At 38.1% G+C, this 72,089-nt stretch overlaps 1 long non-coding RNA gene across 1 annotated transcript; it reads left to right on the top strand.

Annotated features, from left to right (window-relative positions):
- The first annotated feature begins 38,033 nt into the window (after positions 1-38,033).
- LOC124172533 lies at positions 38,034-42,095 on the top strand. The gene is made up of 2 exons (XR_006868181.1): positions 38,034-38,236; positions 40,417-42,095. It is a non-coding gene; the product is annotated as an uncharacterized LOC124172533 (long non-coding RNA).
- Positions 42,096-72,089: the final 29,994 nt, after the last annotated feature.

Raw genomic sequence — 72,089 nt, 5'->3', positions numbered from 1 at the left:
TTCTTCGACAGATCCCTTTGGAGGCGTGAAAAGGAAAACATCATATGCTGCATGAGGATATGTGAAGGAAAATAGATCCACCGAAGAAGGTATTCAATGAACATAAAGACCTGACCAATGTATTTATATCAAATTTTGTCACTAATAATTCGAGAAAGCTAGGTATTTAATGGCAATATGCGCTGCATTCTTTGACGTGCCCACGCAAGAATAGGATGAACATCCTGATTACAAGAATGATTGGCAAATTATTTGGGATCTTCAAAGGTAAAATATTGTGCAGAGAAAGGGGTGAAACAAATTCATGATTTTAAGTCAGTCACATTGAAGAAAGAGGGCTTTCAAAATTTATTACTAAGAGTGAATTTTCACCCCTAAGATGCACAAAGACACTTTAATTGCCAAATATGTCAGTGAAAGATTAGTAATACACTGAAAATGTATTTTATTTTGACTACTAAGTACTGAAATTCATGGAAAGAGTGAAAATAAATTGATCACTTGGATTGGAAATATTTTCATGGCAATTACATTCTTTTTAATGTAAGCCTTAAGCATGTTTCTTCAGAGGCTAGATCTTGCCAGCAGGAGCAAAGTCTTTGCCGAGGGAGGGAGGGAGAGGAGGGTAAGTCTCTAGTAAGTGGTGCAGGCTTTACCTCAGTGGTGCCTGTTGTGGGGTACCCTGGCAGGTGGATTGAGTTACGATGGACAGTATCTTGTAAATACTTAGTGGTACTGTGTGTTTTGACCTCTGAGGTAAGTCAAAAAATACAGAAATTCGATCATAAAGGACTAAATTTTCATGTTTGACATAGTGCTACAACTTTCTCCTCCTCCTCAGCACATACTTAGGGCCCTTGGCACAGGTTGTCGTTATTTGAAAGTAACCAATTTTTAAAACGTGAATATTAACCCATTGGTTCATTTTGAGACTGTAAAAACACAACTTTTCTCAATATCTTTATATACTTACTCTATGATAAAAGGCAGCAATCGAAAAAAATCGGCATTTCGGGGTGCTTAGTTAAACAGAATAAAATGAATATCGTCCACTATCAAATAATCACACGCTTTTTCACATTCTTCTCTTCTTTGGGCCAGTGGCAAAAATAACCAATCAAGATAGTGACTTGAGTCTCTAAATGCCATGAAAAAAGTTTTTCACGCATTTCTTTCAGCTAGGACGAAAGCAACATTTTTTTCACATTATCACAGTTCCACGAATAGAATGCAATTTTCAACATTTAAGACAATATCATATGGATTCATTCATTTTCAGTACAAATCAATGTAATGAATTCATGAATGTAAAAGAGTGATCATAACGTATGAAAACTTTAAAAAAATCATACAATAAAATAATCACTTAAAACTAAAACATAAATGGACGTGTATAGAAATCGTGTCTAAATACCTAAAAATTAGCAAAAGTTTTACAATTGCATTTTCAACAACTACCGTGCAACGACGATGATAACAGTATTTTAGAACGAACATTCCGATATTAGGAGGGAAAAAAAAAGTTTCGCAATAAAAAGGTTCATTATGAATAAATTTTGGTCTTATGCACTAGCACTTGATGTTCTTAATACCATTCATTCCTAATAACTCCATCAGTTCGATAATAAAATAAATTTTGAAACCGATACTGCTACAGCCATCGTCTGCGTCTCATTCCAAATGAGACTCGAACCCAGGTCATACGCACTCTCAAATTAGATCTTTACCCTGCAGCCAGTGGTGCCACACGCGACGGCACGCCGTTCCGGCACTGGTTAACAAAAAATATGATAGTTAAGTAAAACTGTTGCCCAGGGATGCCGACTTACAAAAAATGAACATTAGAATCCGGATAGCTCGAATCTCGATATCTGGACACTGCGGGGAAAATCGACAAGCCTAAAACATTTTTTCTTACACCCATAACGAATTTTTGAGGGGGCTCGGGCCCCCTTAGGCCCCATGGAGTCGGCGCCACCGCTGTCGCCTCAAAATTTCTAATACATATATTCGTAATCAAAACAAAAAAATCATAATAAAATGTAAATAATAACATGTAATAAAAAACACAGAGTAATTTTTCACTTCTAAAAAAGGCTAAGGAAAGTGCGTCCCGGCACTTCTAATTTTGCCACGACGTCACTGCCTGCAGCCACCGAGGTTGATTACGTGACGAAGGCTAAATATAATTCATCAATAGTACAGCTGACTGAAATTCTCCACTTGTATAAAAAAATTATGAGGAGGATTAATTTGAGTACAATACAATTATCAACGATTGAATCAATCACGGCAAATGTATCTCCCGAAATATGGAGGCGTGTGTTTGGTGAAGGGCCATAATATATTTTGACTGCACGAAGGCGTTCTCAAAAAGAAACGTATTTAAAGGAACAATTCCCATTTACAAGGCAATTTCAACACGTGTCCACATGATCTGATTTGAACTTACCTCGATGGAGAAGACTTCCTGGATAACGTGCCCGATGAAGAGATGAGACGTTGAACCAAGAATACAATCATTAACTGCACTCCCGCGAAGCATTCCGGTCCACACGTTTGGATTTGGAAACAGCACCTGAATCAATTAAAAGATTAGCGAGTTAAATAAGTACCAATACTTTGAGAAATACCTTCGATATCCACTCTACTCAAGTTATCGCATCTTCACAAATACCTATGTGCTATCTGCATCTACTTAATACCCTGCGAGCAACCTCTAGGGTGTTTGGCAGGGGGTGACAAATCACCAACAATGCAGCATGCAAGAGGACCGCTAGATGCACTGCGCACGGTCATAGAAATGTTACGCATACTAGCAAAATATACATGCTTATTCGTAAAAAAAAAAACATGCTAATGGTAAGTAATTCCTAGAGAAATTACATACTCGGTTAGAACTATGAAAAAAACAAGCAGTGAGTGATCCTAGCGAGCGACGCCATTCATCCGCTATGCGGCGTGGAGTGGTTGCAACCCAAAGAATTTTTCAAGCCAATAAACATACGTCAGTGCTGAGCATCCTAGAAAACCTAAAATCCCGATCTTCTTGGAATTCCGTGTCTTCCACTTCTCTTCAGGATTTGACGGAGAGTTAACGTGTCACGACATGTCGCAAGCAACACGGCAGAAGCTGAAATCCACCGCACCGCTGATTTTTGATATTAATGAAAGCCTTGTGTGACCATCAAGGAGAAAATCCACTCTCCAAATAAACACGTTTCTCATATCCTCTCCAAAGATGAAAGGTTAAATACTCCATGATGATAAACGGCAGGCCTCCTTGTATTCCCCACGCTCGTCCACATAGGGTTGTCCGGGGTCCGGGCCTTTCGCCTCTGAAGTAGTGATGGGTCGATCATGAACGATTCGATCAAAAAGATTGAATCACAAGGTGAATCAAATGACTCATGATTCATTTCGTTAAACAAGTCGATCATTAATCACTCCGACTTCCGCTTTCATATCAATCATCTCGGTTTCCGGTTTGATTCAAAATTTGGAACGACCGATGCTTAATCTCTTTTCGTCAGGGCAGAAATAGTTGTGATAAAATTAAATACTATGTTATGAAGAACTGAATACTTGTGTAACCTTTTTCTTAAATGTTTTCCAGCAGTTATCAGTGTTAATAACACCAATACACGTAAAAGGAAAATATTAAGATGACTCCTGTAGGAGAACGTTAAGAAGTAGAAGTTAAAGCTGGTTATATTTTATTGTGCCGTTCATAAAATTATCCTGCAGATCAGATTCATGCATAGTGTGTGGTGTATTTTGTGTTATATTTTGATCAACTATAGTTAGAAATTATTTTATTAGTGTTAAGAAACTGTGGCAGTTTCGCCTTCCCAAATATTTTCATGACACTGCTTCCTTCATTTTTGCAATCTAATTTACTCATCTAGGAATTCACAATGAAAATAGTATATGAAATGATAATATGGATAGCAATCAGCGTTACCAATGCTCTTCGCAGATGAGGCAGTATTTATTCGATTATTCAAAGTGATTTATTACATCCATTGATTGCGTCTTTTCGATCTTGATTCCTTTTGAGTCTTTTCAATCATGACTCCTTTGAGTCTTTTCGATCTTGATTGATTTGAGTCTTTTCGATTATAGTGATTGAATCTTGATTTGAGTCTTTTCGGTCATAGTGATTGAATCAATTGATTGAATCACTTATGTGACTCGAGTCAAAATGATTGAATCACTAAAATGATCGACTTTGCCCATCACTACTCTGAAGGTCAGCTGCGCCCTCTGGATTGGGTGATAGAGTTGAGAGGCGGAGGAGGAGAGAGCGAGGAACAAGATGTTCCCCCACCCCCTTCGGCTGTACCGAGGGAGGGGAAAGGATTCGTGCGCGGAGGGGAGGGATGGCGCGCGCAGGAGACAAGACAGGAAAACTCCTCCCTGAGCCCCTTGGAAGGGGGCGGGGCTTACTGCAGCGGGATCTTTTGTTCGATCGCGGAAAACTATCTCGAGAGCAGTGGCGGCTTGCTTTTAAGGACTCTAAGACGTCGCCCCTCCCAAAGATTTGAAAAAGGAAAAAAAATTAAATACCCATTCAATTATAATGATCCATTAATTAACCAAAGTATTTTTTCAATATCTCTCAATTTAGATTATATATTTTTTCATGGATAAAGTCATCTACATTTACGTACTACCCCGCATGCTGCCTCAATATTTACATCTACATTTACATAATACCCTGGGAGCCACCTCTAGGGTGTTTGGCAGGGGGTGATCAATCACCAGCATGCAGCATGTATTTGGACTCTCACATGCACACCACACCGTCCAAAAAACGTCCCGTATACTAACAAAATATACTACTATATGCTGTTAGAAATTCCCATCCGAGTTTATCTAAGAGGTCAGTTACACTAACAAGATTATCGTAACGACCTTTCACATACCTGGCAGCTCTTCTTTGCACGCGTTCAACTTCTGTTATTAAGCCTTTTTCGTGAGGGAGCAAAACACTGGCAGCGTATTCTGGTCTGGATGCATGGAAGTTATAATTAAATTTGAAAAAATGGGTAGTAATGAATTCATGAGGCTCCCAATAGGCGTGTGGCGGGGGCTGTTAGGACGCCAGCCGCTGGGAAATAAAAGGAATGGCGCCTACGAAATTCCGCGTGTTGAAGTATTACGTTGTTTGGCGGAAAAATGAATTCCCATACATATACGTTTGGCAAAAATTTCTCTATTTTATCGTTTCAGGTATTAGTGGCAAGAGGGGACTGATTAGTCTCAACCTCGCCCGAATAAAAGCATATATTAATATTATTAATGGCGTCGGACACCGAACATGGCGATTTTCTCCGTGTTGACCTAAGATTCTTATTTTCTCATTAGCCTCCAAGCCTTTAGTGGCGCTCAGCCTACGTCGTTTAACATCTGTGAATCGTTTCAGCATATGTATCCGAATTCCCATATCTATCCGTTAGGCTAAACGTCTCTCTTAATTTATTGCTTCTGTCGGATTAGGAAATATAGTAGGTCTCTACTAGTATATTCACCGTGTCGCTCTTTAATATATCCATTCTCAATTGTGCAAACAATCTAAGCCTAGTGCGCAGCCTCCTAATCACCAACGGCTCCCAGCCTCATTCGCTTAACATGTGGGTAACGCTGTCTGTACGCCCGTAGCAGATTTGGACGCGGAGCTTCTTCTGTATTTTATTAAGCTAACGGATTAATTATTTCTTCACCGGAACCCCACAAGCTCCCTACATATTGAAGTTGTGTGCTGGCGAGGGCACAATGACAACCCTCTTCCACTTTTTCATCCGAAAATCTATCCACAACACGCTTGACGAATCCCAGCTTCTTCAATGTCCTGCCACAACCTACCTACCTGCCACAACCTGCATGTGTTTCCCACTATAAATAGGTTCGATGTTATCGTATCTCCCAAATTTTTTCACTCCATCCGTCCCCTTTATCTAGGACGTACCTGGGATCAAAACTAGGGGGGGGGGGGGGAAAGCCATGGTTGTTCAAGTTGTAGGTAATTAATAACAGAGTTAGAACGCGTGCAAAGAGGAGCTGCCAGGTATGTGAAAGGTCGTTACGATAGTCTTGTTAGTGTAACTGACCTCTTAGATAAACTCGGATGGGAATCTCTGTCGGACCGTAGATTGAAAAATAGGCTAAACCTTTTAGATAAATTCAAAAGAAGTGTCTTTTCTGACGAAGTTAACCATATTTTACGGACGCCAACATACTACGAAAGATCAGATCATATAAATAAAATAAGAGAGATAGATTGTAGAACAGAAAGGTCCAGAATTTCTTTTTTTTTCCACGATCAATAAGAGATTATAACGGCAGCGCTAGAACTCATAAATAAATTGCATGACTTGTAGTGTAGCCTACTAACCTATGTAAAAATTAACGCATGTTTCTTAATTTTATTATTATTTCTAACAGCATATAGTAGTAAAATTTGCTAGCATGCGTGAGGTTTTTTTTACTGTGTGGTGTGCATGTTGGAGTCCAATTCAATGCGTCATGCTGGTGATTGATCACCCCCTGCCAAACACCCTAGAGGTGGCTCGCAGGGTATTACGTAGATGTATACGTTTTTGTACTTTGTGGTGTGCATGTTGGGGCCAATTGCATGCTGCATGCTGGTGATTGATCACCCTCTGCCGAACACCCTAGAGATGGCTCGCAGGGTATTATGTAGATGTAAGATTGGAAAAGGTGAATGAAATCAAAATTTTAAGGAATCTTTAACAGATCTTCATTACATTTTAAATTATTAGCTTGAAAAAAATATTATTTTCCTTAAAGACATTTGCGTTTTGGCTCCTGGGGGGGCAGCTGCCCCCTCCTGCCACTCGCTGGGTATGCCCATACCATTTATGACAATTGTAACATTTTTTAAATTATAAGACGCCATGGTCTTACATATGTGTATACTCAGTTTAAACAAAGCTTTCTTAAACCCTGCATGTAACTTGATTATTTTTCACTACGACGAAAATAAAGGTAGCTGAAGATATCTTTTGCGCCCACTTTGAGCTTCTTCTATGTCCGCTACTGCAATGACTTTTTGAATATTATCTCTAAGAACGATGGTATCTGTGTGGCGATAACTTCAGGAGGACACGCCCAGATATTCCTTACGGACCCGGAGATTTACTAGTTGTTTTCGATTGTAGCTGTTTAGTTATCCCATCGCGTCGAATAGAGATTTTTTATATTGGTTCGCATGTGAATGGAATGTCTAAATTGCATGCAGTATCCTTTGCATTGCATACACTTTCGAAGTGGAAATTTAGCGTGTTACCTTTGTCAATATTTTGGGTGACAAGTTTCCCAGCTTTATCAAGTAACGAATCTACGGTAAAAGATTTTTCCTGAAGCTCTCTCGCATAGGACCGAAAATATTTCGGATTTTTCTTCCGGTATTTGCGTCATTAGAAAAAGGTACGCTTACCGTTTTCAACTACCATAAAATTTTTAGTTCTCATTGAAGTTATCGCGGCGAAAATAACTCCATCCTATTGCTAAGCACACCAGATTCCATATGTACAATAATTCTATCCACTGGTGAAGGCATATTCCCCATTGCGTGCTTGTGAGCCCAGGACACTTGGACACTTTCCCACGTTCAAAATGTACCCGAGACACAGGGAATTCTATGGTAATTATTAAGTTCCTGGAAGCTATTCGAGAATCCAGACAAGGGAGACGCCAACTATCGGCCGAATTCGAAAGTAGAGCTTCGAGGGAACCTTTGGTGGCTTGGCATTTACCGCAGTAAGCCACGTTGATCAAGCATTGGTATTGTTCGGTATTCTCTGATTTCTGTAGTTATTTTGTTGACATGAAGCTATCATTACGTCGTGAGCAATATATTTTATCCATTGATATTGTGCTTGAGGCTTTTAGTTTGGTTTTATTGCTACAATTCGTCACTCAACTACACAACGTTGGTAATATAGAAACACGTTGCGAAATCATAGGCATTGTAGAGTAGGAAGGGTAGGTAGTCAGTTTTCTCTGGATAAATTGTTAGTGTTAAGCTTCGATAACTTCGTTAGTAATGTATTTTATGCATTTATATAAATGTGTGTGAGGTCTTTTAATTGATTTTGATCACTGCAATTCATCATTCCCCTTGACGGTAAACCCCGACGGTGGGAAACCACGTTGAGAAATCTTTGGCATTGTTGGGTATATTGTGTTTTCTCTATTACACTCGACGGCAAAAACAATTTTTTTGAGCCCTGATACCATTCCTGCTAATTATTATGCAAAATGACCTCCTGAATCCGAACATGACATCCGCTTTCATCCATCACCTACCATTTTCAGGGGGAAGCCCCCACTCTAATTTTCATCACTTTCATATGTCTTGGAGGAATGAAAAGGATTATATTAGAATTTATATTTCTTATTAGGTTTTTTAGAGGTGAAAAGTTCTAAAACATGATAATTAATGGTAAGGTTGTAGATTTGGGGGGATTGATTTCCGTTAATGATTTAAAAAACCCATTAAAATGATTAACCTTTCCTTTTTTCGCAATTTTTTCACTTATTTTTTCATTTTTCAGCTCCTATTTTACCCCAAATATCCTACAATGATGGAAAAATATACATATCAACAGATTATATCAGCAATAATAAAAATATTTAGGTACACGGCATAGAAAAAATAATAAAAATGTGTGCCAACAGTTGAGAAGGTACGCTACCATGCTGGTACCCTCAATACCACACGCGCATCAACAAAGAAAAAAATAACCAGTGTGAAGTGAAGTAGAAGTTTCTCATGCAAAAACAGCAGTAGGCCTAATATATCAACATGCCCGCATTCAATTTCCCTGAAAATCTCCTCACAAATTTGATGATGTCTTTATAGAACCTTTCCCTGTGTTAATCTGAAACTGCTCCTAAATATTCTATGAAAATATCCAGGTGTGAATGAAGGAAATGCATTTTTAGTGACACGTTAAACCCCGTGGCCTAATACGCTGACAGCAGTTCACACGTTTCTGAGCTCATTCTCACAGCTAACACACGTTTCAGAATCCAAGCCAAGTTCGATTTTATTTATAATTCAGGTGTTTCATGTACGTCGAATCTTTGAAAAGTTTCCTAATCTGGGGGTCCACGAGTTCCTTCCTTGGTTTTAGCCTCACTAATTGTAAGACGAGGAAATTAAGTTAGAAATTGAAATTCAGCTCCTGTCTTTTCGATTGCCTTCACAAAGTATTTCATCTGTCTTAATTTGATGTGCAATGGTGGCAAGTGAATATTTTCTGTCGAAACCAGGGAAACATAAGCAACATTTTTATAACCATGAGTGAAGCTTTCTCGCAGAGGCCAATTCCGTACTATGTAATGAATTTTCACGGGCGCGGCTGTTGTATTCACAAAGAAAGCAGCACTATTTCGTGAAGCCTGATTGCAGTCCCATGAGTAGAGCGACAACTTTCAGATCAGCGCAAACTTACCAATTATAATCACGATAATTAATTCTTTCAAGGATTCAACTGAAATATCTGTACGTATCCTTCATATCAGCAGAGTATGCAGACAGGACAGAAGGTAACTCATTCCCATTGGCCAACAGGTCCACTTTAAAGCTTGTCTTTGACGAATCCATAAACAGTCTCCATTTTTTGGGTCACATGGCATCATCAGTTCTATCAATAATGCATTTAATTACAGAAAAAAACAAGCCTTTACCTTCCATAAAAAGTAATTTCTGTGCTGACTGACAGGAAAAGATTTTTATGCCCTTTTCTAAGGGATTGTCATTCATTTACGCGAAACTATGTGCCATATGCTACAGTGGTTTGACCAAATATTTGGTTAAATCACTGTAACAAGTGGTGCAACAAACACTTGGAGCTTAATCCTAGTCCTGACCGCCAACTTGGCCGCCAAAGTAAAATTTATAAGCAGTTTTAAAAATTAAAAGAAGAGGTAATTGTTGCGATGCTTAAGTCAATTCACCGTAAACATAGTAGAAGCGATGAGGATGATTTTTACACATTTAATCTCGGTAATGATCACAACTCAAGCCCATATACTGACATTCACTTGGAAAAAGCGGGAGTGAAACAACTTCTACTGTAATCCTTGTGTAGGCTTCCGCGGTGTGGTGAGGATTCAGCGTGGAGGTTTTCGGGGTTACTACCGCGTAGATTCTGTAGATTGATTTGTGATCAGATTTGTCTTCAGAGATGAATCTATGTAACCCCGAAAACCTCCACGCTGAACTTCTACTGTTTTGCACAATTTTAACTACTTGGAAAAAAAGGATCATCCTTGTCCGAAACAGCGAAAAATGTTGACTCTGCGATTGCTAGAGATACCGAGGGAAGATTACGACAACTTCAATACACACAATTGATTAGAGAGGCTGATACTTTGTGCAACTCCATTCTTAAGGAGAAAGAATACTTTTTAACTGAAATGAGAATATAACATCTTAGTCTTATATTTTTCGTGGAATAAGGAAGTATTACTTTTCCTTTTTGGCTGCGAAAGCTAAGAGAATTGCCGTCCAAGGCTAAGCGGGCGAGGCATTGTGAGGGCCAGCGTAGTAAAGTGAACCTTCCGAGGTATTGATACAAATTTTAATATATATTTTTTTATATCACGAGATGTGGGTCAAAAAAAAATATATATATATTGCCACATCTCGTGATATAAAAAAATATATATAAATAATAAGGGGTCGTGAAATATAAAGTTTGAACAAATTTTAATCATTGTTGCTATGCAGCAAAATATTTTTATTATTGCTGCTGTTTCTTGTTTTATATATATTTTTATCATTCGGTGAAGGAAGACGTGAAATGGGAGCTGGAAAATTTTAAAAATACGTGAAAATTTGCGAAAAAATGGCAAAATTGATAATTCTTAATGCGTTTTCACACAATTTACGGAGACTTATTCCCCCCGAATCTACCTCCTTACCATATTTGCACCCCTCAAAACCCTTAGAAAAAATTTAAATGCTAAAGTAATCGTTTTAATTCCTCCAAATGACTGAAAAGTGATAAAAAATGGAGGGGGAGCTCCTCGAAAATGGTGGGTGATGGGAAAAAACGGAGTTCATATTCGGATTTAGGAGGTCATTTTACAGTAGAAGCAGCAGGAATGGTGTCAGGGCCGATAATCATGCCGTCCAGTGTTATTTTGTTAGTATTGTGATAACGTTGTAAGTAATATATGCTATGCGTTACCAATAGCCAATACTTTCCAAAGCCAATACTTTCAATTCACCGCCTTGCTGGCTAAGGCAACCAACGGAAATTAACAATTCCCTAATTTAAAATACACTCTCCCTGCGTGGCACAGCCGCTATTCTTTGTTGCCCCTAGGTATCTATATACCTCTTCATAACCAAGAAAAATCCAATTGATACAGCGGGATGCCTCGACGATACTTAATACCACAGAGTTGTGCTCCTACTACGCCTATGCTATTATCAGAACCCTAACCTCGCTGCGTCGGCCATACTGTCAGCGCCTGCAGCGCCGCCATCGGTGATTTGAGTCTCGAATCCACGGATATTTTTAGCATTCTGTCTCTCAAATCAAGTCTGGGAAAATCCCAGAATAAGGGTTGGAAATATACGTGCACAGCCAGCGTTCCGTGGCCACTGGACGAAGCGATATCCCAAAAACACAACCAACCTATTATTTTTGTCTCTCCGTTCTTACCTAGAAAGGTTGAGAGCATTAGCGAAGGAATACGCATCGGGTAGGAAGTGTGTGGGGTTGGAAGTCCTTTTGAAGATTCCGAGAACTCAAGAAAAGGGACTATGGGGGAATGGGTCCTGCCACTGGGTGGTGTCGCCAGGCAGCCTCTGTGTAGGCAACTGTCTGCCCCTAGGGGTGGGAGTTCTCGGTCGAGGATAATGAGATCCTTTGTCAGCAAACAAGTGTGCCCAACTTAGTTCACCCTTTTTGTGGTCGGGGAAGGTTTATGCTCGAGGAAGGTGGGTGAGGGGATGGGAAGTAAACTGAAGGAGATGGGTCGGGGAAACCCAGGCTACCAGACGTATGGGCTATCCAAGGTCGGTAAAGAACTTTACGGATCTTGGGGCTATCCGATGCATTGCAGGGAACCTTTTTAAACCTTTCTCCGCGAGGAATTTTAGCACTAATTCTAAATATCCTCCATGAAATGAAATTTCATTTTTATTAACATTTCTATACTTAGCAGATTTTGAACGTAAAAACGTCGCAAACGTAAAAATGTCGCAAAAAAATCTCTGAAAAAAATGTATTTTAAATGTATTTTAAAATAAAATAAAAAAATGTATTTTATTCTCAAAGCACCGAATATAGCTCATATTGGCCATTTTAGATCGGGGTAAGCAACAAATGTAACAAGTAAACGTACACGAACAATCGTGCCTCACTCTTGTGTAGCAGGCAATAATACATACAGATAACAATAATAAGATAAGATAAATAAATCATAATTCACGCCTGAAGATAATTATGACTCATCGAAACTCGGGTCACGTTATGTAAAAAAATAGTGGTTTCACTAATGGTGAAATATCCAAGAAACTTGTAATGGAATGCCACAAAGTTAATATTGAGTTAGTGAGTTTTGATAAAATTTAAATATCTCCTAAATTTGGCCAAGTTTTAAACTCATGTTTATTACCAATTCTAATGCTTCAGTGGGTGGACCTTTTTTTTTAATTTTTCCTACACTGCGATGTGCCCAAACTTTGATTCTGACAAAACTTTCCCCGCGTGAAGAATCCCTGCTCTATTTCAATGTGTTTTGTGGTGGCCTAATCTTAATCTTCCCAACGCTTTCCTAGCATCTGATTCTGTGAAAAATTTCAAAATGGTGTACCTTTACGTTCTCCTAAGATAAGTTTTTCTTTTGAATGAATCCGATCTTGAATTCTACCTTTTGTTCTTCCCTAACTTCTACCAAGAGGGAAAACCATTCACCAATGATGAAAATTTTTAGGGAATATATTTACGATGTTCCAATTATTTAAACCGTCAAACAGCCGTATCTCACCACAATTTTCTACCTTTTTTTAAAGCTTTGATTCCCAATTTGTCGCGGGGGGGTGGGTGGAGTGCAGTAACGGAACTCCTGTGAAGTCATCGCGTCCGCCTGCAGTCTCATCCCTCCCTGACGCGTCACTCTCTTGTAATCAATTTGTCCTTTGGACCCCCGCATTGATATATATATGGGGTACCCAAAGGACAAGGGACCCCTTCTTGCCACACCTCTCCCTGGGTCTGCGCCCTCGCAAGACCCGTAACACCCCCTGTTCCTAGCCGGTCTGCGCCCTCGCAAGACCCGCACCTTCCACTATTCCTTCCCGGTCTGCGCCCTCGCAAGACCCGGAGATACTCCTCCCAACCACCGGGCTCAGACTTTGATGTAAGATGTGAGTATGTGTAATAAACTTCGGCCAACAAATAAGTACTTATTTTTTATTCCTTAATGTCACGACGACATATTCAAAATGGATAATCCCTTGATTTTCTAATGTAAATTTCCAAATGCTAATCTCCTGATTTTATTCCCGAATTTTCTCAATTGATTTTTACATAGATTATAGTTAATTATTATTACATTGTATAATATAATTAGATTATAATTAATAATTATCCAAAGTAGAAAACGTTTTTTTTCGCAAAAAAATACTTCGAATTAGTGCCTCTACATAATATCCTGCAAGCCACCTCTGGAAGTTTGGCAATCACCAGCATTAAGCATGTAATATGATCACCACTTGGTCGTGGAAAATATAGATAAAAACAAAAACAATTATTTCACATTCATGGAGGTGGTGTAAGCTCCCACAAAGCGTGCATCGCTCCATGAAACTTGAGACCACAACACCAGAACACTTGCAGAAGATACCGAAACTTGTTGACGGTTGGTAATTCCAATAATTAATCCTTGCAAGGCAAAAACAATGCGAAATAGTCACTGAGTTATTTTACAATAGCTAAAAATCCTTCAATTTTTTTCATTTACTATAATCTTCATCCAAAACAAAATTTTATCTATTGGTAAATCTTCATGTTTTTCCTCTTATTATTTCCTGAGCTAAAAAGTGGTAAATTCAAAAAATTTCATTTGCAAAAGTTCTTCTAGAAATGAGAGTAGAGTATTGGAAAGAAAAATCAGGGTTTCAGAATCAGCACTACCGATTTACGATAATACAGGTATAACATTTGAGCATGAGAAGCGTTAGTCGAGCAATGATTTCAAAGGTAATCAAGGCTCAAGTCATTTTAATGACGAGACAATAAAATATGCATTTCCAATTATCAGCGGTAGAGAGCATAAAAATAGTCTAATCGACTAGAGCAAATCAGAATTAGTCCCGAATCGAAATAATACTAGTTCCGAAGCTTTAATCGTGGCTGTGGTTAATTGCCGTAGTTTAAGAAATAAGATTCCCGAATTCCACCATTTAATTCATAGTACGAAGTGCAACGTTATTTTTGGAACAGAAAGTTGGCTAACAGATGATGATTCAGACAATGAGATTTTCCCAAAATCGTTCACTGTTTATCGGAAAGATAGAATTGATCAAGTGGGGGACAGAGTTTTTATAGCTGTAAAGAATTCAATCGTCAGCCAAGCGATAGCCGTAACTGAGACTAGCGTTGAATGTGTATGGTGTTTAATTAAATGTCAAAAATTCAAAACTATTTTATTATGTTCGTATTACAGACCACCTAACTCAGATATAACGTCAATGTTGGATTTTCAAGCTCAAATAAACAGCGTAGCATCCAAGTATCCTGAAAGAAACTTAATTGTAGATGGAGATTTCAACGTACCTTCTATAGATTGGAAAGCTTATAGCTTCATTCCTGGTGGGAGGGACAAAGTGATTTGCGAGGCTTTATTACACACTTTTACATCTAACTCATTGTTTCAAATAGCATCCGCACCAAACAGAGGAGAAAATATTCTTGATTTATTAGCGACAAATATACCTCATCAGGTAATAAACGTTTGCACCGTCGAAGGAATAAGTGACCATAGGGTAGCAACTGCAAAGCTTTCTCTAAATACCGCTGCAAACTTTAAAAAAGAGCGTAAAGTTTTCATTTATAAAAGAGTTGATTTTTATGGGTTTAAGAGTCATCTGAAAAATGCTTTCCCCGAGTTTCAAGAATCAATATTAAAGTTAAATGTAGAGGGTATTTGGAAAGCCTTTCTTTCGATCGTAACTTCGGGAATAAATAGCTAGATCCCTAGTAAAACAGTAAAAGAAGGCAGCGAACCGAGATGGTACGACGCGGAAGTGAGAAAATCATTGAAGCGACGGAGACCGTTTCATGCTAAAATGAAAAAAGTCAGCACGGAATTATCCGCTAATGAACGCGAGTTAATAATTAAAAAGTATAGGATGTCTAAAGCCGCCACGAAGGAAGCGTTCAGGAATGCATTCACGAATTTTAAAAGAAAAACACTAGTAGAGCATTTACGGGATAACCCAAAAGCATTTTGGTCATATGTTAGGGAAGTTCAAGGTAAACGATCTACCGTACATCTACATATACATAATACCCTTCGAGCCACCTCTACGGTGTTTGGCTGGGGGTGATCAATCACCAGCATGCAGCATGAATTTGGACTCCCACATGCACACCACGCCGTCCAAAACCGTCCCGTATACTAACACACTATACTACTATATGCTGTTAGAAAAAATAATTGAATTAGAAACATGCATTAAGTTTAACAGAGATTAGTTGGCCACAGGACAAGTCATGCAATTTATTTATGAGTTCTATCGCTGCCGTTATAATCTCTTGATCGTTGAAAAAAAAAAACATTCTGGACCTGTCTGTTCCACAATCTATCTCTCTTATTTTATTTATATGATCTGATCTTCCGTAGTATGTTGGCGTCCGTAAGATATGGTTAACTTCGTCAGAAAAGACACTGCTCTTGAATTTATCTAAAAGGTTTAGTCTATTTTTCAATTTACGGTCCGACTGAGATTCCCATCCGAGTTTATCTAAGAGGTCAGTTACACTAACAAGACTATCGTAACGACCTTTCACATACCTGGCAGCTCTTCTTTGCACGCGTTCTAACTCTGTTATTAAGCCTTTTTCATGAGGGTCCCAAGCAATGGCAGCGTATTCTAAATGAGGTCTAACGAGGGAAAAGTAGCTAATTTCTCTCACTTTGCCGTCGCACTTTCCTAATATTCTATTAACAAAACCCATTTTACGATTAGCTTGACCGGTTATTTCTCGAAAATGTTTATTCCACGATAGATCATTATTGAGTCTAGCCCCAAGATATTTCACGGATTCAACTGCCTTTAACTGGGTGCCCCGAATGATATAGTTACGCTGTAGGGAGTTATTCTTCTTCCAGAAATTCATTACGACGCATTTTTCCAAATTTAATTCTAACTGCCAAGCATCGCACCAAGCTTGGATAGCAGCAAGGTCATTCGTTAGTTCATCTTTATCTTTGCTGGAACGGATTTCTCTGTAAACTACAGCGTCGTCTGCAAATAATCGTAACTAATTATGTACTACTTCTTCAATGTCGTTTATATAAAGAAGGAATAGGAGTGGGCATATTACACTACCCTGAGGAACGCCAGAAGTGACTCTAACCTCATTGGAGACTGCACCGTCTAATACTACTCTTCGGACCTGGTCGCTCAAAAATTCTCTTATCCAGGAAATGACATCTTCGTCTAGACCATAAGATTTCAGTTTTATTATTAAATTTCCGTGGGGTACTTTATCAAATGCCTTTTTGAAATCAAGAAAAATCGCGTCTACTGGAATGCTGTCTTCCCCGGAGACTAAAATATCGTGGGCGAAAAGCGCTAACTGAGTTTCGCACGATCTGCTTTTCCTGAATCCATGTTGAGTTCCCATTAATAAGTTTTGCGCGTCTAGGTGTTTCATTACCGAGCTGACTACGGTGTGTTCCAGGACCTTGCATGAGATGGACGTTAAAGATATCGGCCTGTAATTAGATCGCTGTTCCATGTCTCCACTTTTAAATATTGGTGTTACATTAGCGATTTTCCAGTCATTAGGTGCTTCGTGTTGCTTGATGGATTTACTGAATATTAACTGCAAGTAGGGGGCAATTTCCGAGGCTAATTTTCTATATTCGTGAGAAGGGATTTCGTCTGGACCAGGTGATTTATTTGGACTGAGCGATTTCAATATATTTTCTATTCCGAGCGTACTAATGTCAATAGCTGGCATCTTATGTATACAGGGAAATTCATCGGTCTCGGGTGAGTTCTCGGAAGGCTCGGTGAACACGCTCTTGAAGTAGGAATTTAATAAATTGGCTTTATCGTAACTGCTTGTCAACACATCTCCATTGTCGTTTCTCAGCGAACATACGGTAGATTAATCCAAATTAAATTCAACAGTCACTTACAATGATTAGGATAGTTGGTCACCTTCTTTCTTATTTACTGTTAGGTATGCTCTCATATGGAAAAAAATGGCCATAACTAATGGTTAACGTGAAAATTACAGCATATTAAAGGTGTATAAGAAAAAAATAAGGGTGAATCATTTATCGTTGAAAATGTCATTACATGCACGTAATAACAGCTGTATTAATGGTCTCTAGTTGTCTCGGTACGATTTGCGGAGGTAGTTTGGCCATCTCAAGGGTGTCTCCTTGGTGTGATAAGTGGAGGTTTTACGAGATAAAGAGGTTCACTACATAGAGGTTTACCCATAAATTGAAATGTAAATCAGGCGGGACGGTAGGGGTGGTATGAAGTATTGCGTTTTATGATATGAAGAGGTTCACTATATAGAGGTTTTATTGTAGTAACAAAAATAACACTTGCTGTAATAACTCATGCACTGGAATATAATGTGTACTGGCTAAAGATGACTGTAGGTTCTAGTATCATGAATATTTGAGTGAACAACAACTATCCCAATGATTTCAATCCTGAGGTCTACCATACACTAAGACTAAAGAAGCTAAGTACCTCTTTCCTGCCTTGAAGAACTGGAAGTATTGAGGCGACAACATTCAAATAATAAAAATGAGTAAAACAGTCCTTCCTTACTGTTTCACTCATTAATTTTCGTAACCTTCTCTCCTCTCCCCTTTGAACCGCAAATTTCAATTGTTCTGCCGTTTACTACAACCATAGAGTAAGTATATTCTAGAGGGCTCACGGCATAGGAAGAAATCGTATCGACAGTTTTAATTCTCAAAAAGCAGGAAGATGGCACGGGAGTAGCTAGCCAGAGGCGAGAGGGTCTTTTTCTTCAAGGTCACCTCGCCTATCCCGTTTCCTTCCCGCTCCCCGTCTTCCAAATTCTGTCAGTCCCCCAAGCACGGAAGACGATGTTTACATCGGCCTGAGAGAGCGCCCGGATCGCGAAAAAGTTTGACCAAAATCAGATTTTCGTTGGATGTCTTTGAAAATTGCTCTCTACACGTTTTTTGTCATGCTACTTTCATTTCTGCAGTTATTTTTGCGAAAAAATATTATTTTAGGCGATACGTGGAACTTTAACTTATTATATGGCTAATTGTAACGCTGACTGCATAGACGAACGCAAATCATGATAAAACATGAAAATAAATGATAATTAGTTATGAAGTATGAGTTATGATCTTTGAAATTAATCAATAAACAAAAAAGGCTAAAAAGAGGGTTGTTGGGTTCATTGACTTACGTTAAAGAGGTGCGATTTCCAGATTTCGTGAGGTTCTTCTGTATGGACTAAAAGTAATTTTTAAATAAATGTCAAAATAGTATTTAAGTGACTCTTCTATTCTCATACAAGCATGGTTAATGATTTATAACTTTACGGATTATGTATTATAATTATTCATCATCAGATTCTTCCCAATCCCACCCATCCCTTTCTTCACATTCGCTCGCAGAATTTTGAGACTCTAGCAAGACCAAGAGATCACGAACCTCCTGCGAAAGATCTTTAAGGCCCCGTAATTTGTTCAGTCAGTTCCTAATGTGCTAATAAAAGGGTTCGATGTCAGGATCAGTCACCGGAAAATATCCTCATTCATATGAATTCGAGATATTTTTCTCGCGTAATGCTCGCGGTATTTTCTAATATCTTTATTGCGAGATTCCTGGGCCTCCTCCGATAGTTCTTCAATAGGAAGAAGAGCCGACTCGATTAAATCTGCACCATGTATGCACTTTGTGCTCCGTGGGTGGCATGTAAAACCATCCATAATGTCTCACAAAATTTTACGCTGTATCTAAGCAGAACTTCTTAAATTTTACCGGATCAATCAAAAATCCGCAAGACAGAGATCTCAAAATTGTTGAGAATGAAAAGATTAACTCTTCTTCTACTCCTGCAAATTACTTGACTTCAAGCAGCTTCGTTTTCCTAATTTTGGAGCGCGTAGTAACGTCAGTGAATTGTTTACTTGGCCTACCCCTTTGTATATCGGATGTACCTGTTAAAAAATGAGACTACTAGAACAATATCCCAGGGGACCCCATGTCACCATTAAAATACTAGGAAAATACGAACCCGAGGTGCTTGGAAGGTTGCGAAATACATCAAGGAAATCAACAATTTTGTCCAACCAGTTGCCATTCCTCTAAAAAAAGAGATTGATCGTGAACTAGCTCGCCATCTTCTCTCGTCGGGATAAAAAAATTTCATGTTCAAAAAATTAATAAGCTCAAGTTTTGCCTTTCATCTCCGTGTAATCTGAAACAACCCCCTAGATATGCATTCAAATTCCTTTTTCGAGCAACTATGGTTTTCTCTTTTTTCTCCAGCATTTTTCCGCGCAGTTCTCGCCGCGTAAATGTCCATGAAATTTTTGACAGTCAACAATAATTACACAGGTTTGTAAAAAGCTACACAACAGTCCTCTTTCTACAAAGTTTAAATATAAAATAGAAGGGAAAATATGAAAAATAGTGTGTGCCTCGTCTCAGACCAATTTAAAAAAACGGAAACTAGAAACGTAAATAAATGAAACATAGTATACCTGCTCAATAATCCTTATTTATGTGGTTGTCAGGATCTAATTAATTACCGAATCACATTTTTTTAGTTATCACAGCACTATAACTTCTTTGTGAGAATTTAAGAGATTCAGAAAATTATCTAATTGTCTGACAATTCCGGTCCAGCGGCAAATGATGCAGTCAACATACTTAGCGGTACCAGAAGATGTTACATGAGATAGAATGCCCGAATCAAATAATTGGCGTTTTGAATTTTCCGTAAATATTTCGGCTATTACAGGTGAAAGGGAATACCACATCGCAAGGCCGTCTGTTTGGTGACAAATATTCTTATTGTACAAAAGATAATTTTGGCTGGCACTCTGTTCCATTAGACAATGAAGTTCACAAGACACACTGATTTTAATATTGTGGTCTCTCAATAAGTAACAAAGTTGTTTGTACAGGTACAGAAGTAAATAGATTTTTTAGGTCAAATGAAACTAGCTTGGAGTTGGATGGTGACGTATGAGGTGTTGAAGTTTCTGTGGCAAAATGATGGGGCTATTAATATTATATTTTGGTGAAAAACCAGGCAATTGCCTAAAGATGATATTTAATTTAGGGGCTAATTTATAAAATTACAGCAGGAAGATAAAGCTTTTTTAACCCTTTTTTGGAATCTATCCGTTGGATCACGGGGGAGAATCACGAATGAGGTGTCCTCCAACACATCATCACATTTGGCGATGCATGAGACCTTATTACGGATTAGCACACTGTTCCTTTTTTCTGCTTTGGAAATAATAAAATCTTCTTCGTTTACCTTCTAATTGATTGATCAAAATCAACTTGGTTGTGATTAACTTTCATGCGGTGAGATGTACTTGGATTAGCAAAGGTAATATAATTATATATATTGCACAATTTTATTTTCCTACATTCTCGCGCCGGAGGGCTACTTGTACGTCGACTCCGTCGAAATGTTTTTACATCAGATGGAAGTTTTTTAACCTTCTATAAACACATCACTAGTTTTTACTCGTCGGGACATAAGTCCCCAACAATGGAGGAAAATGAGGGTTACACCTCGGGAAAATCATTGATAGATGACATTTCAGCTACTCAGAGGAAGTACCTCCGGAAAGGCTCGTCAACAGGTCGGTTGCAGTTCGAAGTTTTGACTTAAAACTGTATGTTGCATGATCTCTGCCTTCTCTTCGGGTTTCCACCGCGTCCGTTACCTTTTGGCGAGAACAGTTTCGACAAAAGCCAACGGACGCGGTGGAAACCCGAAGAGAATGCAGAGATAATCTGATCAACGCCCGAAAATCTTCGAACCTACTTTATGTTGCATGATTATAACAAATCCTGTATTAGTGTTGAAAATCTGTATTTAAATGAATAACTTGGTATCAAAGACAAAAAATAGGTTTTGGACTGTTAAAATGTGTACGAAAAGCAATCAATATCTAATATAAATAGAATCAAATGTTTTATAACAATTAATGAATGGATAACTCAAGATTCTAACGCGATAACATATTTTAGCCTACGAATTAGGATTCTCCATGAGGCCTACGAAGCAAATGTTGCTTGCAGTTTCGATACGCAAAACTGCATAATAGGAGGTTTAATTCCGAAAAAGGGGAGGGCGGATAGTTTTGAATCGCCTTATTTTTCTAGTGCCGCAGCAACTTACAATTAGAATATGCCAAAAATACTCCATTCGATATTGCTATATAAATGTTCACCGCGTAAAATGTATCTTTGGATATTTAGTTTTTTAGCCCCTGGGAGAAGGGATTCATTAATATAATGAGGCAAGAATTTAAGCAATGAGTGAACCCGGGCCCAATTCCAGCCGCTATTTGTTTTACTTTTAATAACCTCAACTAAATGCTAACGCTTAAAACAAAACTTTCCTCAAACGACAATGCGTCTTGTTATTGACGAGTCGACGATTATCACAACTATGATCAGAATAAGGTCTCAAGGAAAGACAAAAACATGCATTAGATGATCCCCGGCCCCATACGTAAGACCTGAAGTAGAAAACTGGTACAGCCGAAAGAAACCTTTCCATTTTCGACGTGGTAACAGAATGGGCCATTACTCATCCCGCTATCGAGCAAACAAATCAAGGTCACCGACCACCCCTATTCCCAAAAATGCTACTGCTGATCCATACCTCTTTGTGTTCGTTTGAAGCTGCGCGTTTAAGAATTCATTACCAAATACTTTTAAGCTTTAGTTACCAACTGTGAGGAAGAGGCTATGACCGTTAGCGAAAGGCAAACAGTGCATTGTTGTTCAGTGTAGAGATCCAATCTCGCATTCCCTTTTTATTGTAATATTCCGGCACTTGGTGTTGTAAATAGCATTTACACTTCACCAAAGTGAGGTATTTCCTATCTGAAGTTCTGAAGCACACTACGCGAAATGTATTTCATTCGATATGTTGATCGTTCAACGATGCGATGACCATCAATAAGATTTATATTGTCTCTTGAAGCGAAAAGATCTTCCCTCACGGAAAATCTCTTCCTCGTCAAAACAAAACCCTCGCCTCGCCAACCTATCTGATGGCAAAACGAACTCCTTAGGAGGCGGGAGCTTTCTGCGTAGACCCAGGCCAGTAAGGAAAGCCTGACGAGGTGCGGCCATTAAAAATGCATAACTCCCTTTGTAATTGAGATAAAGTTACAACTCTTTCGCCAAAAATAAATTTATAGTTTTGTCCAAATTTCATACGCAGCATATATGGACCTATATCGTAAGATACGAAAGTTAGCAGGCGATTGATTTTTACCCTGCAAAATTCCAAATTTTTCGTCCGAAAGATATGTAAACACACACAACAACGTTGAAACTGAGTTATGAACAAATTAAAGTTTACAAGTATGGAAAAAAATGTGCTATGAACATTTCCTGCAAGTTTCAATTTTATACTAAGAACAGTCTGCCGGAAAATGGATTAGGAATATAAACTCGGAAAAGTCAAGTAACTAGCCGAAATTCGAGAAAATATTTTTTATAACAATTGTTATAATTAAAATCGAATAATTAATGTCTACAATTAACGTAGCAACCCTTTCTGCTTCATAATATATTTTTAGACTTGTGGAACGAGCAAATTAAAAAAATTGCCAAAATTCTTCTAGTGACATCTGGTTAATCGCTCTAGAACTACACCAAAAACGTATATGATTTTTGTACGTGTGGTGAGCTCTCTATATATACTTACTCTATGCTACAACGCACCCTTTCAATCACTGGTCCCACTCCTCTGCTACATTGCAGTGTTATGATAGAAACCTAATTCCTGGCCCTTTGGCCAACCAATGCCTCATGCCACACCCCCAACCTCGCCTAAAAATGCATGTGAGTGCCTAAGCACATTTTTTAAATTTTGATCACCATAGAACCCGACTTATCTGGCCTTAATGTACAGTCACTCAAAAGTCGGTCCCCACGACCAGCGCGAGAAACTACGTTTTCCGCTGCGCTCGAAATTCGGGTATTGCTTAAATGCCTTCTGTGTCTTCAATGGGCCAGTTTGACTTACTCTCACCACCCGCAAAATCTTACCGAGGCATTCTTCTTTATTCCTAGATTCTTCGCGACCTCCCCGACTCCCGGTGCCAGAGCACAGGCGAAGCATAAGTTCTCAGTCACGCGATTCTCACCCTGATAGTACTCTGAGACAGATGGTCTGTAGTCTGGCTTGCACTAAAAAATACCGAGACGTATCTGTGTCGCAACGCACATATAAGGAAGAAACGAAAATTGGAATTTACGTCTGAAAGAGTATTCTAAAAGTTGCCTCCAAAATAATATTCTAGATTATACCTTTAACACATTATTGCCAAACACGATCAATGCATATTGTTCTATTTATTAGTATTTTAGATGCACTTATAGTCGCATTCATCATTCCTAAGCATTTTCTTAGGATATATATTATCCTACAGATTTATACGCGTCTCATCACACGAGAAATAAAAATACTTATGTGCGCCAAATTATTACGTTTAATTTTTTATGATATTTATTACAGTCGTTACTAACATTTCCATAAGGAAATGTTTAAATAATGCTTAATGTATTCCAGGTATCAGTACGTAATTAATACATTTCTTCGTGTTCATCGAAAGTTGGAATGTCTAAATAGTTATCATAAATATATTTTCGATAGATAAAAAAAACTTCGGAAACATTAATTACATGACTTGTTTGCCTCTTTCTTACCATTTTAAGGCACATTTAGTATATGTTTTATCTTTCATCCTTTCACTGAGAGGTCAAACTAAGTCTTTCCCGTTTTTTGTTTCTTTTTTTCAGCTATAATCAGTCGTATTGGCGCCTGGTGATATCATGCATATCAATGTCCTCTACATTATTATGTAAAAGTGGTTTCGCACCAATAATAGAACTTACACTCACGTAATGAATACATTGTGGTAGTCTTACGGGTGAACAAATACTGATCATTATCCTACAAACAAAAAACTACGCATGCATAGTTTTCATCCGATAAAAATATACCGTGTCGGGTACCTGATGACTATTTCTGCGCAATTAATAAAAACGATATGTATTAGCTACCAAATATAAAGCTTTTGATGTAGCGATTTTCGGTGCGGAAACTTAGACGACGAAAGATGGACAAGAATATAATGAAGGCATCCGAGATGTGAATATAAAAAAAACAGGAAAAGGTGAGATGCACGGAGAGGAAAAGAAAAGAAGGAGTGCTATCCTTAGAGGAGAGATTTGAGGTACGGGGGGAGGAGAAGAATAAAGGTAAGGATATGGATAGAATGAAAGGGCCCTAATGCGAATGGCCGTTACTGTTAATTTAAGTGGTAAGTTCAAATTGGGAGGGACGCAGGCGGGATGATTCGTAAATTCTTTCATGTAATCCAACATTATCAGGATACCTTTCATAATAATCAAACATACTGTAAATGAAATGCCCTTTTTCATTTCAGAAGGGCAGGCAAATTTTGTTTTTTTCATGACCACCATAAATGGTTGACTCACAATCATAGTGCCAGGCTGATGTTGCTCGCACTATTTTTCTTAAAAAACACCGAACAATACTAATGCACGAGTATTCCACAGAAATAAAATGATAACATTTCCTACGACGCATTGCGGCGTGAAATCTTGCCATTTTTCTCAATGCCCATAAATATCTCGCTACTTCTTTTACTGAAAAATTACATTTATCTTCAAAGCAATTTTAAGGCAATCCGATTGCTCATCCGAAAAATGTAATTAAAAAAATACATTCTCTCATGAAATAATTTCGTTGCCTGTGGTTTTTTTGGTAAAAAATTAAGATACTTCTTATTTTATAGTACCAGGATGGGAATAAGTTACGGTATTCAAAATGTAGGCACCACTTGTACTCCGAATAAATTTAAACTTGAGGAGTAACTGATATTTCATTTGTAAACATTGAAAAATGTCTGAAAATCCTTCGCCTTCGACACGGGTGAACGCGAGCATGGATGGTAGCCGTGACGCAAACGACAATATTAACATTGGCCTATATATATTTTCGTATTTTTATCAAGACCATGTTGAGAAAAAAAATTGGAGTAGGTATTATGCTCGAAATGTTCTGAAAATTTTATTTGTACTGTATGTGCTGTATAAATTCACCAAATGATTCGGATATCCCTCTCACGATGTGTTACCTGCCTAAAAAATTCTTAAATTCTTCTCCTCTTTCTTCGATGGTGGAATTGTTTGGCTACGGGGAGGAGGGGAGGCCTCACCGGGACCTTCCTACCTCTAAAATCATGCTTGGCGCTCTTGGCGAGGGTTAATGTAGTCAACCTGCACCATTTGCTCAACTCGATCAAATCAAATCGGTCCCCAGCGGACAAGGAACGCGTAAGCAATACGCGAAAGTCGACTTCGGAGAATAACAGAGACGGCTGCGCCAGGTATGTGGACCGACTTTTGAAAGTGACTGTATATCTTCATTCCCTTCTGTAAGAGTTAAATATCGCCACCATTTACCACTGAAAGTACATAGTGCATTCGCTGTTATGTGAACTGCACATTATTTTGTGTAATGTCCCGAACTTAAGGGTTGGGAAAATGGGGGACAAAAAATTAGCATCATGGAGTGTTTAAATGTAATTATTTTTTTGTATGCTTAAAAGCATTTAGTTCTAACCTAAACCTGTTTCTAAAATCATTTTGAAAGTTGCTGTCTGCTAAGGAACTTGCTGAATAAAGAAATTTATCTATTTCATTTTACTTACAGGAAAAAGAAACAATTTTTGGAGACTATGGCTGCTATTCTGGATGGAATAGCATTATGCTATTCTCCGATATTGCAACCGATGTTGCTATAATATAGCGTATTGCAACGCCTATGCTATTTGGTATTCAGAACGGTTGCAATTCGTGTTTTTACTACACCGGAAGACGTAATTCTCAGAATAGCATAGGCCCGTAGCAATTCACTATTCTGAACGGCGAATTGCAACCGGTAGGCTTGCTATAATATTACGCAGTCTTCGAGGCCGAGCTATTCGGTATTGCAACCCTGAAAACGTGCGCATTGCGATGTCGAATTGTTTTTCTGAGGTTAAAGTAACATAATAACATAATTGAAAAATGGAATAATAGCCAAAAATAAAATGTTATCTGCTTTATTTTAACTAAATAATAGTAGCATAAGTGATGAATATTTCACTAGTTAAGTGAATTGGTTAGAAATTAACATTCGAGCTTAATATATGAAGCTCAAGCTTGCTTCATCGACAGTACGAAAATAATAACAATTAATGCAAAGAATTACTACGATTAGCCCAAATTTTCCGTGTTTTATTCGTATTTACAACTCATAATTTTATTTCATCACTTGACTTGCTACTAAAAATATCCTCAATGTAGGCTATCAGGTCGATTCTTGAAAATTTTCAAGCTTGTGTGAACACACTAACTCGCCAAATATAATAACAGTTATAAGGGATTGAACGAACTACGGCCGTTAAACAGTTTAAAGAAAATTAATTCCCCAAGGCCGTACTCTTTGATGGGCAGATGGGAGTGAGAAGTAATAATACAAACGTGAAACTCACACACGCACCTCGCGGATTTGCTCAAGGGAACAAATGACCGCGTGAGACACACGCACTCACGCACTCAGGTTTGCGGAGCCCTCGCTCACGACAGTGACCTACTCACACAAAAGAAAAAGACAAAATAAAAACACGCTCTCAGTCACGCACCTCGCGGATTTACTCAAGGGAACAAACGACCGCGTGGGACACACGCACTCACTCACTCAGGTTTGTGGAGCCCTCGCTCACGACAGTGACCTACTCACACAAAAGAAAAAGACAAAATAAAAACACGCTCTCAGTCACGCACCTCGCGGATTTACTCAAGGGAACAAATGACCGCGTGGGACACACGCACTAACTCACTCAGGTTTGTGGAGCCCTCGCTCACGACAGTGACCCACTCACACAAAAGAAAAAGACAAAATAAAGACCAAAAATACGTAAAACTTCCATTTGACCCCACGTCCACTAAAGGACTCGAAGGTGTTTTCAGAAAACACAACATTAAACCGTGTTATGTGTCGAACAATAAACTCAGAACCCTCCTTGGCAACCCTTAGGTACCGATTGAACCCCTACAGAAGTCCGGAATATACAAAGTCACCTGTCCGGAGTGCAATAAAGCCTACATAGGGCAGACACGGAGGAACTTAAACACTCGCTTCAAGGAGCACATTGCGTGCTTTAGACTCGGTCACTTCAATAAATCATCCGTAGCACATCATATGGCCTCAAATTCTCATTCTATCACCATCAATGACATCAGCCTTGTAAAACACGCCCCAGACCATTTATTAGACTATTATGAATCTATCCACATACAAAAACACAAAGATATAACTATGAACAGTGACCAAGGTCCAACAACATCTTGCCTTTTTTCCCTGATTTCAAAACACAAAACATCTAATAACGGCTTTCTTCCAACCGCTCCGTAATTTTCCATTCCCCCCCCCCTTTTCCATATCCCAACGACTTCCTTACCCCCACTCCTTCCCCCACCCCCGCAATTCTTGACCCACCTCAGTATTGGCTCCTTACCTCCCCCAACCCCTGACGTTCGACCAATTACATCAACCTCTCCATCAACTACGCTCAATATTGCAATATTTTGAACATTCTCCTTTGAGGAGGCCTGCTTGGCAGGAGAAACACCTGGTGTCAGGAGATACTTCTTGGGCACTTTTACCCTTCTACCTTCCCAACTCCCGTGTGTGTGACGGTCACTGTCGTAAGCGAGAGCTTCACAAACCTGAGTGAGTGAGTGGGTGTGCCCTACGCGGCCATTTGTTTCTTGGAGCAAACCCGCGAGGTGCGTGAGAGAGAGCGTGTTTTATTTTTTATTTATTTTATCATTTGTCCTTTTCGTTTGTGTGAGTGGGTCACTGTCGTGAGCGAGGGCTCCACAAACCTGAGTGCGTGAGTGCGTGTGTCCCACGCGGTATTGGTTCCCTTGAGCAAATCCGCGAGGTGCGTGACTGAGAGCGTGTTTTTATTTTGTCTTTTTCTTTTGTGTGAGTGGGTCACTGTCGTGAGCGAGGGCTCCACAAACCTGAGTGCGTGAGTGCGTGTGTCCCACGCGGTCATTTGTTCCCTTGAGCAAATCCGCGAGGTGCGTGACTGAGAGCGTGTTTTTATTTTGTCTTTTTCTTTTGTGTGAGTGGGTCACTGTCGTGAGCGAGGGCTCCACAAACCTGAGTGCGTGAGTGCGTGGGTCCATCGCGGTCATTTGTTCCCTTGAGCAAATCCGCGAGGTGCGCGACTGAGAGCGTGTTTTTTATTTATTTTATTTTGTCTTTTCTTTCGTGTGAGTGGGTCACTGTCGTGAGCGAGGGCTCCACAAACCTGAGTGAGTGAGTGCGTGTGTCCCACGCGGTCATTTGTTCCCTTGAGCAAATCCGCGAGGTGCGTGACTGAGAGCGTGTTTTTATTTTGTCTTTTTCTTTTGTTTGAGTAGGTCACTGTCGTGAGCGAGGGCTCCGCAAACCTGAGTGCGTGAGTGCGTGTGTCCCACGCGGTCATTTGTTCCCTTGAGCAAATCCGCGAGGTGCGTGTGTGAGTTTCACGTTTGTATTATTACTTCTCACTCCCATCTGCCCATCAAAGAGTACGGCCTTGGGGAATTAATTTTCTTTAAATAATAACAGTTATAGCTTTCAATGAAAACCATACATTACCATAATAATACCATATACTTTGATCAGCCGTTCATTTCCTCAATTGGACAGTATATACAAAAACATTCAACGAGTTGAAATTATTTTCCCCACTATTCGCTACCTTCTACAATTAAAACTTAAAATTTACAAACTTATAACACGGGCAGTCGACTTGAATTACTTGCTTGAAAACAAAGGATTTCTCCGAACACCAATAAAGTTTCCGAACAAATATGATTCGCCACAAACGTTTAATGGAATATCCATGTACATCATTAATGCAATATATATCATGTGGAATTCAATACAATTTGTTTCCTCTATAGGCAAGTAAGTTATTCACACAATTAAGTTTCAGTATATCGGCACAGTTCAGGGTCTATCAAAAATTTCAGTGAGCATATTAAAATCAGCTGATACGAAAACAATAATAAGTGACACAACAGCACTTTCCACACGATTCACTTTTTCACAGTTGTTCCATCCATCCTCAAATTCACCATCACATCCCTCTGCTTTTTCCAAATCTGCAGCTGAAATATTGATACTATTCCATCATATTACATGAAAGCACAACGCGGTGACGTTGCCACCTACTTCATTTCCTAAACAGAGAATGAATTGAAATTAGGGAGTCATATAATATAAAGCTAGTATTAGAAACGAAAGCTTCTAGTTCATACAGTAAAGCTATATCGTCACGATCAAAGCAATAAAAGTTGGTACATATTTATTTTGACATGCAACGAACACACAGACTTCGAAGCCTAAGACAATTACGAAGAAAATCAAACATATTTAGGTTTCAATGATTATTTCGCATAACATATATCTCACGATAAAGGACCTATTGGATATAGGTAAATGATTCAATATTTATGCCCGATGAATCATCATTATAACAGTAAAATTATGACCTAACCCACCTGTCTGAAGCCATTGTGATATTATCAAAACAACAACAATCAGCTGATTTCCTAAACGAGATTTTCAAAGCATATTATATAAATCCACGGTTTAATATAAGTTTTAAATGCAAATGAAGCAATTATTTGTAATTGCAAGTCAATATTCCATAAAATACAGAAAAATATATAAAATATCTTCTCCCTCATTGGTTGCGCAAACTAATCAGAAAGTTTTTCATACGGGAAGGGGCGGAGCTTCCAAATAGCTCGCGCAAGAAATAGCATGCTGCTATTCCGAACAAAATTATTACTACGCTTCATTCTGAATACGGGGTCGTTGCAATAATGACCCGCAGAATAGCATATGCTATTTTTTGCAACGCTTATCCAGAATAGCAGCCTATAGCTATATATAAATTCTAAAAAATATGACTAGGCGATGGGAACTCTTACTTGGTACAGCATTTTCATATTACAACAACAAAGACTAATAGTATTTACTTGAGCTTTGGTATGGTAACTCAACCTATGAAAATAGTAATTTTTGATCAGTTGGTTGAGAGACAACTTTGAACCAAGGCTACCTACACATCTCACTTAAATTTGTAAATTCTTTTAACATAATGCTATAATATGACACTCATAATAAAATACATTAAAAAAGTTACCTATTTTCACGAAATGGCCAAAATGAGTTAAACATTGAAATGAAAGTGATAGCTTATTGACATCCATCTACTTGCCTTGAGAAAATGTTCCAAATGATTAAGGAGAGCATTAAAAATTTTTCTCTTCAAGGAATTAGGAAGCAATGACAGGGGTTACATGGCCTGAATGGCTTCTTGTCGTTATTAACCAGAGTTGACTCAGGGACCTTCTTCAGATCATATGTTCACAGTGATTTGTCCCCAAAAAAAGCAGCTGCCCCAAATAAGCAAAATCTACTACATTAAGGTGACACACATTTCTAATGCTGTAAACGATAATGGACTGAAATGAATAGCATCCACATTATTAACCAAGCCCTACCTTGAAGTCAGGGATGCCGACTTACAAAAATTATTGGAGTAGCCCAAACCGGGGATCTTGCCCCGGGAAATTTTATAAGTAGTGAGTTTTAAGTTTTTTTAAGCATTTTAGAAGAGTCATATGATCAAAATTAGAACCTTGATAACTCGTATCTCGATATCTGGACACACTGTGGAAAATCGACAAGCCTGACACATTTTCTCCTCACCCCCATAACGAATTTTTGAGGGGGCTCGGGCCCCGTTAGGCACCATGGAATCGGCGCCACTGCTTGAAGTGAACACGCTGTAGCAGGAAAACGTTCCAAATGTTGTGCATGACCGCATGCATATCCTTTAAGACGACCTTGTCAACTGAAATAACGTTTCTCGTATGGTATAAATTTATCATAGGATCAATAAGTGCTAAACCAGAATAAAATCAGAAAAAATTTATTACAAATTTTTGGAAAGAATCATATTCTTAAAATATTCCAGGGCGACCACCCTTCCATCAGGGATTTGAATCCTTATGGCCCGCCCTGGTGCCCTTTCCTCTAGAGGGTTGGGGGAGGACTGAGGAAGATCAGATGGAGGCATGAGAAGAGAAGGGGTGGCAGATGGTTGAGGTTCTGGTGAGGAGGGGAGGGTGTTATGGTGTGGGAAATGAGATATTCTGCATCTTATTAGCGCTTCTATGTCAGTTGGTGCATCTGGGTGATGATTCTCTCTTCCCTATCCTCCATCCGCCTCATCCTCTCCCTGTCCCCGCTCTATTAGACGATACAAATCGTCCTCCGACGTCGAGGAGCAACTCTTCCTCCTCGCAATTGGAGTGACCAGAACAGGCGATGAACCACTCCCACTGGTCCCTGCACCTCCATCCATGTCTGGCCTGTAGTGAATGGAGTCATATGAAAGAATTTATAAGCTGTTCATGAACCCGAAGAAGTCCTTGTAGTGTGTGATGTAATACATGAAATATTGAAGGCAATTAAATCCTTGAATGGCAAAATAATGACTGCAATTTTCTAATACAATTGCATGGGCTACTATTATGTGCACACAACACTTAGTTGTAGGTAGATAAATATTCTAAATTTAATATGTTATTTTCATGAAATTAACATTTAAAAACTTCAAAGAATAATTTGAAATCATAACATAAACACAGCACATGAAAAATTGAGGATAAAAATATGAAATTATTTCTCTGGAAAAAAGAAATGACCGCTGGGCATTCCAAACACTGATGCTTAGGGGCATTTTAGAGTAAAAAACAAGAGATAATATAAATAATTACAGTCACTCTTGAGATCACATTTACTGTGACACAGAGCAGAGTTGTGATGGAAGAGCAAAGTAAAAGCTATATATGATTTTAATGAGTAAGGATCAACCAGTACCTAAAATATATCACTACTAATGGGATGGAAGTTAATAGATAAAAGCCATCAACATAAGGTCCAGAATACGATCTTACAAATGAAAGATTAATCAAACACATCTGAAGTTATTAACTCACGTATTCGAAAGGCACCCTATTTTTTGTACCATCATGATGCCAGTAACTTTTTGAAATGAAAAGATTTTGGAACTGAAGGTGCTGTTTTCATACAATGAAATAAACATTTCCCATGGCCAAACTGCGAACGTTTCTTTCACCATTACGCTATGAATAAATACCATGTGCCCAGTCTTCCCAGCGCGTGCATAGAGAAGTTGTTATCTGATATTGGCAAAGACAATATGTAGGACACAAACATCAGTTGAAATCTCCATCCAAGTGTGGAAGTGCGAGAATTTATGACACACGACACAAAAGGGGAAGAAAAGGACCTTGGTGACGATCTTAAAAAGAACCGAATAACCGAAAAATGGATAAAATAGGGCACCACCGTTATTGTAAGCTAACGGAATGTCACTTCGGAAAGAAATTAACAATTTTAGCGAGAACATGAAGATACTCACTGAGGTGCAAGGGAGTCAAGCTGCATCACGGGAGTGGCAGAAGGCATCTCCCCGCACAATAGGTGCAGCGGCTGCCAGAAAATCCAATCGGAAGGTGAATCGCCGGATCGCAATCCTCTCTTCACCTCCACATATCGCCTCTTCAGGTTTAGGATTTTATCCTTCACCTGGCAGCCGTTGCGGGGGAAGCCTCTCCTCGTCATCTCCTGTCCTAAGTCACTCCATATAGAGGCGCAGCGAGGGGGGGTTTTAGGGGATAACCCCCCCCCCCAGAGCTCACAGAAATTTTTAGGGTGAATCTATTTAACTTAATTGGATTAATATTACTCATAGAATAGTGTGAGGATTAATAAAATTACCCTAAGAACGCCGTTAAACTAACAATTTTAATTCATGAGAATAAAATAAAATGGTAAACTTCCACACTATTTTATTTACGAAGTACCGACCCGGTTTCGACACGTGGTGTCATTATCAAGGCAATGGCAAGGACCTTGATAATGACACTACGTCTCGAAACCGGGTCGGTACTTCGTAAATAAAATTGTGTGGAAGTTTACCATTTTATTTTATTCTCATGGATATAAAACATTTCCACCATATTTCTCCGGACACTGTGAATTATAACCAATTTAAACCATTTAACTTCATTTTTTTCTGGCAGAGGGGCCTCCGTACCTCCCGCTTATCCTGGCGGGTATACCATGACCCCAGGCACCCCAGTATTAGTTGCGCCTGAAACCCCCCCTAGCCTTGATTCCTAGCTGCGCCCCTGACTCCATATGCTGGTAAGACTCTTTAATGTGCTCTTGAATCTAAAGAAAGGAAAGAGGTAACCGCTCACTAAACAGAATGCTTTAAACCCGTTCAAATTGTGCGCCCGCCACTGTAAAGTACATGCTATGCGGATGCCAACATACTATGGACGATCAAATCATATGAATAAAATAAGAGAGACAGATTGTAGAAAAGACATATTCAGAATGTCTTTTTTTCCATGATCAATAAGAGATTATAACGGCAGCGATAGAACTCATAAATAGATTGCATGACTTGTAGTGTAGCCTACTAAGCCATGTACTTAAAACTTAATGCATGTTTCTTAACTTTATTATTATTTCTAACATCATATGGTTGTATAATATGTTAGCATGCGTGACGTTTTTTGGACCGTGTGGTGTGGATGTGGGAGTCCAATTGCATGCTGCATGCTGGTGATTGATCACCCCCTGCCAAAAACCCTAGAGGCGGCTCGCAGGGCATTATGTAGATGTAGATACATTATGTATTTACACAGGCATAACCTTGCCTGGGAAGGGCCTTCTGTGAGAGATAGTAGTGGGAAATGTAATTAAGAGCAAGATTAACATCGGGTAAACTATTTGACTTGCAACAGCAATTGAACATGAGAAACTATTGCTTACAATAAGCGGAAGAAGGCTCTGTATATCCGAGGCAACCCATGGATTACTTTCGAAAAGGGCAGGTCACGGCTCAAAGACTATTAAAAATTTCTATGCAACGGCTTACTAGCATTGACGATTCCTTTTAGCTGGAAGCAGCCACGTTCAACGTAACATTTTTAGCGGTTACTGCCTCAAAACAATATTCCCCGCATGAAGGCAACGGTAAATCCAATATATTTAGATATCATCACCACGATCGCAATGTTGTCGTTAAATTTCACCTTTCTATAAATATTTTCCGGCAATAATGAGCCCACAAGCTGTTGCTTCATACAGGGTCACATTAAAAAAAATCTACAACTGAAAGCATGATATTCATTCACAATCATCACAACACGCGGTTGGCATCTAACCATCACGAATAAATGAATACAATGAAAATATTAATTTCTGTAGTTTCGCAAACTTCACATTATTTCTAGCAATAAATTGAAAGAGGTTGTATAATATTTTCGTAAAAATACATAGCAAGCTAGTGGCACTATACACGGACTAAAATATATCGCATGCCTTATATCAAGTTTAAAATTGATTAATATTCAATAAATACTATATGATTTTAAGAGCACTTACCTCCTTTGAATTATATCAGAGGAGTGTATTTCAATCAATATTCCCGTCTCCTCCTCCGAAAATGTTCTTCTCTCCATTACCTCTCTCGCCATCGTTCTTCCGTCTTCCTTTATTTCTCACCAGCTTCTAACCAAATTGCGTTCACAGTTAGCTTGACGCACGCATAAACTACCGCCAACCATGGTCGGAAAACGGTGGTCGGAATCCCAACCTCGGTTAGCGGTAACTTGCGTTCACACCTCGTTTTGTAACCATGGTCGGGGTTAACCGGCGTGAAAAGAGCTTAGTTTGAACGGGGCATGAGAGACGACCTTCAGCTCCTTCCCCATCACCTTTCCATAAACACCCCATTGGAGAAAAGCGTCCTTCCCCGGCATACAATCCCGAGCCACGCGCTGAGAAGACCACGTCAAATGGTCTCTATCTCGCCCCCACCCCATCGCCAAACTCACACTAAATTGTTTTCTCCTCGCAGTCGCAACAGTTCAAAGCTCGGACCCTCCACCTCTCTTCTCTTCTCCTTGCTCCGCCGATACGCTAATCCCGGGATAGAGAGTGTGAGTTATGTTTTCCGATGTTAAGTTGGTGGGATAAAATATTTTTTAAAGCTTTGCAGTGTAGACTGCTTCCTCAATTTAAATATTTGGGAAAACAATAACGAAATATCCAATTCAAAGGTATTGTGCTGGAGTTTTTTTTTACCTTACTGTATTACATAATACCTTACAACAGGTGCGTTTATGCATGTATTTTGTATACAGGCTAGGTCCGAGTCAAGGTAATACCAAGCATGTGCGATTAATCTTGTCTCAGAGATTGTTGAAATTGTAGATGCTAGACGTATTATAATGCTTCCGAGATGCATGGAGTTTATATATCCAATTTATCAGTAAAATTGAGCCTATTTCTGGACGAATGATCACTAAGGTAGGGATTTATTGTCCGGAAGCCATTTCTTTATAGCTACTTTCAAAATGTTCCACGCAAAAATATAAGTGATTAAGTTCAGACAGCAGTCAACTTTGAGTTGCATTAGTGTTTGTTCCAATGGTATCCTACCGATTATTTCGCCCTTTTAAAAATAATCTCTGCGCGAAACATCAAAATACAGCCTAATTGGTCACAATTAGATCGTAAAAATTCTCTGCGGTCTTCTCAGTGAGTTTATTGCGGTAAATATAAACATAGTGGCTTTCACCTCATCAGCGAAGGATAGCCTTGGTTTGTTGGAGGGGTAGTAGCAGTTTCAGCAAGCGAAGATATGCAGCCAGTTTAAATATATAGCCTTCATGACACGCGAAATATTCTGGAAAACCTTGGTCTGCATTCTGTTAGATACAGTAATACTTAAATAATATTCACCGTGAAAAAGTAGTTTCCTCCCCCTCAAATGTCGCTTCGGGTTTTACTACATTCTTATCTGATACACGCCACCCAAACCGTTGTTGATAATAATTTCTTGGAGTAAATAGATTTTTTTAGAAAATACAGACTATTCGTCAAAGTTGGTCACACTGTATGATATCTATGAATGATTTTGGCTAGTGCTGTATACCTGAAATTCAAATTCGTCTTCGAATGGATTATTGCGGACTCTCAGTATTAACGTGTGCCAACGATGAAGCTAATACTTCAGAAACATCTTTATATCGAGTCGCAAAAACACGTTTGAGAGCGATTAACGAGATGGCGCATCAAGGCGATATTCTTTTCCCATTCCATGAAAAGTGGTTGATCTTGTTAATTACTCTGTCACTTCTTTGACCTTCGAATTTTGTTACCTTGAAAAAGTTTAGCCGCCGCCGAATATTTAGCACTGCATGTTAATCGTAACCAGAGTCCTCTATATTGCCATATAATAACTACGAAGTTGAGTCGTCGCAACCTGCCATGTTTAGTCATATCATTAATGGCGGGCTGTGTTGTTGCATAGGAGGAACGTCGAGTTGGTGCAGTTTTTTCCATTTTTGTAATTGATAAATAAGAGAGATGGGCGGTTCTTCTGCACCAAACTCTTCCATTAGTTGTGGGGATGTGTATCGCGCTTTTGTTTTTCCTTGTAATCCTCAGGTAAGGGCTAAATGGCTACAAATGTGGGGGATGGATGAGTGGCAACCGTAGTCGTCTTCCACTATTTGTGAGGTGAGTTAGAAGATGATGTAATTCAATGTATTGGGTAAGTATTCATATGAAGATCAAGTTCTTACTTAGTTTCGGCTTAATTTGATGAAAGGCTGTGATTTACTTCAAAGATTAATACCTTTGCCAATCAGTTTTACGTTGTACGTAATGTAAACAGAAGAGTGCATAATAATTCCTGCTATTGTTGAGAGTTTTTCATGTATAGGTATAAGGTTATTTGTGTCAATGGTTTTTAAACTTTGATAGTGCCGTAATACTGATATAAGTAACCCGTGCTACATTCAATTGATTAATTTAAACTATAAACTAGAATACGCAACTTATTTACATGATGGAATGTGGTAAGTTGTTATTATTTCGTCACGTGAAAGTTATACTTGTAAATGTCCTTGAAAGTTATACCTGTAAAATATAAGTACTTTCACGTTTGAAATATCATGAGGAACTTTACGTGTGATACAATCAATGATACCAGTTTTTATTAAAGACTTACTGAAATCATGTAATATTCATGTCCTTTTTGGAACTATGTTGTTGGTAACGAATGTTTGTAGGCAATTGAACTCGAATCCATGTCGGATTTTACACCTTGTAATTTCATGCGATTTAGAAGCCGCAAAACCTTCCTTGATTAATATTATAGTCAACATACATTACATAATGCATGCACGTAATTATTTAGCCATTTAATCATTATTAAAACATATTCCTGCGAGTTATCTTCGTTTTCCTTGCCACAGGTGCACTTATACGAATCAAAATTTGAATCCACTCGGAAGGAAGGCTGGAAAATATTAAAAGCCCAATGATATTCCGACGATTTTCGACGTCGCAAATTGTCCTAAGCCTATTACGCCAAAGAGGAGGCGTCTAATATTCGATTGCCGGCTGATAAGGACATGCCACTGGTGTCGCCTGAAGTCTTTTCCTTTGCTGAAGTTGAAGAGCCATCGAGTGTGGTATGTACGTATTAAGGTTGTACTGTTATTCAAACCATTCTTGGCATTTGCTGAGAGAGTGTGTTTATGTTGTTATCAGTGTCAGTGCATTTTGATGAAAGGTATTACTATTGGTGATAACGAAGTATTGTGTCACCGTTCTATTGGGTTACTGTCTTTCAGTCATCTGGTTGTTGGACTTTGTTTTCTTTTGTTCATCTTGAGTAGCATTTTCAATTCCATCATCCTTTGCTTTCACCAACATACCTTCGCTCAACCGGTAGCACTTTTTTAACACAAGTTTACTGCCCACTTATCTCTTCTTATGATGACTAAATTTTGAAATTATTCAATAGTAGCACTAACGGTTGTCCTGTTTAGATTATTAACCAGCCTGAGAAACAATTACCTATTAGATCTAGGCTGTACAAATATGATTGTACAAGTAATATCGATCCCTTTATAAATGGGTTTATTGGAAATGTTTCTTACAAACAACTGGTGGATTGATAAAGTGATGCCAGGGCATTTATTAGGGAATTGCATCAACAAAGCATTCATGTATCCTTATCGTCCATTCAATAGTTTAGGTTCTCAATGTCAGGCACTGCCTGAAGTATAATTATTAAAATAAAGTGGTAATTAAACATACTCTTTAATTATTGGTTCACATTTGTACTAATTGTAAGTAAAAAGTGGCAAGCATGCACAAGCAAGTGATATCTCTACTTTCCCTTCATAGCTTCATTGTATTCTTGGGGTCTGTGAACTAATTTACAAATCAAAAACATTGCTGATATTGACAATTCAATGATGTTGAAACTACCTTCATTTTGTGATACCATATTTGAACTAACTGCGGCTAAAAGTACAAAAGAAAGACTTTTTAATAATTAATTAAGAGGTACCTAATTGCTATTTTCATTGTTAAAAGTCCTATTTGTTTACTTCTTTATAAGAGAGTACTTAAATGTTATATTAAAATGTGAATTGATACAATTTTTTTGCTTGCAACCAAAATCATTGACCATTGGTTTCTCGATAGTTTTCTTTGGAAAAAAATCATCTGTGTGTTTTGCATAGTCGATGGCTGGATGAATCCAAGGTTTCGTTTCTTGGAGAGGTTTAGTGTTTTTTGAAGACTACATGCAGTCTTAGGAGCTGGAGATATTGAGCATGTCTTTATTTGTGTGTTTATTCATGTCATAAGCACCTATTACCCTGGGTCATGGTCTTCTAAAATCTGTTGTACATAGTTTGTCTGTTTCTATTATGCCTCATTTTAGTGTATTTAGGTGGTGTAAGTCTTTCTTTCTTATATTCCATATATGTCACATGCACTTGGTATTTTGCTGGGATACGACCACGTATGTATATTTTTAAATGAAGTATTTGTAAACATTCTCATTCATCCATTATATTTTGAGAAATCAGCACAGTTGTTGAAAAATAAGCACGCAGTCTTTGCTAATGCTTATCATCTATCAAATAAGGTAGCTTCTCAAATTGACAAGTTTGTTCGAATGTAAGATTGAACTATCCATTGCAAGTTCTTTTCTTTCACATTGCCTTTGTTTATATTCTGACAATTTTTCAGTTATACCATTTTTCATTACTTCCATAGCATCCACATTGGTACTTTACATTGAAAAAGTGTTTTCAAAATCCTTCTGGAGTAATTAAATTGAGTCACTGGTTACTCTTATGTTAAGCTGTTTTGGTGGCCCATGACTGTGTCGGATTTGAGAACTACCATCGTGTTTGCTAAATTCATTCTGACACTTTGATATACAGTATCCTTTCTTGATTAATATACTTTGGATTCAATTATAATTATGCTTCTACTGCATTAAACTTGAGTGTCTTATTCAATAATGTGCCTGAATGTTTCTTCATATCTTGGCTCATCATCTGGGTGCATCAGTTAGAGTACCTAACAGGGTGGGCAATATCTTGAATTCAGGTCCTCCTAAATTGAGTGCCTAAGAATATTTTGGTACTAAATTCCACCCTTAATATTGTATGGATGAGTTTTATTTATTTTCTAAGTGGATAGTCCTTTTACCAAGGTATTCTGCAGTACATATATTTTGCATTAAATTGTAGTGCATGTTATGTGAATGCCAGTGGTGATTGTTTTATTCTCATATTTTACTCAAGTTCACTCAGTTAATGACACCAAGATTATTCCTTTGTTCCAGATTCATCGCTGCCTGTTGCATCAGGTTTTTCTGAATTGATGGCTGTATAATGGAACAACTGCTACAACGATAAGATACAATTATTGCATTTCAAGTCCAAATAACCTAAGCAGGAGAAGCATGTGCAGCATTATATTCCCAGCAATCATCTTCTGCATTGGCTTTGTGGTGTCAAATTGTATTTTGCCTAATGAGAGAATATATCAGGAGTAGCAAAATGTATTTTTTTCTTAAATTTTCTAGCTTGTTGTCTGTTTTTCTATATTCATTTTCAAAGGCCAGACTGAATGATATTGAACTTATATATGTTAAAACTGATTCCATGGGTTGTCATCCGGACTATTATTTATAGCAAGTGTTTGATGTTGCTCCACATAGCTAGTTATAACAGAGTCACATCTGTTAGTGTTTACCTGTCCTTGATTTTTTAAATGATTACCTCTTAACTACCTATTTCGTTGCTTTAATCTGGTAATTCACATATGTGGGTATATTTTTGTGCTCTTTACATCAAATTTGATGGTGAGTTGCTGATATGGAATTCTCAATCTATTCAATAGCATGGAAGCTCCTTTATTCTAATGCTCTAGAGCAGCTGACATATATTTGGCCTGGTTAACTAGTTTTTCCCTCTTTGCTTGTTGTGTGTTGATACGATGACTCTATTGAGTTCTTAATGCATATATCCCTCTTTGGCATACACACATTTCATCATTACCAATATGTGCAACTTTTATGCCATGAGTGCTTGGTTATCTACCAGTTGAGTAGTGGTTAATGTGGATTGTTGACGGCTTTACACATTCTAGTGAAACATGATTGCCTTAAGTTGCCTGATAGAGGTATACAAGCAACTGTTAAATCAGATATTTCATTATTTTGGCATTAAAAGAGTAAAATTTTACTGTAATTACGACCTAGTGTCAGAGCTTTCTTGTTTAAATATCCTTAGAAGTCCTTAATTTGCGGGAATGATTTCCAAGAACACTCCTTACCTAAGATTTTAATGAATGTTCAAGTCTGAGAAAGATTCTTACATCACTTTTAAAAGGTGCATGGTATGTTCTTTTAAAATATTATTTACCTTCTGTTTAATATCTTGTCAAAAGTATGAGCCATTTTTCTCATTTATTACCATACAATACTGCTACCAGTCCACTTGTTTAGAGAGAACACATCAAAGGACTTGTGAATAAACTTAGGTGATTCATGCATGCTAAATTTTTGTAACTATTATTCAGATGTATGGCAATCATTCTATAATTATGTTAATTTCCCAAGTATATGATGAGGTAGTAAAAAATAACAACTAAGCTATTTATGCCATTCACATTTATCTCCAATTTAAGGATATTGGTACCTAAGTGTGTGGAAATTGTAAGTTTATTCCATGGCATATTTCAGTTAGGCTAACAGAGATGTCATGTAGTAAATCTTTCACGGAATTGCATTGAGACAAAAGTGGACTGAATGAAGAGCCTGCTGTTGACAAAAGTCATATCAATATCTAGCTGACTTGAAGCTAACTAAGAAGGAAGATTTATTTTCATATCTTATCATATACTTTTGAGTGTTTTGTTGCAAAATACATGGGCATGCCATTACAGGAGTTGTGCCCTGGTCATAAAAAACTTCAGTGATCTTTTTTGGATTAATAATAAAATAGTTCATGTCATTTATAGATTGACTTTTATTCCTGCATTAGTGCCCTGGTATATGTTATAATTTTGGCCTTAATATGTGCACTTTGGTTCTCCTTTATTTATCTTATGTTTCACTTGTTTCACCTTAAGCAGAGATGGGAATTGCTTATACATAATTACAAATATATTACCCGGGATTGGGGTATTGTGGGAGGAATGATCTATTTTTCAGTCATAGATAATTTTTTGCCAAATGCATCTGCTTGGAATTTAAAAGTTAGTACCCTTGTGTCAACTCAGATTATAGAAGTTAATATCTTTTGTCTAGTTAAGTATTACCTACTTTTGTTATAAATCACAACTCACTAGTTCACAGGGTTATGATGTGTTATTAGGTGTTCATTTATTGTATCCCACAAGTTTTTATGTTGATTTAATTGCAAGAGTACCTCTTTCTGTACCTACTAGCCTTTTTGAGAATGGTCTGACATGATTCCTGTTAGATTATTTTCTGTTTTTACTTCTCAAGGTATTGTACGAATGTTTTAGAATTGTTTTCTTTTGTTATTGTTTCTCTATTCCAAGTACATATTTCCCAGGAAATTACCCGAGTGGTTCACCTAGGCTTGTATTTATTAAATTTTATTTCCATTAGAAATGCACTAAACAATGGAAGGGCTTGCATTGGTGTGTTAATAAGCAAGGCGTCTAAACCGTGATTCAGGTTTGTTTTTTCTAGGTTGCTGCAACCTTGATTCTGGCTTGCATTGCTATATGGGTACAAGGGTGGACTGGCCAGGTTGGCAATCTCTGAGGCACCCAAGGTTAGGGGGGCCCTGCTGCATCTTGAAGGGATATTAAAGGTGTAATTAAAAAAGATATTCATATCTTAGATTACTTGAACCAATGTTTTTTGTAATTATAAAATTTTTTGTATTCATTTGTTGCTTTCTTAACTGCATACTCATTGTAAAAAAATGAAGTGATTTAGGTGTCCCGAAGACAAAAAAGAAACTGCAAGTGCTTATTTGGAAGGGTTATTCGAAAAGATTGTATTTAGTTTCTTTTTTTAGATTTCATTGCTGTTTATGGGGCAAATTCACGAAAGAGATATCAGCTCCCTAATACATTAATAATTTTCTCACTTTTCATAGTATTTTTTCATGCTAAACTTCTTTTTTATTAACTTTATCTACTATTTAAGAGTGAGAATAGTGTCAAAGTCCATTTTCGGGCATGCAGTTTCCTAAAATTTTCCAAGAAGGACCTCCGAATTCCCCCATCAGGACCCAAATCACCCTAGACCGCTAAATACTACCATCATTGGAACAGATATACCCTCTGTCTGTTTCTATCATTCACGTTTGGTATTGAGCACATCTATTCATGTGAGTACCCAGTAGGGATGCAGCTAGGAATTAAGGCTGGGGGGGGGGGGGGGGGTTTAGGTGCAACTAATACATGTGTGTGTGGGGGTATAGAGTACCCTCCAGGATTAGTGATAGGTGCGAGATTAGTAAATTGGCGAATTTTAATATAAATGGTGAGTTTTACTGCTTTCTGAGGGATATTTTATTAGTCCTTACACTATTCTCTTGGTAATATTAATCAAATTAAGTAAAATGGATTAAACTTAAAAATTTCTCTTGAGCTCTGGGGGGGGGGGGAGAATTTATCCCCCAAAACCCCCCTCGCTGCTCCACTGGTACCCAGGATCAAAAAAAGGAGGGCATGTCGTGGTCTTTCAATTACTTAGTAACATTTTTGCAAATAAAGAAGAAACCAAAATTGTAAGTAAATTATGACAGCGTTTCATTGGCCTATACAATGAAGAGAATGATTTTTAAATTTGTTCCATGCCTTATGCGAGTATAATTTTAAAAATAATTTCTTTAAAATTTTCGTTACGAGCTTAATTTATTTTCGCTTCTAAGGGGGGGGGGGCGTAGCCAGGAATTTCGTTCGGGTTAATGATCGAAAAAACTTTATTTGTCAAAGAAATCTTTTGTAAACTCGACATTTCTCAATATTTTGTTTTTTATATTAATCAAAGTAACTGTGTTTTCATATTGTCGGGGGGGGCAGGGGGGTCCGATCCCACCGCGCTACGCCGCTGAAGGGCTGTTTCCAGCTGGTTACGCCCATTCATGTACCCGCTGTCCTACTATCTGATTTCAGTCATTAAACTCGCGGCGGAATTGCTTGTGTCAGTACATATTTTGCAAAGAGCCTTATTATTGAGGGTAAGAGTTTCCGTTAATAGTACTTTCAGTGATTATTTAGCGCAATTGGGTGTCAACCCATTAAAATAAGGGTTCAATCAGGTCGTAATGCGCTTAGCCTTTGCCGTGGTTTTATTTTTATTATCGTCGTTTCCATTGTTGTCATGCCTAGAAAATTTGTATTTATGTTACTGAAGGTTTCGAGAATCAATATCAACTATCCGAAAATTACCAACATTCTTCGCTTACCAAAAAAACGAAGAAATTTTACCACATCTCCTTATGGGAAAACGGGGTGTTTGTACTAACAATGGCGGACGTCGTGAATCCCAGAGTGGAAGCCTATGCGACGACTCGACATGATGAGAGAGTAGTGTTGAGAGAGCAATCTAGAGGACTCTGATCGTAACTAGGTATTATCAAATCCAGTACGGGAATCCAATTGCATGCTGGTGATTGATCACCCCCTGGCAAATACCCTAGAGGTGGCTCACAGAGTATTATGCAGATGTATCAGAGCACCAGGAGGAACACAAATTTGATTTGATTTATTTCTTTTTACCTGGCCCAGATGAGTCCACAATCCGGCCCCCTCTTCCTCTGTACCAGGGCTCTCTTTCATCTACATCTACCAAATACCCTGCGAGCCACATCTAGGGTGTTTAGCAGGGGGTGACAAATCACCAACATGCAGCATGCAAGAGGACCGTCACATGCACACCGCACGGTCATATAAATATTACGCATACCAGCAAATTATTTTGCTTATTCATAAAAAAAACTTCCTAATGGTTAGTAATTCCTAGAGCAAATACATGCAAGGCTAGAACTATGAAAAAAAACATGCTATGAGTGATGCAAGCGAGCGGCGCCATTAATCCTATCAATTGAGACGACGTTGCTAACCTTAATAGTACGAGGGAAGAATGACAATTAAAATCTCTCTGTTTTGCAGTCTACTCCTTTTATTTTATTCTCATGATCACGTCTACTATAGTACGATGGTAAACGAAGGATAAGATTCACGTCGTCTGAGAAAATATTTTCTTCGAATTTCTCAAGTAAGTTAAGCCTTTACTTCGATCTACGCTCCTGTAAAAATTCCCATTCTAACTCGTGTAACATACTGGAAACTGCACTTGTTGTCGTAACAACTCATCACAAATCTGGCCGTCCTGCGCTGTACTCGATTGATTTCAGCTATTTGTCCTACTTCGTAAGGGTCCCATACGCTAGCAGCATATTATTTACAAGTTTATAAACACGGAAATGAAAGAATGCAGTCATCAGTAAAAATTAATATGATGGTAGATAATTTATATTATTATGTAGCTAGGCCACATTGTATTTTATTGCCAGCTGCCTGATCAATTTTGTCCTCACCAGTCCTTAACCAAATAAGAATCCTTACTGGAATTTGCAACGTTTATACATCATTAACGTTTGAATACAATTATTGACTATTTGTTAAGCGTGTTTAATGAAAATAGCTCCATTCTCGTCCTCCCACCAAGCGCATTCCATTTCCCTACATCTTAACATATCGCTAGTGATCGTCTTGTGAGAGTTCGTGGACTGACAAAATTTGGAATTCTACATTTGCTTCCGAACATGATACATACCTTCAGTCCTCTGCGTCGGAAACAATCCCTCAGTGGATCACAACTTCAATGCTCCCCTTTCCTTCGCTTCCTTTACTCAGCAGGCTTGCGAGTGTGGTGTGCATGAGGGAATCCTGCTGCATGCTGGTGATTTGATCACCCCCTGCCAAACACCCTAGTACTGGCTCACTGGGTATGTTGTTGATGTGGATGAGAGTAGGTTTAGTTGTGAGCGGGGCCAAGCCTCGGATTCATTCCCACATCAACTCAGAACTTGGAATTTCTCGGCCCTGGGGTATTAGTTTTCTTTTTAAAGATGCCATAATCCAATTAAAAGTCGTTAATACCTACATTAAATTTTGGGAGCATATGGTAGGGCATGCTGAGAAATAAAGCGTGATTGAAGTCAAGTAAAAAATTGCAACTTCTTACATTAAATATTTTATTACCCTATAATAGTAGGTATTTCTAACAATAAGTGAAAATAATTGAAATTAAGTTGAATACAAACTAAATGTATGTACTTTGTCCTATTTAATTGTATTCAAGTGGGTGTATCTTTGTTCAACTTAGCCTGATCTTTGCTTATCAACCGAACACTTCTATTGGTGTACAGCTGCATACATTCAACATTTGTTTGTCAGTTAATTTAAAAATTTCAGTCGCTATCGTAGTCATACATTTTTTAGTTATTTATTTCTTGTGCGTGTCAACGTTCCACATATAACTTCTGATTTCTCATTGAATTCAATCGTTCCCAAACTGCGAAAAACTTTCAGGGGGTCTGAAGTCCCCCCTCTGACATGGCTATGTGGCTGCCCGCGAGGTCCTCTTATGCGCCGCTTGGGGACATTTTCATGTGAGAGAAAAAATACGAAATTTATGTGTATCCTTCCAAGGTCAGCCTCCGCTTTAGAGGAGGTTACGTTTTTTACCGCAGTAAAATAGAGGTGATCCGTAGGCATTGTTTTCTAGCAGATCACCAGGGTATTTAAGATTCTTTCACTGCTTCAAGGGTGTAACCAGGATCATAACTAGGGGGGGGGGGGGCAAGCCATGGTCTAGGGGGAGGAAGGTCATGTTGTGACATTTTAGCATGGAAATTTAAAATGTCAAGACTTGGTGTTCCCCACCCCTCACCCTAGTTATGATCCTGGGTACACCCTTGAAGCAGTGAAAGAAGTTTAAATACCCTGGTGATCTGCTAGAAAACAATGCCTATCTCTATTTAAATGCAGTAAAAAAACATTTTAAGAAAATTGTAACAGCGCTATAGTAGTTTATGAGATTATTTCCTTGAAAAAATAGTTTTATTTTAGCTACATATCTTATACTAATACATGTAATTTTTAGTGTGTTCAAAGAAAATTTGTTGAATACTCTCGTTTCGATTCAGGACTGATTTTGCTTAAGATTTATGTGATTTTTGTTTCTAGGGGGGGGCACCCCCCCCCCCCCCCGCTGCCCCTCGCTGGGTACGCCCATACATTGCTTCCTTATCCTACTTTTCCTACTTGTGCTCGCAGTCCTATTATTAGAGGCCCCTAATCAATGAGGTGATAATACTCCATCAAGTGACAGAGTTTATGATTGGTTTGTTGCTATGCCACCAAACTGCTCTTTAATATGGAATTCGCCCCCCGGCCAAAAAATTTGGAGACCCCTGGGTCTAGGAGAATATTTTCTCCTGGGAATATATTTGAATTCGATCATAGTTACGGCAGTCGTCTCATGCTTCAAGATCAATATGTTTTTTTTCGACGCTGTTCTCCACTCCGATCTGTTAAGGGCTATCTCAAAACGTTTGAGTAATTATTGCCTCACAACCATAGTCTAATGTTCCGTTTACTTCACCCGACGACTTCCTTTGTCATTCTTACCTTTCCGGTTCTCATTTGACCGTAGTATTCATCAGACCTTCATGCTTTGTGATGTGGCTGATAATGCTGTTTCCTGTTCTCCTTTATGTTGTTGCAATAGGTTCTCGTCTTTCGTACCACTCTTCTCAGGACTATCCCGCAATTCACTTGATCGATGCATTAGATTTTTAAAATCATTTTTCTGCGGCAGCTTAATTGGAATGCTCCTGTCATATCTTTGTGAGTTCGTGTTCATGCTGAAGTACCAAAGGCTCCAGATATATTTATAAGCTTCCAACGGCAGAGAACATTTTTTTATCATAATAAGCAATTCAACGACATGGAAAAAGTATATGTACGATGCATGCTGGTAGCTAAGGCAACACAAATAAAGACATACCGATGCAATACATAACTGCAAAAAATCAACAGTAACAGTGGACAACAATATTTAATATTCAAATTTTATTGCATAGAATTTTGAAACCAATAGTTGATAATAGAAATTATGAACAGTTCATAAAGGGATCGGTTAGCAAAAAAACTTTGGAATTGATGATGCATGATTCAAATTGGTAGCTTAGAAAATAACAAAATCTTTTTGATGTAGCTATAGCAAACAAACAAAAGAAATTGTACAAAATTTAAACCTTCGCCCATCACATGTCAATAGGGTAGTTTCCTTCATCAAAGAAAACGAAAGGCATTGATTGCGATTAGTTACCCACCATTAGTGTATTCATAACATACAAATTATTTGGTTTTAGAAATCCCAGTCTAGACGAGTGGCAATGGCCAGTTTTATCCTCATTTGAAAAAGGCCAGATTGGCGCCCATGCTATGCCACTCCACGTGACGTCACAGGGACCTAGTTTCTATACGAGTAGATATGAGTTTCACATCGTCTGAGATTACCAATGCATGCATGTGGCACAGAGCTCAGGGAAACATCTCTTAATAGTCACGCATAAAAACTGGCTAAGTTCGAAAGTTTTCTTCGTTTGATAAGGTATTAATAATCATTATTAAAGCCGAGCGCTACCAGCTAGCAGGGTACTCTGCTACCTGCTAGCATCCTGCGTCGTATCAGCGCTCAAAGCCTTGCCCCAAGGTCACCTCACACGGCGGTAGCGGGAACCAGAACGACGTCATACGGAGATTTTCTGGCATTCATACTTACCCGTCGCGTTTTCGCGCGCTTAAAAATTTTCACTTTTCATTTAATCGCGAAAAATAGTTATCGTCATTAAAAAATCTAAAAGCGTGAAATACGTACTCTAGGAGTAATTTCGGCAATAAAAAAACAATAGCAAACCGATTTAGGCAATAAAAAAACAATAGCAAACCACCCTCTTTCGATGAATTGCTTCCTTAATTTTATGGTTCTCCATTAGTATTACACCCTCTTTGGCTCATAGAATTGTACTTGTACTTGTTCTTGTTCTCTTATTGCCCACTTTAAAATTAATAAGCCTGTCATAAATTTAGGATAATTGCTAAGAAAAATTTCTTATATTGTGATTCAATAATGGGCTAGTTCTTGAAATCAGTGTGGGTCCTGACTACTCACGCCTGTCGTTAATTAGTCACAAGAATGTTCAATAGCTTGTTCTCAACATTAGTTCAGACCCTCTCCTCCATCATTTAATTTCGCTGACCGTCGTTGCAACACACTACTTCATGTTTTGTTCTCAATTTAATTTAACTTTACGATAACTCCATTGGTCTTATTGTCGGTTTTTATGAAAATTACGGTCTAAATTGACCTTTTGAAGTTACAACTAAAGAGAATTGAAATTTTGTTCTCGTTGGCATGATATCGACAATTTTACGCATTTTTCCATCTCATTTTAAGTAAAATTAATAATGAATGTGTTTTATTATTATTAAATAATTTAATTATTACCATTATACCATTAGTTATACCAATTAATGGTATAATGGTAATAATGAATTACTTGATTTAATATATTATTTTTTTAATATTAATTTATTATTAAAAAATTAAATAATTGAATTCCTCGCGCAGAGTAAGTGCTTCAGAAATCAATGTTTTTGCCGTAGTCTTGATAATATGTCATTCGTTCGGCATGGAGTTTGTCCATCCAGAGGCTTATGCTATATTCTTTTAGTCAGGGATCACTTCATTCAGGATATAAGGCGTCACAAAAAATGTTGGAGAATTTTAATTACGTTTTGATTTTGTTTTTTCTCGCCACATTTGAAAATTTCTTTAGTATGTGTAACGTTTTTCGTTATTTAAAATGAACAGAAATCCCTCCCCCAAAACTAAAAAAAAACAGCGATTTATATCCACCCTTACTAAATATATGGATGCCAGATACGCGGGTATCTAAGCGATCGCAGGTGGTCTTGTAGCGTTGGCAGGAATATAGAAAAATTAAAGGACATTAGACTCAACACTTCGTCGTGAAACCTTTGCGGAAGCCGGCCGTCACCAGTCCTTGTGAGGCTACTGGTAGACGATTTCTATTTAAACTTATAGAGTTTCGTAATATTTAAATTTCCAATTGAAAATAAATACGGCCTGCTAAAGTGTAAATTATGTTTGTGTCAGTTCTGTTAACTGTGTGTAGTATGACGTATACAGAATTTAACAACGTGAGAAATGATCGTTAAGCTAACTTTAACCGATTAAAATCAATGAATTTCACATCAGATAGATAGTTAAAGTGACATTATTCTTTAATAAATGGTACTTAAACAACGGATTCATTAGAATGTCTGCGACGAAGATATTGTGTTACCATGTGGTAATCGTCGAACGCTATAAGACCTACTTGCATTAGCTTGGATGGGGATGGGGTTTATAATTCGGGGTACCCAATTAGAGACTGTTGAATCCGTGAATTATCTAGGAGTTAGACTCAATAATGATCTATCGTGAAATGAACATATTCGAGAAATAACCGGTCAAGCTAATCGTAAAATGGGTTTTGTTAAAAGAATATTAGGAAAGTGCGACGACAAAGTGAGAGAAATTAGCTACTTTTCCCTCGTTAGACCACATTTGGAATACGCTGCCAGTGTTTGGGACCCTCATGAAAAAGGCTTAATAACAGAGTTAGAACGCGTGCAAAGAAGAGCTGCCAGGTATGTGAAAGGTCGTTACGATTGTCTTGTTAGTGTAACTGACCTCTTAGATAAACTCGGATGGGAATCTCTGTCGGAGTAGATTGAAAAATAGACTAAACCTTTTAGATAAATTCAAGAGCAGTGTCTTTTCTGACGAAGTTATCCATATATTACGGACGCCAACATACTACGGAAGATCAGATCATATAAATAAAATAAGAGAGATAGATTGTAGAACAGACAGATTCCGAATGTCATTTTTTCCACGATCAATAAGAGATTATAACGGCAGCAATAGAACTCGTAAATAGATTGCATGACTTGTAATGTAGCCTACTGACCTATGTAAAACCTAATGCATGTTTCTTAATTCAATTATTATTTCCAATAGTATATAGTAGTATAGTTTGTTATTATACGGGACGTTTCTTGGACGGTGTGGTGTGCATGTGGGAGTCCAAATGCATGCTGGTGATTGATTACCCCCTGCCAAACACCCTAGAGGTGGCCCGCGGGGTATTATGTAGATGTAGATGTAGCTTTGAACAAGCTTTTAGCCTTCACTCCGGAAAGTATGTCCATCTTCTTCCATGGTATGTCGTCCTCTTTCTTTGCAGCCTCGAAATAAGGGGGATGAGCGTTGTAAAGATTGGCCTTCCTAGTTCGAGGGATTAGACCCAGTCCCTCTCCTTCACTCGAGGATGGGGTCTCAAAGATTCCGGGAATCGGTCCTAAGGGTCACGCCATGGAAGAAGGAGGAAGCACTCCTCCTTCTTCCATGGTCACGCTAGGATTGAAGCCTTTTCCCTCCCGTGCTTACGTCGTCCTATCGGTCCTTGGGAAATGTTTCGACTGCTCTACTGTCCTGCCAAGGAGGGTGCAGAATCGGATGGACTTACTACATGTGTGTGGTTGGAACAGAAAACCCTGCGATTCATCGTCGAGGTTCCTACTTTGAAAGGATAACTTATGGCTTTTCATTGAGTCCAATAATTGTATCTATCTATATCTACATAATACCCTCCGAGCCACCTCTAGGGTGTTTGCCAGGGGGTGACCAATTACCAGCATGCAGCATGCAATTGGACTCCCACATGCACACCACAAGGTCCAAAAAACGTCACGTATACTAAAAAATTATACTACTATATGCTGTTAGAAATAATAATAAAATTAAGAAACATGCATTAAGTTTTACATAGGTTAGTATCCTACACTACTAATTATGCAATCTATTTATGAGTTTTATCGCTGCCGTTATAACCTCTTATTGATCGTGGAAAAAATGACATTCTGAATCTGTCTGTTCTACAATCTATCTCTCTTATTTTATTTATATGATCTGATCTTCCGTAGTATGCTGGCGTCCGTAAGATATGGTTAACTTCTTCAGAAGAGACACTGCTTTTGAATTTATCTAAAAGGTGTAGTCTATGTTTCAATCTACGGTCCGACAGAGATTCCCATCCGAGTTTATCTAAGAGGTCAGTATCTGCTTTCCCATCCGTAATTAGGGGAAATTTGTCGTGAAGCGATAAGTGAATTATCTTTTCAGGTATATGCCATTCCGCGAAGGGTTGTTTTCATAAACATTCTTTATTGAATCTTTCTTTTTAACATCTAAATCTCCAGACCACTCCACAAACCTTCTCAATAGGCATGTGACGTTAGTGTGAGGACAGCACCAGCTTAAAAAAAAAACACAAAAAATTAATAGGAGGTGCGGGTCCTGAGTCTCATAATCGTCATCACCATTGGTCAACAATCAGAAGATTGGTTTGACGTAACTCTCCACTCAATTCCTCTATCCGCTAATCTTTCCACACCTACGTATTTCATATCTTTCACATCCTCATTCACCTGTTCTGTACATTTTATTCGAAGTCTTCCATTTCCGTCTTCAATTCGAACTCTTCCATTTCTTACCATCTACTTATCCCTCGACGATCCTCTTTATCAGACCTCTATGGTTTTCCCTTCTTTTCGTCAAGGTTTTCAAGAGGCTTCTCTTCTCTCTCACTCTTCCAAAGACTTCCTTCTTGATTACTCGGTCGATCCATTTAATCGTCATTATTCTTCTGTAGTACCACATTTTGAAGGCCTATACACTAGCTTTTTCCGCGGCTGTCATTGTCCATGCTTCACTTCCGTAGTGGCCGAGAACCGAGTCTCACCTGGCATTAGAAACATTCTTCATTTCTCTGGGGAAAAAATATACCTAATACCCAGACGAAATATACCTATCCGTTGAGCAAGATGTCTATCTGAACTTATAATTTCTGTCGGATTGAGAAATAGAGTGGGGTTCTAAAATGATGTTTATCGCCTCATTACTTGACGCGCCGCAGTACGATACAGCAGTACCGATATACAGCAGAACCATATTCACTTTAACCAGCCAGTTCACAATAAACTAATTATTTTGCGCCAATGAATGTGTTGTGCGTGTAGTGTTGGGTTTGTGTGAACGGAAACTTACATATAATACAATTTTATTTGACATGAACTTTTAATTTTAGTATTAATTTTTTAAAGTTATTTTTTAATATTGTTATTTATTTTTTTAATACTTGCTTTTCATTATATATTTGTTATTGGTTTTTAGTATTATTTTCTTTTTTATTTTGATAGTAGCAATTTTTTATTTTTTCCTTATGAACTGCAATCATTTTTTATAAGATTTTATTATTATTATTTTTTACAACAAAATTTTGAGAAAATAGCACTGTGAAAAATTTACTAAGACTACAAGAACGATAGACAAAGGAAAGACTCATAGACGAGATATTTGTTGAGGCAGTCTGTATGTTGTTGGAATTGATGGATCATAATTCCATGTGTGTGTTAACAGTGGGTTTTTGGTTGCCCCTCCGTGTCGCACTGAAATATATCTCTCTATTGTTAATTGTTAATTGATATTTATCATGCAATCTAAGCCTAGAACGAGGCCTGATTGGCGGAAGAGAGAGAGCTAGTCGATCTTCTTGGTTTTATTTTTTCCACTCAAGAATTATTTTACCGTGCGTAGATTCGTTGGTTCGTGGCATTTATTCAAATTTCCACTCGTGACTCAGGGCAAGTGTTTTGACAAACCGTTGACTACCTTGTGAGTGATTCGTTGACGTTGGATTTGATAATGGGAGTGGCCATCTACTGATGATCTTTGTCCCAACTTGGAGTTGCATGGTTTTCGTTGATGTTTTTAGTGAGTCCGCTACAATTTAAAGAATGAACCAATTGCATGTAATTATCACGTAGTTTACGCGAGCAAGAGTAATTTTCGACATGTGCGCAGTGGACTAAGATTCAAAAATTCCTAGATGGAGAGTGATCTCCTCTCCTGATAAGATAGCTGATTGGTTAATTCCGTGGGCAGCGTTGAATTCAAGTTTTTTTTTCTTCGATTGAAAATGTTGGTGCCAAGATGTTAGTATCGCGTTCCCTTGCCTACCTTTGGATTCTAAAGGGTTATTTCTACGCAAGCTGTCGCAGTTACCGAGCCTCGTATATCTACGACTGGGAGGTACCCTGCCAGCCACCACCAGGGTGTGTGGCACGGGGTGTTTCCACACCAGGCATGCTGGACAAATCCTACCAATGATCAGACGCGATCGCATGCCGTAAACAGCCCAAGCACATATGACAGCGTGATTCAGTCAGACCCAGCGGCGCCGTCTCCACGGGGCCTGAGGGGGCCCGAGCCCCCTCAAAAATTCGTTATGGGTGTGGGGAAAAAATGTGTGTGGCTTGTCGATCTTTCCCTGAGTGTCCATATATCGAGATTCGAGTTATCAGGGTTCTAATGTCGATAATATGACTCTTTTAAATGCTTTAAAAAAACATAAAACTCACTACTTATAAAATTTTCCGGGGCAAAATCCCCGGTTCGGGCCCCCCCAATATTTTTTGTAAGTCGGCATTCCAGGTCAGACCAGAAACTTTATTAAGTTTCAAAACTCATAGTGCATAAGTATGTATAGTGAATTCCTCCCGTGTTTGTGGTGTCGGCCAGGCGTATTCCCAACTACCGCGGCTGCACAAGGAGCCAAAAGCGGCAATGGCCGCACGATTTGCCGCCGTTTTTCAATATCCTGCTTCACCGCCTCCGCTTACTAAATCATTCGCCGCTGCCGCAAACCCTGACTCCTTTCTTTCCCTTCCAACCAAACAACCTTCCTCTGTTCCTTCCGCCTACGAAAACCAAGACCTCCTTTCGTGGTTCTTAGGCATTAATTCAAATTTATCCTCTCTGACTCAATAGCCGAAAAAGTATTTTCTACTGTCACAACTTCTCATTATCCATTCTCAATAATTGTCCAGGCCACAGGGCAAAATTAAAGCTGTTACAGACGTAATCAAATACGGATTACTCTGCCGTAATTATTATTCACGACTATGTGTCTTTCTTATGTCTTACCTTCTTCCAATCACAGGTTTTAATTTGTCCTTGCTTTTTCGAGGTAATTATCATTCCATTACCTTGCAAATGGAATTTCAAAAGAGACAAAATAATAATTAAAAAATATATATCTTTTGTTACTTACTAAGCTCATATTGTATTCTCTAAGCAAAAGAAAAAAATGATATAGTCTAACAAGAATTGTTAAAACTTGTAATTGTTAGAACTTGTAAGTAAGAATAGTTAAAAAAATATACATATATATGCACATATTCAATATGCCAATGTTTCATAATCTTTACTTTTCTACACAAACAACACTTTAAACAGACAACGGACCTCATTGCTTGTATCGCCGCAGGCGCGATACAGCTGTCCCGATGAAGCATATTCACCTTAACCAGCCAGTTCACATAATAATACTTATTTTGCGCCACGATACACATGCGCCAATTTATTTAATTTCTTTTGTAAACTGGCTGGTTGTGGTGAGTTATTTCTCACCGGTACAGCAAAAGTATATGATCCTGCGGCGCTGACAATGAGTGAAGTCCTTCCGTGTTTTTCACGTTGGATGGAGCGAACTTTTCATTAGTGTATTGTTGGTCTATTGTTGCTGGTGACCAGGGAGACCTAAACTGACGCCGCAATCCCTCCAATCCACTCCGCCACTGCCATTAAAAACAAGTTAATGCCAATATGCCATTGCAACAGATTGTAATATTATATTTAGATTGTGGGGAATATTAATATTTCCCTCGGGAAGCCGCTTCTACGGAAGGCATTTACTTTCTTCAATGAGCGCTAAATTCCCTTTCCTATTGATTTTACATCGATAAAGTTAGGGGTCATTAAAGCTGCGATATACGAATCTCAATCGTTAAAAATTTGCTATGATAAATAAAAAATCAGCTTCATAAATATAAATAAATATTTCAGTGGTACTAGTTTTAATATTGCACTTGTTTTATCATTGTATATCCACATAATAAATACATTTAATCAGCAGTGGTAAATTTCAGTAGCACAGCAATCATTTAACGTTTTTCTCAGATTCTAATTACGCGTAGTAAACGTAATATCAGTGAATTATGCGTACAGTATATCTACGTACCGCATTTCCATTCGATGTATTAAACGGCAAGGAGATTATTTCCACCGATTCAATTTGAATCCTAACTTTTAGGAACTGTGGGAAGTAACTTATTTCTCCATCTTCTTATTATTGTGCTTGCATCGCTAACGTATTCAGTTGGCATCGAGAGCATTCTTTTCGAAATTTAAGCTGAGATTTTCATTTGTGCCGACGAGGTTTCTTCATACCTGTAGGTTAACACTTTCAACTAACCATGCGCGGGACACTGTTACACACTGCTCTTGGGCAAATGAATTTTTTCGGGGACAATGATGATACAAGAAAAACATCAAATGCGCGAGATGGCAGCTAAAGGCCGTTTTACACGGTACACGGAATTGAGCAATCTGACTTACGTGCAAAGGCGCAATCAAAATTTCGTCGTGTAAAGCGATGAATTGCTAGAACATATGCGAGTATGCGTGGATGCGAGACGGCAAAATATCCCGTTCTAATTTCGTTCATGCATTCGCGCAATTCCACGTCATTTTATAAATAAACGAGTCGATAAGCGCTTGAATTCATCAAGCGGGTTTTGGAGTGGGGTGGGAACATATTTTTGTCACGTGTGTTCAAGCATTGAGTCCATAAGTTGCTTAAAAATCGGAAAAACCACTCAAAATGCCGTTGAAATGGGCGGAATGGACGAACAACACGCTGAATCGCCCTCAACAATACTTAAGGTCGTCTCAGTAACCACAATGATATAAGCGTTGAGAGAACTTTTTGAATTGAATATTTACGTAATGGAGAGAAATATAAAATTAATGACGCATGAAATTGCGAAATATCACTGATTTTTCGTATTATAGCACTTACCCTGGGATTATAGCTCCTCCTTTTCTGAATATGAGGGTTTGCACCCAACAAACTTTAAAAAATTAAAACAGAATTTTTTTAAATAAACCAAGAGAGACCAATAAATATCAATGCCCAGCTGCTCAAGTTAATTTCTAAGACATAATCCCTAAAACCGAGGACCTATCATATGTTATCACATTTCAAGCGAGAGAAGGCGCCACAAACGCTGTCCCAAAAACCCAGTATTCGCATATTCCTTGAGGTATATTTATAAAAATTCGACATTTCATACACATGTTCATCTATTCATAACTGTATGAACGCGGAATAACGTGAAAGATAGCTATCACCTGACCTGTAATTTATTTTCACAAACAGCCATAAAATTAGCTATTCCAAAAGCTGGTCTTTTGTGAGGAAGAGATGGCAATAGGAACGCGAAATATCGAGACGCAAAAATATCGCCAGGCACGAAAGTTATTTTCCTTAACAATATACGTAAAAAAGCTAAAACGTGTTTTCATTGTAAAGGTATAGATGGCGCCACAAACGCAAATCAGCGTTAGACGGTTTTCACAATCAGAAGCGCAAGATGTTTTCATAATAACTACACTTTCATTGCAAAATATATTGGCCAAAAGTATTCATTTATTGGCTATCGCATTCATTTTTGTGACGCCTTACGCGACCTTCATTAGATATCGTTCCCCTATTATTTGAATCCCATACGATTCTTGCGTTAAAAATTTTTAAAGCATGAATTACGTGGTGAAATAGTCTCCGTTACCATAAACGGTCAGCGTCTTAAAACAGCATTAGACGAATTGGAGTTGGATAGTCAGGCTTCAACAGTCACATCCAGCCTTAGCAACGACATTGAAAATGTGAATAATTTCGTGAGGTTACTTAAAAACACCCCTGGTATATAATGGTCAGTATTACCGGTTACTATGATTGAAATTATTCCTAATTAATACTATTAGGCAATCAATAATGCGGCTGAAATGATTTGATGAAACATTAGGTAAGGATGCGCCTTGAATATTGAATTTTTCGTATTTCAATGATACATAATGTAGTAGGTATGTAATTTTGGAAAGGAGCTATATTATTGAAAGGAAATTAAAACTGCTAAAAACGATGGAATATAATAAGTACATAAATATAGTTAAGAATTGTGAAATGGTGTAATGCGTGTAAACGTCGTTGAAAGTAAAAAAAGAAGTTAATGTTTAAACCAAAATAATGAATTGGTTACGCTTACGTATTGTAGAGTTGGTTTACCCACGGCCGTCTTTAAACAGGCCGGAGGGATCATATTTGGCAACAATGCGGAGGAGGCCTGTTTATTATTTGTTTATCACTCAACAACAGTGGACTCGAGGTGAAGATACTCGACGTGACTCGTTTGAAGTTAATTTTCTTCCTCTAAATCCTATTTTTGCAGGAGATAACGTTAGAAGATTCGTTTTTTAATCTATCATCTTAGCTGTAGTCGAAGGTAGGTTATCTATTTTGTTTTTTTCTTGAAATAATCCCACTTGCATTCGAAAGGATCAAGTAAGTTTTAGACTGCAATGAATTTAATATGCTATCCCTTTTCATCAGATGCCGAGGAAGTGCTGTGTGCCGGGATGTAAAAGCAATTACAGCTCCACGTCGGAATATGTTTCGTCCTTTAAATTTCCTTCGACAGCTGCTGAAAGAGAAAGGTGGATTCAGAGTATCCCAAGGAAGGATTGGATTCCATCTCCATCCGCGGTTGTTTGTATTAAATATTTTGAAGAGAAGGATATTTCGCGAGTGGAGACCTTTAAAGATAATACTGGGGTGACAAAAACGTGGAACAGGAGCCGTCCTTTGATTGTTTCCGGTGCAGTGCCACGTTTGTTTGAAGGTTTACCGAAGTATTTAAGTAAGCCCACGGGCAGTATTACAAGGGAAGCTCCTTCTTGGAGAGAACGTCATGCTACTCGAGTGGGAGATGAGCAGGAAAAGTGGCGTCAAAGTGATGTCGTTAGTGATTTTACTTCCCTAAAGTCCAGTATCGAGGATAAAATTGGTGTTGATGACAATTTGTTGTTTAAATTTAGTGACAGCTATGTGGTGATTTTCTCTGTGTGTTGTGAACATATTCCCAAGGTTTCAGCCAGCATCAAAGTTAGTCAACAGATGTGTATAGAGGTATGTGTGAATGGTAATATCATCAGTAGGTCTGAGTTAAAATGGGCCCTTCATTCTAACTGCCGGCTTCAATATTGGTCACAGTTACAAAACTTGATGAGTAGGTATTTAAAGAATGCCTCTATTCCCAATGGTCAACGGTCTAGAAAAGACTCGTTAAATGTTATTTTAGAAACTTTTGAAACCCTTGCTTTAAGTCCAGAGGAAGAAGGTGATAGGCACTTATTGTTCATGTATGAGCAGTTAAAGTTGAGTGCTCTTTCGAAGCGTAGGTATTCAGTGAATATGATAATGATTTCATTTTTGATAATGCATCATTCATACAATTGCTATTGCATCCTCAGAGAAAATGGTCTTCTGCTATTACCCCACCCTAAGCAAATCCGGCAACTGACTTCAAATTTAAATGTATCTGTTTCGTCGGCTGCTTCAAATAAAAACTTTCTAAGAATAATTTTCGAACGTCTGTCTGAAAGAGAGAAGTACGTTTCTTTGCAGCTGGATGAAATTTATATCCAGCCGAGGTTGAACTACAAAGGGGGGAAGTTAATTGGCACAGCAGAGAACTCTACAGAGGAGGCCAGAACTGCCCAAGTATTTTTAATTTCATCATTGTATGGTCACTGTAAAGAAGTTGTTTCCGTACACCCTGTGAAAAACCAATCGAGTAAAGAACTTTTAGACGTGACGAGGAACATTTTGCATTTGTTGAAGGAAGCTGGCTTCAAAGTTTTGCTTATCGTAAGTGATAATAATAGGGTAAATTCTAAAATGTTTTCTTTGATGACTGCCAATTCCAATGACAAGCACATTTTTCGGCCAGGCCCCGGGGAAAATATATTCCTTTCATTTGATTTTGTTCATGTTTATAAAAACTGGGCTAGGAATAATTGGATTGCTTGTAAAGATGTGGAAAAGACATTCGTTTACCCCCCTTTTGAATCAGATGGCAAAGATGAAGTTAGGTATGCCAAATTTTCTGACATTATTACACTTTACAGAAAAGAGCACGGTGATTTGATTAAGTCTGCGCCAAAATTAAATAACAAGTCTGTGTATCCTTCAAGGCTTGAGAGACAGAAAGTGACTCTAGTGAACAATATTTTTGATCCATCCACGATCTGTGCAATAAATGTAGCCCAAGGCATAGGAAATGGCACTGGGGAGTTCATGAGGGTTGTAAAACAGTGGTGGGATATAGTGAACAATAGGAATCCTATTGAGGGAATGGCTTCCATTGATGACAAGAAATTGGAATTTTTGAGAAAATTTATAAATTGGTTGGACCGATGGCGGGATGTTTCTAAGAAGGGACATTGTCTTTCAGCTGAAACACATGCTGCACTCCGACAAAGCACTTTGGTTTTGTTGGAATTCACTACTTATTCCCTAACGATTCTTAAAATGCCGTTCTGAGCAGCAAGCTACATACGGATTATCTTGAGCAACGCTTCAGCTGCTATCGGCAATTGTCCGGTGGTAATTATAATGTGTCCCTGTGCCAAGTCCTTGAAACTGAGAATAAGTTGAGGGTGAGAAGTGTTTTGGGATTTCACTCTGCTCGGTATGGTAATGCTCAGTTTTCTCCAGAAGAGTTATTGAAATAAAATGAGAGCGAAGTTGAAGCGTTGGAAGATGATGAGCTCATACTCAATCAGTTCGACCTCCTGGAAATTATGAGCAAACCAATGTTAATAACTGCCGAGGAATATTCGGGACTAAATTACGTTTGTGGGTATGCTGTCAGGAAGGCATTGCAGCACTTAACCTGTGATATATGTGCAAGTTCATATATTTCAGATGAGGGTAGTGAAGATGCCTATTTCAAAGACTTAGGCAATGGAGGACTTATTTCTCCTTGTATATCGGTAATAAGTGTTGGTCTTCATGCATTGGCCATTATGATGACTCTAACAGAACCAAAGTATGAGGCTACATTTCTTAGAAAAGAAAATCATAGGCATGTGCTGGTAAACCTAGTGAATAAAATTATCCTCCTTGACGATAATTTAAGAGAAATTTATGAAGAAAGCTGTTTACAGTGCAATGTACCGAACAGTCACTTTTTTGCAAGATTTATTAAAACTCTGACAAATGTATTTCTAAATAATTATACTAAAGTGAGGAATAATAGGTTGGATGTCGCTAGACACACTTCCAATAAGAGAAAATACTCTACAATTATGTGAATGCTTTCAATTTTGTGTCTATATTTCAATAAAATCATCTGTTTTATACATGACTAATTTGTATCATTCCTGTCTGCTCCTGCTTCACAATCAGCAATGGATGCACGATTATCCCGTGGTAAGTAAAACAGCAGTTTTTTCAGTGGATTTTTTTGCCGTAAAGCGAGTTCTTTTGCCGATATTCTACGCCAAAACAATAGACTTGGTCGCAGGTGAGAGCAATCCCGCAGGCCTCCTAGATGACGGGCGCGCGACGTTGCCACATCGGTCACTCCGGCCTGTTTAAAGACGGCCGTGGTTTACCAGACATCAACAATCACTTCCAGCCTTAGCAACCACTTCGAAATCCTGAATGAAATCGTACGTAAAAAGGATATGAGTGTATCGCCTTTTACTTTACATTGAAATTAAATGTGGACATAACATGATAACTATGATTACCATGGAGCCCTTGTTATAACAAAATATCTATATTACCAATCAGTTACTACCCTGAAATTTTCGGAGAGGTACGGTCAATAGCAAAGGAGAAAATGAGTCCTATCGATATAAATTCATATCGATATATTTTCATAAGGAATCGTCACACATCAAAATTATTTACATATGTGAAAAGAGCTTCTTTGTCATAACAAATTTTTAAAATTCGAATCCCCTAACTATATAAATAAGTCAGAAAAAGGGATCTATCGATTGCACACTTCGATCGATAATAACATCGGCTCTAATCAATCGATCCGCATGATTTAAGATTTATCGGATAAAACACATTAGAATTTGTATTGTGTATGACTTTCATATTCAAAACCTAGTTAATAAAAAAGTTATTAGCGATTAAAGCGTAACTAAGGAGATTAGTATCGATATAACTCGCACATGAATCTTTCGAGTGAAATGATCATCATTGCAAAAGTTGACCTTATTGATAAAAGTATTACCCTGAAAATTTCATTCATCTAGCTTGAATGGTTGCTAAGATATTTAAGATTGTATGCTCCAAAAAAAAATGGCGACAATGATTTTTCGCTTGCAGGATATTTTTCGGAATTTCATTATGAATTAACCAAGAGAGTTACGGGAAAGTCAGGGTAGATCGTGAGCGTACGAAGTACCCTCAATGGTTTTTTCCAGAAGATTCCAAATTTTCATATGGCACATGTCTCAAAGCCGAAATCAGAGTTTAAAAATTCGCCCATCACGACAATGTAAAATCGAAATCGTTTATTACTCGGAATTGTTTCGTCATATGAAAATTCCAAGATAACAAAAAAATCAACCAAAAAATCCTACACTTTATATTTCAAGGAATTTGTCGTACGATTATTGCAAATTGGTAAAAAAAATTCCTAAACTTTTTCCGTGAGAAAAGCATGGAAAACGTTCAAAAAATAATAAATACTAAATATCAATTCGTCGCAATGACAACCACATCAAAAAATCGACCAAAAAATCTAGTTTATATGCACTGAATATCATGTTCCTCAAACGTTTAAAAGCACAAAATAAAAGCGAAAAAGTTTTGGTCCCATAAGGCTCCCATGTTAATTTAATTCGATTTCACGAAACACTTTTTCAAGTTTTCAGATTTTTTCTCCCGATGAATTTTTTTTTACTTTTGCGTCCAATAAGCCAAACACCCACACCTATTACAGTTTGGGCTGCGAATATTGATGAGATAGTCAGTGGCATATCGATTTGCCATTTTATATGTGCGTTTAATGCAGCTCTAACCTGCGAAATTCTGTGTCCCGTGTAAAACGGCCTTAAGATTTCGCTTTGTATCGAGGCGTACTTTTCGGTTTTATAAAGTGTTCGCAAAAAATCTAAATACGTGGAAATGTGCTCCGATCTTCCTTGCTATGTGATTGGCGAATACGAAGCGATATCTTAGCGTAGTCATATTATCTGTCGCGCCGAAGGCACGTTCAACGCTGTACCGGTAAACCATGTTTACCACAACCAGCCAGTTTACAATACAATGGGTTTTTTGCGCATATGTTTATGTTGTTTGGGGTAGTGTGGGTTTGCGTTGACAGAAGCTTACATTCTAAACAGTTGATTATATAAAAAGGAATTTTACAGAAGTAGAACTAGTAAAGTATACATTTTTTTATTTTTTGGAGATTATTTTGGTAAATTTAATTACTTAATTTTTTTCATTTTTAATCGTTTTGTAATTATTATATATTTTTTTGGATTTTTTCGATAGCTTAAATTTTATCTCTTTTTTTAATCATTTTATCTTTTTGTTTTTTGAATTATTATATTTTTTTTCCCTCCAAAAACATATTGATTGTTACAAATTTATTTGAAAGTAATAATAAACATAGCTAAATATAGAAGAAGGAAAGACATAGGATAGACTCATAGAAGAGTAATTTGCGAAGGCAGTGTACATGTGGTGGGAACTTCAGGATCGTAGTTCCAAATGTCTGTAAGCAGTGTATTATTAGTCTCCCCGAGCCTGAATTTAAAATTTTTAACTAAATGAGTAATGAAATCGTTGATCGATGGTATTCGTAGAGCACAGCGAACGTCTTTCATATTGGTTAATTTTGAGAGGTTCAAAAGGAGGCGAAGCGATTTATTTTGAAAAAATTCCAGTTTGCTTCTGATGGTTTTATTTCGTGCGAAATTTTCACAACCATAAAGAAGGGAAGGACGGACAATTGAGACATATAATCTGGCCCTTGATTTATGTGGTAACGGCGACGAAGCGGAACATAGGGAATATATTGCCTGTCTTGCAATAGTGGCTTTTTGTAAGCAATATTGCAAGTGTGGGAGGAAAGTTAATTTTCTGTCTAAATTCACTCATTCATTCGAAATTTATGCGAGGTTGCTCTTGGTATTCGTGATTTTTTAATGTGTGTATATGTTTTATGGTTGGAATCTTTGTCTTCTTGAAAAATGAATGTGTGTACTTTTTGAAGCGTTAATGTTAATTTTCCATGTTTGTGTCCATTGGTGAATCAGTTTTAGATAAGTATTTAGTTTGATTATGTTTGTGTCTCCCTTCCGTGATGAAGCAGCAATTGCAGTGTCATCTGCGTACATGTGTAATGATGTGTTTTTTGTAGATGGCATGTCATTTACGTAAATTATGAATAGTAATGGGCTTAGTATTGAGCCCTGGGGAACGCCTGCTTCCAATGGTCTAAGGGAGGATAAAGTTTTTGCATCGGCGACGCAGAATTGGCGGTGGCTTAAATATTCTTTGATAAATTAGATGTCTGAAGGAGGGAATTGGAGGAGTTGAAGTTTGTACAGTAGGCCGTGATGCCAAACTCTGTCTAACGCCCTGGCAACGTCTAAAAATACTGCATCCGTGGAGTAACGGCGGTTGAAACCGTGACTGATTTTCTCCACAAGGCGGAGAATTTGGGGCAGACATTTTGCGGCGAAAACCGAGCTGATCGGGTCGAATAATATTTTTTTCTGAAGAATGGGATTCGAGGCGGTGAAGAATAATAATTTCTAAGATTTTTGATAGGTTGGAAAGAAGAGAGATTGGACGACAGTTCCCAGGAATTTTGGAATCTTTGCCTGGTTTTGGGAATAGAATAACTTTAGCTTGTTTCCAGGCAGCGGGAATGAATGGGAAAGAATAGCAGTGATTGAATAGATCAGAAATTAAGAAAAGAAAATTTGGAGAACGGCTGGCAATTTTAATAGGGCGTTTGAGATTTTATCAAGTCCGGGGGCTTTTTTAATTGACAGAGAGTTTAGTATGTTTCGGACATCGGAAGGATTAGTAATTTCAGTATAGGTTGAAGAAGAAGGAAGATTTTTGAGAAAAGATTTAACATTGGGTTCAATCGAAGAAGAGGAGGAATCAAGAGACATTGTTTTTGTAGGTGATCAGCTTGGATCTCCGGTTTTTGAGCAGGATCAAAAATAAGTTTGGAATTAACTGTAATCGGATGAAATAGATTTTTTTCTGATCTTTTCAAAGCTCTAATGGTACGCCAAATAGGTTTGGCGTGGATATTTTGATTTTCAGTGGGATTTTCTAAAGTTCAATTTTCGATATGTTTTCCCCACAGAAAGGTACTAAATTTTTGAACTTCTTTTTTAACGGCGTTAGCAAGCTTGTTGTATTTAGTTTTATCTTCAGTGATTCTAAAACGTTGCCATTCCCTGCGGGCAGCATTGCGGCGTTTAATTAATAAGACTAGGAAAATTATCTGGATTTTTGTTGCGAGGAGTGAATGTGCGTGAGGCGCGGGTTTTTGCTTTATGAAGTTCGGCAGTAATAGTTTCGGCTTGTTGATTAATTGACTCAGGAGTGGGATTTGAAATAGGCGGGAGGGAAGATAAAGAAATATCTTAGCTTATCGCCGTATAAGTCGCCTGTAATAAAATCATAAAATAAATTCAAATGCTTCTTAAGATCAAACAAGGGTGAAATATAATTGTCGATTTCAAGAGGAATTGGGAAATACGAACAAAGTGGGATTCAGAGCTTGTTTTTTCGAGAGCTAAAACAACACACTCGGCTTCCACGAAAATCCTCAGAAATCAGAAATTCTCTGGCTTCAAATATTCAAGCAGCGGAAAAAAGTCGTATTTAACAAAGCACAATAAAAACACCATCCCCATGTTGTATCAAGGTATGAAGTGATGTGCCCATGGCCTATGCTCCCCACATCCCTGTCCCTTCTGCGAGAGACGAAGCATATTAGTGAGAAACCCTAGCTATTAATGATCGATTAGGGATTTGGAAATATGCGACGCATCCAATAGTTACGTAAAAGCGGCTTCCGTATTTTGACGTTTTCTGCCAAGGGATCCGCACAAAAATGCACTCTACGGATCAAATGACGACTTCGTTTAACTTCGTTTAAACCTAACCTCGTGAGGAATTCTCTCTCGTGCAAGGCCCGACAGTTTCGGTCCGAACCGCTGCGTCGTTCAATGTTTTCTTCGATGAGTTCCAAAACCCTCTTCAATCGGTATCTAAGAAGGTCTTCGCTCGAAGCTCCGAATGTTTTTTGTTCTCCCACGCGGGGGCGTGGGTCATCAGCATTGCCAATTCGGTATGACGTCGAGGATTGGAAAACTTTTTGGCTCTCGGGTCGTAAGATTTTTCCCACTGGGATTGTACAGCACCACTTTTTGTGTGATGCAGTGGACAGCGCTTCCAGGAGAGTAAATTATCAGGAGTGAGCTTAAAAATCGGCCGACAAATTATCTTCCCATCTTCTCAAGAGGCATAATGGAATACTTTCTCAGCAATAGAAATGTCTCACCTCGTTTTTGTCCGCAGCCCTAATCCATATCGATACCTCCACTGCACAAACGCTCAACAATCGCCCACCGAATCAAATCCGCTCATCAAGTAGCCTTATAGTAGTACTTACTAGATGAGCGGATTTGGTTAAGTGGGCGATTGTTGAGCGTCTGTGCAGAGGAGATTTCGATATCGCCAATCACGTAGTAAGGTAGATCGGGGCTCATTTCCGCGTACTTAGTTTTTTCAAACGCTTTATAAATCCGGAAAGTACGTCTCAATGCGAAGCGATATCTTAACCTGGATCCGCCCAATGTAACAAAAATGTCACACCCTGTATCGCTCCACTGTAATGGCTCTTGCATCGCTCGGGCACGGTATATTGTAGTGTTTTATACCTTATAAGAAAGAGGAAGCTAAGTGCTTCAATTGAAGGTAAGAGTTGTCAAGTGAGAGTGAAGACGTATCCTTAAGTACCCCTGGTACTTAGGTGCCCTCCCTAGACACTAAAAATGGACGTTCGCTTTGTGTAAATATTTAATTTTTTCATTAACTATATGCGCTGCAGCGACAATTTTTGGTATGCATCAACATAATGATACAATATTATTAATAATACATTAATATGTTTGGTATTGCATTCCATTTCTGTAATATACTCTGATAAATGTTACTGTGACATAAATGTCACATTGGGCGGATCCCTATGCAAATCTTCAAAGTTTCGAATTTTATGCTCTAGTTAGAATTTATTGCATTTTCAACGTTTTTTCCTTCGTACTCCCGCCAAAATATTTATTATTTATCAATTAATCGATAAATTTGCATTTATTAACTTTTATTCCGGTAATTACTTTTGAATTAAAATTTTTAATATTAGGGATATCGATAGCTCAGAGATATTACACTGTGTGAAGCCAAATAGCTTCCGGAAAACGAAGACTTTGACGAAGTATAATCAATACACCTTGAGCCATCAGAAGCAGCAATCGTCACTGATGAGGACATTGCAGATGACCAGGCTAGTGGACTTGTGGAAAATTTAACGGGAAGACAACTTCGGCCAAGAGTGGAGCTTGTTTTGTAGCTTGATAATGATAATACTAATGAATTTCAAGAGAAGTCCGGAAGAATTTCGGTACCAGTTACACGTAAGGCAAAGGATTCGAAGTCAACGAAGCGTACATCACTTCTTCAACAGAAAAAAGTAAAAATAGAAGCAGCCAATTGACGACGGGAAGATCTTTTTGTAAGATATAGGTTATTCCCGAAACAGATCTTCCTGAATTGAGGGAAAAATCATGCGTAGGAATTTTTGAAATGGTTTTTTTTCGGATGACATTTTTTTCTCACAGCAGAAACAGATAATAATACTACGTTTATTGTTTTTTCATCTCCTTGTATCAGTATAGAGGAGATGAAAATATTCATACGAATTTTACTGTTATGGGGTTGTAACAAGGTTCCATCCAAGCGATGCTCCTGGGAAGATTCTGGGGATGTTTAAAACTCAATGCTTACCGTAGCCAAGCAAAGGAATAGGTTCCTTGTGATAAGTAAATACGTTCACTGTGCAGACAATACGATACCCGACATAATAGACAAATTGTGGGAGCTTCGCCGTAGATCACAAAATCGAAAGAATGTTTCAGGGGGATTTTTCCCACTGAGAAAACTCGTTTGGCAGGAGTATGATTGCGTATTTTGGTATCCATCCTTGCATGCAATTCATTCGGCGGAAGACAATCAGTTTTGGTGGTGGAATATTTTTCCTTGGCTTTTGGATGTAGCTGTACACGATCTGAAGCTGTTCACAATCTGTTCACAAGCGAAATCTGGTCCTTGCATGCCACAATTAGGCGTGTAATAGTGCAAAAATAACTGACCGTACATCGATGAAAAGCCAAGTATAGCCGCCGTACTACGTACATAATTTTCAACAGAGGCAGACTGTGAAATATGTTACGATGCTAACGATCAATTAGTCTCTGTTTTACTATAACAAAAGATGGCGTCGCCGTGCTGTAGAACATTGCGCTTCCGTCAAATGCACTGCATGCGATGCATGTAATGAGAACAAATATTGCTTTACTACTTACCACTCAAAATGGTACGTATACGCCGGCATTGAACTCTAAATCAATCTTTAGTTTATTTGAAACAAATTGATTCAAATTTCATTCAATTTTATACTGTATTACACTCTTATGTGTTGTGAGAATATATTTCAAACATGTTTATTTATTCTATGTATTTTCCAAAATTGAGAAATGTATTTTCAACTGTTTTACTTATTAGCCATGCAAAAATATTATTTTAATGTATCTTCTACAAATCTATTGATTGTGTCAATTCAAGGTTCTGTAATTTCATAACACTCCTGCCGAAAACTTTGCATAAATTTAAATTAATTTTTCTTTGGTGTGTATTTGACAAGTTTATAATATAAACATTATAAATTTAAATATACCCCACATTTGTGAAATAACATTGAAAAAATCCAGAAAATACGAATAAAAGTCATTAGCCCAAGACAAGCGTGTCCCGCGCATGGTAAGTTGCAAGTGCTAACCTACAGGTATGAAGGCAGTTCAAAATGATATGTGCTACATTACAGTAGGTACTATGGTGTCAGTCTATTGCCCAGTGTGAAGTGTGAAAGCGTTCCCCATTGTCATTTTTCTCCTCTACTCAAACTAACATGACGATTATAAATTTGAAGTTACTCTTATCATAGAAATGTATGATTCATTGATAAATATTTCAAATTATTTCACAATTTAGCATGTATTCTAAGCTGTGACATAATTATTATTTATTGCGATAAGTGCAGTAAAATAAATTTTCTTGGCTACAAATTGAGAACTTACTCAAATTTAGACGTTTTAAATATGGAGCCAGGGATGCCGACTTACAAAAAATATTGGGGATCTTGACCCAGGAAATTTTATAAGTAGTGAGTTTTAAGTTTTTTAAGCATTTTAGAAGAGTCATATGATGAACATTAGAAACCTAACAACTCGAATCTCAATATCTGGACACACAGGGAAAAATCGACAAGCCTGACACATGTTTTCCTCACACCCAAACGAATTTTTGAGGGGGCTCAGGCCCCCCTCATGCCCCATGGAGTCGGCGCCACTGTATGGAGCAATCAAAGTTATGAAAGGACCCGAAAGAAAATAGCATTAAGAAGTTCCGACTTGCAATACGCTCCACCTCACGATTTTTGAACAATGACCTAAGAGTAAATCTGCCACGGTATCCCGTAATCACTCTAATCAGGTTTTGTTTATACTCCCCCAAGAAATAGCCTTGAGGAATGAGATCCCCACAGGCCTTGACTGGGAGAAATCCCGCGTCTCAATTATCCCATCGGCCCATGCGCGCTTGGACTGTCTACCGTGAGGCTCCGGAGGCCGACGCAACAATGTACACATGAGTTTCAAACGCGCGCCTCGTAACGGCTTCAACCGCCCGTCCGTCAACAGTTTCGAATTTCGTAATAGACGATCCTGATTGGCGACTATCCTCCTCCTTCTCCGCCCACTTGTTGGCAATAGTTTAACGGTCCTCGTCGCCGCTTATTTCAGACTGCTTTCGCTGTATACTCGGGGTGTTTTTTCGTATTCCTCTTCGCTTGTAGGCGACCACCGGTACCTGTGTCTGCTATTAGGAATTCGTCAGCTTTCCATGGGTCCGTGCACTGATATCGTCCGAAGTAGTTTCTTTGCCGTCGATTGCGGTTTAATTCAATGGTTTACTGATCGGAGTAATCGCTTGGGGAGATATCAAGGCTTCACCAAGTACAGCTGGCTCTTCACCACTGGTAATGTACTGCATAAATCAGTTTTAAAAGTTTTCTTACATTTCATGTTAAAGGTTGCTTGCGCAATCGGCCGCGGATATCCCAGCAACAAACTACGTTCACATTTTATTTCATAATTATTTTATTGCAGTGATGTTTTTATCTCTCAAGTGCATTCACAGAGTATAACCATTAAGTAATTATGTACTTCCCTTTTTTACCGTCAAGTGAAGGCTTCGCGATTGCTGCCAAAGGCGCGCACAGTTCTGTTGTTCCAGTGAGTTCTTACCCACCTCAACTAGTCAGTTTTCAATATCAATATTAATGGTGCATGTAGACCGTTGTCGTTTGTGCGGAAAGGAAGTTTAAAACTAATTAGTTGGCACTACACCTGAAAATTTGGTAGATGCAAAGATGATTTTGTTTTCTTATATACTTGCATGCATATTTTTGTTATTGTATCAAACTGTTCGATATTGTTTGATTATCTTTACATTTTTAAATGAATTTGCTGATGCTAATTATTTTAAAATATTTTTTCTTTTTTTGTGGTAATTTATTTAACATTTCATTATTTTTATTTTTTCATTTATTCATCACTCACCGGCCTAACTTTTCCAGAGTGTTAATTCGAAGTGTGTTATTTCATCATATTGACAGCATCGTATTCTGAATATTTTTTCACTTTCTTCGTCTTTCGCGCGATCGCCGATGTAATATTAAGCCATTGTTCATCTATTGGCCATGATATCAATACTCATACGAACTTTACTCCGCATGAAGTCCATCTGGTTAGGGATTTGAAGCGAGATCAGTAATAGTAAGTCCAATACCGTGCATTCTAGCTGTTGGAAAGAGGTCATTCAACGTATTTTGAACGTTTTCGACCCGGATTGTCTTTTGGACAACGTCAGATCCGTATTATTTGAGACGACAATAGCGGACCATTACCGTCGAAAGTGATCGCTTGAGACTCCTATTTTTTAATCACACGGTCATTATTTCCGTCACTCTTTCCCTCACGGTCGCTTTCCGGCGTTCTCACAGCTTAGTCGCTCATGTTTACCTATGTCGTTCCCGCGATTGTCAAACGTTACGTTGCCAGCGCTCTATACATCTACATAATACCCTGCGAACCATCTCTAGGATGTTCGTCAGGAATATACGACACGACGAAGCATTCTGATTGGTTGTTATGCGGTTTCAGCGACTGGAAAAGTGAGGAGTCGAGTGATGAAAAAAGTGATGGGAATACTCATCCCTAGCACTTTGAGTGCCGGCTGCTAAATTTAAAGCCCTACTGAAAAATCCAGCAATTTTTATTATATTCGTAACTTTTTTTTAAAACATTAGCATCAAAAATATATTTATATCGATGTGCATTTCAATAAAAATGGACATTGCTCTTCTTTATGAATGAGTTGAATAATATTTACTGCTAATTTTTAAATATATAATTTAACAATGAAAACCTACTGTTTTTTTTAAATAAAAAAGTTGAAA

The sequence above is a fragment of the Ischnura elegans genome, chromosome 1, assembly GCF_921293095.1.
Source record: "Ischnura elegans chromosome 1, ioIscEleg1.1, whole genome shotgun sequence".
Lineage (NCBI taxonomy): Eukaryota > Metazoa > Arthropoda > Insecta > Odonata > Coenagrionidae > Ischnura > Ischnura elegans.
This window is presented reverse-complemented; position numbering and strand designations above follow the sequence as displayed.